This window comes from Apaloderma vittatum, unplaced genomic scaffold, assembly GCF_000703405.1.
Source record: "Apaloderma vittatum isolate BGI_N311 unplaced genomic scaffold, ASM70340v1 scaffold22415, whole genome shotgun sequence".
Lineage (NCBI taxonomy): Eukaryota > Metazoa > Chordata > Aves > Trogoniformes > Trogonidae > Apaloderma > Apaloderma vittatum.
In genome coordinates this window covers 24,450-86,852 of record NW_009716879.1, presented here as the reverse complement: position 1 = coordinate 86,852, position 62,403 = coordinate 24,450, and the positions used below count along the sequence as shown (strand labels likewise).

Below are 62,403 nucleotides of genomic sequence, written 5' to 3'. Positions count from 1 at the left end.
ACGGCTGCGGAACCATGGGTTAAGCTCTCAGTTGCCCAAGTTGGGCACAATGAAAGAAGAAAATTGTTCTCCCACCTACCACTGAGTTCCCAGGGAGATGTCACTGCCAGGCTAATGGGCACTGAAGACTGCCTTGTAACCAGGACTGTGAGACCTGACAGCTGTTCTGCCATCATGCTCACATCTATTCAGAGACTGAAATGGGAAAAGCTGCTCTGAGGTCCTCCATGAAGGCACAATTCTAAAGACTGCTAAATGCTGGGATTTCTGGCACTGAACTACTCTTCCAGGGCCCTGCTCAGTAAAGTATTTCTCACTGAATTAAGAGGAATTTAAGTATGTGCTTGTGCATTTGGATGAACAGAGAAAGCCTGTTGAATCAAAGGAACTACTGAGAGCAGAGTAAAAGCTCATGTGGGTCTTTTCCTAAAAGTATCTCTTATTTATTCCCAAGTCCTTATCTTGTTTATAACAAAGAATGAACAAAATTCCTTTCCCAAGGCTGGATAGTCTTGGAGCATATCCGCACCAAAGACAGACAAAAACAAGCTTGATTTTAAGCAGATTAAATAAGCAAATACTTCTTAAGTCTCTTGACTTCTTTCTCTCCCTTTTGTCTTTCTTACTCCTCTATACAGACTAAGCCTAAGGTTTTATGGCCTTATCCAAAGCAAGCTGAATTTGACGGAACTCTTTCTGTAGGGTTGAATGGGTTTTTCAGCAGACCTGTAGGCAGAGTATGGCAACATTCTTGTACAGGTTTCTCATCCACTGTCTGGAGAAAGGAATATTAATAATTAGAACACCAGTCCAGCACACAGCCCCCAAGAACTGTCAATATTCACTGTAATTTGTTACTTAAAATGACTCTGTTTTCCCTCTGAACTTTCTTTAGGAACAAAAAATCTGTGGAGGCTGAATCAGCTTCCAATTTCCAGTTAATTTTACGTTCAACCTTCAAACTGTAATTGCTTCGGAAGCACATCACACACCAAGCTAGGTATACGAACAATAGTTTCCAAACAACAAACCATCTTTAAAATGAGCGTGCCCCAAACGAGAAGCCCCACGTGGCTGCAATAAGGATGTTGCTGCTGGTGATTTTGTCGTGGGGGAAGGCACAGCCCGACAGCCGGGCTGCACAGTTGCACAAGTGACACGCAGTCAGGGTAGTGCCCTGGCGTTTTCCCCGATAAATCCAGCTGAAAAAGTACACGGCTTTGGTGAAAGAGAGAAATGCAAAATGCCCCTCCATCAAAGCTAATGAAGTTCACAGGAATGAGCTAGAATGTTTTTGCCACCAAGATCCCGATCCAGCTGTCACAGCCACCACGAGGGACCCCGCTGGAGGGTTTCACAGCAGGACAAGCTCCCAGTCTCTGTGCCCCTCAAGTCCCACCGACAGATGCATTTCACTATTTGACAGTATTTTTCCAGACCCTTCAGTACTACCTACAGAGAAAACACTTGGCCTCCAGCACGTCACACCCGTATTAAGGAAACTCAGCCAGCGAGAGGGCTCCCAAGCTCAGGTCCCCATCACCACACTAAAAGCAGAAGGGTACAGGCGGTTCCGATTCATGTATATATTGTTGTAGCACTCAATACACACTTTGAAATCTTAAAGCGGATTGTGACTCGTCGTCTAGAACTAAAAGATAGCGATACACAGACACACAATGTCCTTTTGCAAAAAATAACAGAAAAACTGTTCTTTTCATGTTACCTCAATGCAAACATGACTGCATTTTGCTTTTGAATAGCTACCGCTCTAAGAGACATATTATCATCAGGTAAATGAATTTGCTACCCATATTTAGTCATTGTAAGTAAAAGAAGCAGACCAACCTGCAAATGGTTTTTTTTTTTTTCCTTTTCTTTTTTGGAGTTTGCATGCTTAATACAGAGCTAGTAGGTTTAAAATCTCACTGAACATTCTATGTGAATTAACCAGATTCTAGAGTAATGTGGAAAGGAAAATAATGAAAAGTACAGCTTTTCATTTAAACATATGCAGCTCTTTTCATGCAGGGTTTTCTTTTAGTTATTTTTTTTCTTCTTTTTTTTTAAATTACACTTTGCATTAAAGAACATAGCCAGTGTAAACACAGTCTGTAACACTTATAAAACAGTGCAAATTTTGTAAATTTCTGGGAGGAGGTTGAAATACATATATTTATAATGAAGGTAAAATCACTTTCTTTCTCAGTAGAAAAATACATATATTAAACACCTATATGTTCAGAACTTAACTTCACAAAAGAGCAAGTTATAGTCCTATGCTGTGTAATAAATTAATATCTTTTCTAGATTTCCATTTTCGGTGTTAGTGTCAAATGCATAATAATGCTAGAAAAAAAACCAAGAGAAACATGTATTATTTAGACCCTAATAAAAATCTTACAGAGAATAACTGGTGTAAGAGGGCACTGAATAGAGAGCTGGGGAAAGAAGCAATGGAAAAATACCGACCTTTATGAATTATTGCACATTTGAGATCACTCTCATGGCCTTTGGGCCAATTCTGGATACTTTTAAGTCTTAGGTCAGTGTTTGTTTCCATTTGACTGTAGGGTACAATTTAGGAACCACTGCAAAATGTCAAGGATTTACTGAACTTGTTTGCTGATGAAACCACAGGCAGCTGAGTGCGGAGTGCTAACTTGATTCATGCAATCAAAGAGAGCAACGCTAAAAACATACTGAAATACAGGCCAGGTTGCCTGCCACAAAAATATTTTTGGGAACTTGCTCCAGCAGATCGTACTGAGACAAAACGCTCATGTCTGTTGTGTTTTCATTAAAGCTGTGCTCAAAACTGCAAAACTGGCTTCTGCCTTCGTTATTTCCAGCTTTTTCCTTGAATACTGTTGTCTCCATGGTCTAACTCTACCACCCTTAATCAACTGAGTATGGAAATCTCCATGAAACGTACTGGTCCAGAGAAAACTCAACTCGCTGAGCAGTAATCCCTGATGCTGAGCACCTGGATAACACTTCTCATCCACAACCAGCAAGAAGCCTTCCAGGAAAGGGGAATGACATGATCCTGTCTGACTGCTGGGATTGCTCACATAAGTGAGAAATGCAAGACCTTACCAGCTGCTTAAAAATATCACTTCTCACTAGTCGCAGAAAGAGCAGAAATATTCCTGCTTCAGCCACATTTGAAACGTACATAAACTGACAGGCAGATAATCAGAAAGAACTGTTTCAGGTGATTATCACTGCAATTGAAGTCAGACTACTAGTAAACCTGAATAATGTAGCACTTCATCTCTGAATATTGCTGTAATAATTAGTTTCTATTGCTGATGTTCTCACAAAAAGGTTAATTTCGGATTGTAACTACTGCTTTTGGAAAAAAAAATCTATGTAAAATTACATTGCCTTTACTACAAATCTTAAAAGAGATCTTAAGAAATTTCAAATTAATTAATTGACTGGCAGACAGAGAAATTTATACTTAAACTGCTTAAAAAAAGACATTACAAATCTGCAAAAAACTGTGACAGAATCTGTAATTGACAGAAAAAATATTTAAAATTCTCCTAAACATCTTCCAAGAGTCTAGTAACTTGTTTAATAAAACCACATCGCTAACCACAGGAATACAATATGCCTCAACGACAAAGCAAAGAGATGCTGATGTGAGCAGGTGATTTATTCTGCAGTGACTGTTACTATGCACTTTATTGATAAAGCTTCATCTGCATTGTTTCAGCCGGTCATCTTCTAAAATGTATTTGTGAGACAATGTTACCGGGAAGGATTCCTCCTCCTTCCTTTTGAGAATGATTCCCCTCTTATGGTCTAGGCAGAAGAGAGTAATTTTTGTAGCATGATTGGAATTTTAAACTGCACTGAGGTCTGTATGAAAAACCCAACCACTTCCACGTATTTCAAAGACTATTACTCAAATATGTATGGGCATTGGAGATCATATACAGTGACGCTTTATCCATCCCAGATTGTAAACCTACCGTAAAATGACAAGACGTGTTTTTTCTAACCCCCCTCCTTTTTAAAGAAGCAATAAAACTGTACATTAAAAGACAGGCAGGACATTACTGGGTTACAAAAGAATGCCCCCTTTGTCAATAATTTGTAAACGTAAACAAAAAAGTTCAAGTAGAAAAGCAAAGGAGTGTGCCGCTGCGTCGCGTGTGTTCTCTCACGCCATGGGCTTAGGGCAAAGTTCGTTAAAAATGTGTCTTCATGGCGGTTATGAAGCATCTCAAAAGAGTCCTGATCATCTTCACTACCAAATATCGCTGGTGAAGCTAAGCTCCTTTGCTGATAAAGGTAGCAACGGGTTGTTCCTGTGAAACTCCTGGGGATCCTTCACGGCATTGTTCAGAGGTAGCTGTCCGTTTAGTAGTGTCAAAGGTATGTTACAGTACGTGTGGTGGTTGCTTATGGAAGCTATTGGCAATGTGGCTGCCGACACATCATATTCGTATCCTCTGCAATAGTGTCTCATTTGCACAGAGTCTGCTTGATGGTAATCAGTTAAATCAGCCCGCGATTCTACCAACGTGGCAGAAGTGCCCGTGACGGCGAGAGAGGGGACAGTCTGGAGGTCTCCAAAAAGGCCCTGCTCTGCAGAATCCAGGACCTGATGCCGGGACACCACCTCCTTTTTCTTCCCTGGCATTTCAAAGACTAGGCGCTTCCAAAACTTAGAATTCAGTTTGCTGCTTTTTGGTCCTTTCCACTTGACCACTGAGAGAAGTTTGATGGTGTGCTTTAAAGATTCTACTTCGTGGTAATTCACTTTCCCTTTTAATTCAGTACACTCAATCAAAATAACTTTGATTTCTCCACTGACTAGCATGTTATGGAGTCTGTTTTCCATCTCAAAAATACTCCATCCTCTCCTGAGAACATAGTCTGGAGTTAACACGATAATGAGTCTTCTGCTTTGTTCAACACATCTTGTGAGATCTTCAATGTAGGCTACAAATTATAGAAAGAGAGAAAGAGTAAAGAATAAAGAAGTCTATTGTATCAAAACATCAGGCTTGCAATCAAGTACAACAAGATCCTACAGCTTACTGATCCACACCATTTAAAACAAGAGGCATTTCACAATATACTCCAACAAATACAGGATTGTGTATCACAACATATTTCTACTTAGGGAGTACATATAAAAAATTCCTCAGTGACACCCTCCATCCTTTACTGCATTTCTCTGTTCATCTCAAAAGAATGACATTCGCATAATATCCTCGCTGTGTAGATGCACTAGTGACTAAACATACACGGTTTGCTTACCAAAAAAAACCAGACCTCAAGATCAATGTAATGTTTGTGTAAATTTTAACATTAATGCTGGGTATGATCAACATCACATTGAGGGAAGCACACTTTGGGAAGCAGTTCTTGTGTTTCAGATGCAAGGACATGAGCGTGCTGCAGGGTGTATGAACCGTAAGTCGCAAGAGGTCGAAAAGAAAATCCTCATCACATGCAGAACTTGTGCTATTGCATAGAAGCACCATGGTAGCTCTTTCTTCATTAGGTATTGACCACAAAAACACAATAACATTCTTTGTGGCCCAACAGTATGTTTTAATACCACAAACCTGTGCTTCTATGTACCTCAAGGTATTAACAGAAACTTCACAAGTGACAGGAACAAATGGAAAATTTAAACATATTGGAGGTGTTTATTTGTTGAGACATCAGTGACAAAGAAAATAGTATTTTCTTTTATTCATGCATGCCAAGTAGTTGCAAGTGTTCAGTGTAAGCAGAAATGCCAGCCCCATCATTAGCTCCATGATGTCAGCTTACTGAATTACAAAATGTTCTTGAAGTTGGATCCCTGAGTTTCACTTGTCCCAGGAATGGCAGAGAAGCCAATTACACTGGTCTGACATGGAACAGGATGGGAAAGAGATCCATTTACAGACCTGATCCAAAATCCATTCAAGTGAACAGACTTCAACAAATTTCAACGGGTTTTGGGTCAAGACCAGAAAAATGGAATCACTTGAAGAAAACCCACTAAGGTCAGAAAAGTGTTCATTGTTTGCACAGCATTATGATTGCAAGCTTAGAGAGAGGATATATATATATATATTTTTTAAACTTGATGAACCTCTTGACCATGCTACTCAGAATGTGCCGCCTGACAACAAAGGAGAAGCATGTGTTATAAATGAAGACTTGGACACAAGAGCTGCACAGAACAGATCTTTACTCAGCACAGGGCAGGGCCTCACTTACACACACTGCCCTCTAGCAGGAACAACAATTACAAATAACATCATTAATCAACATCTGTTACTGCAAGACTCATTTTTATAGTCCCAGGCACCACACCACAGCATGCTTATTCACACCACTTCCAGTAAAGTAAATAGCTACAAAATAGGCCAACAGGAACATTCTAAAATAGCTTATTTTCATGAGACTGAAGGCATTAGTTAGCATCAAATCTGCCTTTACCAGTGTTGAATTTCACCACTTAGCAGCAAGAAGAATTTCTTTCACAAATGGAAAAAAGAGGCAATTGCAAACATCCCACAGACACACAAAAATTTAAGACATACACATACATTACAAATGTCTATGCAACAATCCTGACTTTTAGTTAATGTTTTATGACTCTTTAATCATGCAGCATTTACAGTTTGTTTGTTTTTTATTAAAATATTTTATGAGGAAAACCCCCACATTGCTCTGTGTAAAATAGTTACTCATTAATGAAAAAAATTCAACATTAAAATCCGTGGGAGAGGCAGCGGAGAGGGGAGAGAATCAGCAACAATGAGAAAATGATAAGCAGAACTGGTGAAACAGAACTTAAGGAAAGGTAGAAATGTTCAATACAATGGAAAGAGATTATCCCAATGTATCAACAGCTCAGACTCTTCATTTTCTTCCTTTCTTTCTGCTCCCAAAAAGAAAGAATTTAGGTGGGAAGCTTCATCATTAGAGGGTGAATCTGCAAGATACAGTAAAACAACAAACTATCATGCATCTTTCCTGAGATATATTCATCTCTCCTTCAAACAGCTCAGAACACTGCTACGTACAAGACAATCTCTGCAGGACCCAATACTGGGCAGTACCACGTATTCAGGTTTGTGCTAAGCACAGCCATGCATAACCTATATGCATCCAATTAAAATATAAACCAAACCAACAAAGCAAACAAACAAAAAAATCACTTCACTTTCATCTCTTCAAATATCCAGCGGCAATGATTTCAATAGCAACAACCCAGGAATAATCCATTATATCACCTCAATCAAAAACTCACCAGACTTTGCTTTAGTCAAACAGGGAATGACATAGGAAGAAGACATGAAAAATTCCCTATTTTCTCAGATGGATGCTTCTCCCCTCTGTGCCTCTCCCATCCTTTGGCAAGCCCACCTTACTCAATATTGCAACAAGTCTGAGCTCTTCCTAGTCTGAGCTCTTCCTACAGATGACTGAACAGACACCTTCACAAATGACCATTGCAGCTGGTTCACTGACACACATGGCCAATGTTCAGGGGGTCTGTTGGTGCACTGAGAATGAAATACACTGTATTAGAGGAAAATGGAAACCCAAATGAAAAGGCAAACACATTTTTCAGTGATCTAGTCCAGAAGTACTTAGTACTCCCAATAACTTCAGCTTGGGACTACTACTAAAGGTAGGAGCTAACTTCCCTGGAGCATGTGGTTCAATTGGGTGCACTCTACAAAATGTCCAATGCACACAACTTAAACGTTTTGGGAAGGAAAAGCATGGGGAAACAAATTCCTGTCTGTGGAAATTCAAGATTTATTTTTTCCAGTGGTACCAGACTGACTGCATAAATCTGTGAGTTGCTAAATCACCAGCTCCCCTTTCACTTCAGAACTTGAGACTCCTCAAAACAGCGTGAGATCAGTTGTCCATCTTGAGTTTTCAGCCCATTAGAAGGTATTAAATCCAAGAACCTATAGCGCAATGTAGGACGGAAAAAGGGTTGTTTCCACCTTTCCAGTGAGCTAAGAAGTAATTGTCAGGCAATGGCTCTGCTTCACTTTCACGAAAAAAACTGTGCAGGGATTTCAGGACTGACATCACAAACTAGGATCAACTGCAAGATTCCAGACCAACATATTTCCATCAGACAAATAACACCTTGCTGAAACGTCGCTTGTGCTGCAGGAGGTGTCAACTTGAAAGACATTTAATTGTGAGGGGAGAAAAAAACCGTTCTGACAAAATCAATACAGAATTATTAATTTTTAATTCCCAATGACTGTATTTTATCATAAACTAGAATGTAAAAATAAAGTGTCAGAATTAGCATTAACCCATTTCATTTTATTGAAAAATAACATTGACCCCTTCCCTCCCCCTTGAAACACCATTTTGCAATACGGCACAAAAACTGTTAGCATTTCCCATGGGTTAAAAAAACCAGAATTATGAGTAGCTCTGTCAGTAACTTACTTGCATCATGTCCAACGCAACGCCCAAGGAGGTACGGACAGCAAGAACTTCTAGACCCACAAACAAACATGGTTTTTGCATTGTTGCCCTTTAGTAATGAAGATAGATCACCTGACAGCAAATAAATGCTCCCCAAACACTGTCAACATGTAACAATGCCCAGCTGCAGTTTGAAGCACTGGAGAAGTCCAGGACATGTATCCCATTTGCAACTAAATCATGCAGAACTGCCTATTGAATCTTGAATGAGCTCCCCCAGCCACAGGCTGGAAAGAACCCCAGACAACCTAATATGTGAGCAGACTAGGAGCAAGGAAATTAATGAACACCATGGACAGGCAGTTGCTTACACAAAAAAAAATGACTGACTAACCAGATTCAGATGATTTGCAGAAGCAGTTGAAGGAGAAGGAAAAAGCGGTAGAAATCATGTAAAGTCCCATGGATATTTTTCGGAAGCCTGGTCTGCAGCACGGCAAGAACCAAAGAGTATCTGCCATCAGCCACATACTGGCTGGTTTCCTGGCATTCCGAAAATAAACAGCCTTTTGATGTTTGGCAATGTGACTATCACTTGAGAATGCTGTTTATAGAAGAATAATTCAGTCCTGGTTTCCTATGTGAATACTTCCCAAACCCTAATTCTGATCACTTTATCACAACAAAAATGATTGTATGATTTTTTTTCCCTATTTATTAAATATCTGTTGCTTCTGTTAGCTCAGACCAGAAGAGCCCTGCAGCCAGAGCTGATGAAATACAGAGAGCCCAGTCCCAGTGTAAGCGAAGGGACAGCGGATGAGTTCAACATAAAGAAACAAATAATGGAGATCAGCACGACGCACTGCCCTCTCGGCTTATCACCCTCCTAGCCATCGTCAAACCCTCTGTATTTGACGTGGCAAAGGACGGACAGGTTAAGGGGAAGGAAAAGATGGAGGCTCTGGGGATGTCTGCTTGCAGACTGAAGTGTCTGAAGTGGGTGGGGTTTGTGAGATTGTTTTGGCGATAGACGTTGCAAACAAGATTAGGGCTATTTAGAACCAAAGATCTGTAGACTCACAGAGGTTATAAGGGGGGTTCTGGAGGTCTCCAGAACAAGACCCTGCACAAAGCTAAGATTGCTCAGGGCCTTGCTCAGTATAGTTCTGAAGACCTCTAATGTTGGAGGTTTCTTCTTCATTTCCCTGGTTTCTGTTCCAGTGTCTCATTACCCTCCATATGTGTAAATGGAATTTTCAGGGTTGCAACTTATACCTGTAGCCTCTGGTTCAACAACTGTGCACCTCTGAGAAGAATCACAGAATCATAGACTGGCTTAGGCTGGAAGGGACCTTAGAGATCATTTTTAATCCAGCCTCTCTGCCTCCATGCTTGTGCTTTCTGCTGGAAAGACCCCAAAAATATTCTTCCTTGGCTTTGTCTTTGTTGTCCCTTTCTTCAGGAAATGCAGTTCTTTTGGCCTCTCCTCTTACATGGTGTGCTCCAGCTTCCTGATCACCTTGGTGACCTTCAGTGGGCTGTTACAGGGCAGGCAGCCTTTCTGGCTTTTGTTCACATTTCTTCAACTTTTAACTGTCATTCTTCTGTACCCCTGCTAGCCCTGCCCATGCCTACAATAAGGGTAAGATTCACACAGAGTAGACAAGCAGGGACCTCCGAAAGAAGCTTGTGGAGCCAAGTACTCTATTCTCTTTCCACATAAATCATGTCCCATATGTAATTAAGGCTCCCTGGGAACTCCAGGCACACAGTTCAACTGGGTTTCCTCATCCAGGAAGTCAAAATTCACCGGGCAAAAACTGCACAGATGGGAAGACAAAACTACAAAGAGCTAGAGCTGCAATATTGCCTGTTGGGTGCTTTCTATCACATGCCTTATGCACTCTCCTGTTGTGCTGACAACCTCTCATTTTTCAGGCAAAAGCAAGGATTTTTATTTCAACACCATTGTTTTTTTCAGTGCCTGTTCCATACCCTGGGCTGAGCTGGAGTGAATTGTTGGTGTTTTTTCAATCCTGTTGAGATCAAATGCACATATGCTCAGAGAGTAACTAGATGATGCTCTAATAGATTTGTATTGCTGGTATTATAAATAAAACTTGACAGTTTTGACCTCTTCACTTTGAGGGTTTAAAATAATTTGCAGAAGCCATGTGAGAAAACATCTTCCCCTCTGATGAAGTCTCAGTTTTGGAAAAGTCAAGTGCAAACAGATTTTTCTCTCTGTAGACACACCATCCTTAGCAAAAGAGAAAATGTCTCAGGTGAAAACGTAACTATTCCTGTCCCCTCCAACTACTCATATTAAATCTCCTCATGTCTCCTAACACTGAATTTAAATAGTCACAGGGCATGAGAGTGCTCGCTGTGAGAAAGGGTTTGTTAAAAAGGCATGGAAAACTGACAGGGTGGGAAACATTAGGACTGCTAAGAAACTTTAGTAACAACTGCAACCAAATCTTTGGGATCACAGTCTCGTTACACAGGCTAACATGCAATCAGTCACAGAACCACAGAATACCAGGTTGGAGGGGACCTCAAGGATCGTCTGGTCCAACCTTTTTCTTGGCAGAAGCACGGTCTAGACACGTTCAATCAGGCCTCAGTTACCTAGGCAGAAAGGTTTACGTGCTGTCAGCTTTGACAGAATGAAGGACAAACAGTCGCTGCAGCACTTCCTACAACATGCAACTCAAATCCTGGGGCACACACTGGGTCTTGCTGCTTACTCAGCACACCGCATGCCATGTCGCCACGCCGTGCCACAGCTGTCATCTTCCAGCTTAGATGGCCACGTGGGCTTCTGCGTGAGCAGAGAAGCTTGAACCTCTTTTCCACCTCGCCAGTTTGAGGAGCCAGGTCCATCCGTGCTGCTCTCAGGCAGCACCGAGTCATTGCAGAAGTCATTGCTGGCCCCCACGTGGTGGGCATCACCAGGGCCCTTCGCATCCTTCGCAGTGGTTCTCCTACTAGGCCAAAACACTCCATGAGCAGGCACAGAAACCAACACCTACTGCAAAACATGACACAGTCTCATCTGACCTGAACTCTAGATGCCAGGAATCTGCTCCCCAATGGTGAAGAGGTGGCTCTGGGCCCACAGGCATCACCTCTGTCTGCCTCCTGACAGCGACAGTTACTCCATGGGCATTCCTTAAACGGCCGGTCCTCAGCGCAGAGCCGCAACGCAGGGCTCGGATGCGCAGTGGGAAGGAGCTCACTGCTGGGGACATCTGTGCCAGCTAAGACACATCTTGCTGTAATCTCTTCCTTGGCTGCACAGGGACATGCAGAGCCTGTCACAGCCTTTCCCCAGAGGTTAGAGATGAACTAGCTGGACGAAAACATAATCAAACTTGTCCCTGAATTCTTCTGAAGTCAGCTTTTTAGGTTGTTCAGAGAAGTGTGCAAGAAAGTTAATGAAATACTATTTAACAATTCTATTTTTTGCTTGCTCTCAAATCCAAGTAGCAGCTGCACGCGTTGCTTCGTGCCAGGCAGGACGTTCCATAATGCACACCCTCCTGTGGCAGCACCTCAGAACTGCAGAGACTGTATGAAGCAACCAGCCTTACAAAACACGTTATTTGCTGTACTCGGACTGGCACACATTCAAGTACACAAGATATAGAAAGAAACACATCAGAATGGAGAGCATGAAAGCATTATATTACACTGAAGGTCATTTACACCAAAAGAGAAGGAAATGCGGGACGTGTGAGAAGAGATATTTCCTTAAAAAAAAAAGATAACTCTGATGAAACCCCCATTTTTCTATAGAAATCAACACTGAAGAGCTACATATTTTCTAATATCTGCCACTTCTTGAGACGGTCGCTCTAAAATACGTTGTGTTTATCACTGAAGTTTCTAGGAAGCGCACATCACGTCACAGTTCCTGCTCTCTTCGCCAAGCACTGCAAGTCTCCGTAAGACTGGAGAGCATTAGGCACAACACGGCCACATTCTACTGCTCCAGACACCGAGAGTCTGAATCTTCCTTCCCCACCACCTCTCCCTCCTTCTTGCCCCCTCCAATAAAGTGCCTTCCTCCATATCTTTTTCAAAGCTAAAGCACACAAATCACATTCACTTCAGTTCCACATTTTATTCTGCATTGTCATTACGTCTGATTAAGCGTTCTTGAGGCTCCATGTGTTAGAATCAGGCCCTTTCATAACACTGCAGAAGTGAATTTGAGAGGAAAAAAAAGAGGTATTAAATCTGTGAATGTTCATAAATGAGAACTGACATTTTCAGGTACCCTACATTTCCAGGAGAGGTTTAATGAATACCCAAAACGATGACAAGTATTTGCTGAGTGTCTGACTGACAAAAATAGACAAAAATAAAACACCATGTTGGCTGGTACAGCAACTGCAGAGAATAATTTCTTTTCAGATTAATCTGTGCTTGATTATAGTTATCATTGAAGGGCTAGCTTTAAACTCTTTAATTCACCTGTATAACTGCTACATGTAACTCTGCTCTATTGTTGGATACAAACCAAATGTTTACAGCAGTTCTGTGATTTTTAACACAAAAAGATGCATTTTCTCCTACTAATATCTAAAAATTCAGTACTACTGTTTTGCACTGTCAGAAATATGAAGGCCATGAGCCAAGTCCCCTTTCTGGAAAATGCCACTAAGGGAGTAAAACACACTTTGCAGGGGCAGGGCGAAAGTAATAAGGGAAGCAGCTCTGACCCGGGAGCTCCAAATAGACATGATAAATTCAAGCCACTACATGTGACTTTGCATGACCTCTGAATAGGGTCTGACTCTTCTTTCCCAATGGTATAGAATTCAGGGCTCCATTTCCAGCTCCCTTAAATGTCACAGAAGAAGTAGGCTCCAACTTCTGGAGCAGGCACTGGGGTTTGGTAACAGCAGGACAACAGTTTCAAGTCTTCTGGCAGGCAGGTTGCTAATGCAGCCATGTTCTAGCTGTTTCGTGTTTGAGGACATCTACTCCAGCACAGTCATTGCTTTACTTTCTTGTTCATATTTCCTATACAGTTGCACATACAGAGAGAAGTTTCTATTCTCCACTAATGTTTTTCACAGAAGTGATTTGCAACAACAACAACAAGCTTATTTTTCACAAGGGTAGCATTTCAAATAAATATATTTAGTATTAAAGCAAACATACTGTGCATTAAGAACTTATCAACATAACGTATATGATTCATGGTCTGTTTTGATTTGTCCAAAAATGAATCCAGAAGAAGAGATGCTGCAACAACAACTAGGAAGGCATTAACTGTTGGTACAGACATCCAAAGGTGCTGCTGCATCTTCAGACAGGGCAGCAAGACTGACTTGAAAAGGACAACTGTATTTCACCATCAGCATGGATAACAGCATCGGATCATTGGGCTCTGCATCATCCTCTGAAAAATCAGTATTACTTACACAATACCAATTACTTACACAATATCAACACTGCTCAGAAATGCAACCCTTGGTCAACAAATGCAACACTTGGTCAACACTCTTGTGACCAACACTTGGTCAAAACTCTAATGAAAAACCAGCACCTATACCATTAACTGGGAAACTATCACAGCTGCTTATGAAACTTCAACGTAATGAAAAAGAATCCCAGAAGACAATGGAAGAGATGACTTTTACTTGTAAAGCTGCTGTAAGCAAATGAATTATTACTGGATAAAAATAACAATCCCATTTTCAATGGCAAAATAGAGACTGCAAAAACTTTTTTTGAAGTTTCCTGCTTTAGCTACCTGCATCTGATGTAGATTTGGGACTACAGTATTGCTTGCAGCATTGCAGCCTTCCCTGTAGGAAAGTCCATCTCCTGCCTCCACCGAAATCAATGGCAGTTCCCTCTGATCTCAGAGGTGCAGGAACAACCTCTGATCTCGAGCTCAAATTTGCAGTACTGAGGAAACTTTTCCAGTCCTCATAACCACTTGACAGAGAGAAGTTGCCTGTATCTTGTACTGATCCCATAGTCTGGGCCTTTGTGATGTATCAGGGAGAACTGAAATGGAAATGTCAGAAATACTTACTTCCACTAGGGATCAGGTCCCTATCTGGAATGAAGAGCTTATATCCATAGTGCTTTTCTAGAACATCTGGCAGAATTTCAAGTGCAAACTGCTCCTCTTCATTATTATCACAATCTAACGCATCGGGATCCACTTTGGTGTATGAAAGATACGCATCGTACTCCTTGTTGTCTGAAAGAAAACAAACTCATGTTCAGCCTGCTGTTTTTGCAAGAGCACTACAAAGAGTACAGGAAAGTACTAGGGAATGATCAGGCATTTCCCAACAATATTGTGACTTTTCACGGGAACATATAATCTGGCTTTCACAGAGAAGACCCAGATGAAGGATATCCTTTCAGTTTTCTTCTGCACGTTAAGCTAGTTGGTAACTCAGCTTCATGTGGTCAACGCACACATTTATGGGCAAGATTTGATACAAATACTGAAGCTTGATCTTTTTATTTTAGTCTTTTGCATATTGCTAATAGAAATCTTTCAAATCCTATGCCTCAAGAGTGCTATGATTATGTAAAAGCTTTGAGCTTGGAAAAGTTTTGAGCTTGGAAAAGTTTTGAGCCTGAAAAGTTTGGAGTGAGGAAAACCTCCTTGCACAGGTAATTGTGAGAAAATATATGGCTTAACTCAAATGAATACCGATTGTGCAGAAAACAATGACAAGTACAAACAGTCCAAAGCATTTTTTCAGAAAATCTTGTAGTTTTTAAAACCAATCTCATAATTTTTTAGAGGTCACTTGACATTCTAAATACTTAGGGCTCACAGTATATGACGGAGAGATACGTCCCAGAGCAAATGGGGTGCAGCAGGAGACTCCATTCTGCCTGCAGCTCCGGGGTGGGGGCAAAGCCCATCAGAAGGTGGAGGCAGGCAGTGGGTGACAGAGGGGACCCAAGCAACACCCTGAGGACACCAGGGCTGCAACACAGTGGTTTGGCTAGAAAAAACAACACATCTCCTCCTCCTCCTGCACAGCACTGGGGCTTGTTTCCAGCTTTCTGCATCTTAGACACGGAGCTAAGGGCTGGCAACTGTGCCAGGAACAGAAGCAGCACCACTATCGAGCTTGGGATCCATGCTGGGATCAGACTGCCTTAGTGACATTTCTCTTTGATATTCCTCTGCACTAATGGAAAATAGTATACTGAAAAAATCAACCTTCAGCAGTTCAGTCTCCAGGGAAGAGCACAGCTGCCATTATTCATAGAAAATGAAAAATCAAATAGTTAATGTCGTGAGGACAAAACTGCATGAATGGAGGATTGCTGAGTACCAATTATCTGTAAAGAATAGCGCACATGAAAGATAATTAAAGCAGTAAAAATCATTGATGTATTTTGATAAAAAGAAAAAATAGCTAATCATAACACAATACATTCCTTGATGACCTTGAAATGATGGGTACTTTCTTATAATTCTTGACACAAAGCCAGACCCATGAGGGTCAAAGCTACAGACAAAGCATGTGAATAATTATATGTTTGTAAAAGGCAATTTGCCTAGTGTCACCATAGCTGCATGGGACGATGTCCACCTGGCCTGCCCGTATTTCTCTGAAATCAACAGCTTACAAAAATGGTAGTTACTCATGGAAAGATGACAGAAGAACAAAGAGCAAACAAATAAAGGCCAGTCAGCTTTGGAGGCTGGTCCAAAACCTGCTACTCTGTCCGCAATGAAGCCTGCCAAAACCTTTTAAGAGGAGCCAGCCACCAAGTGACCCGGGAGGCAAACATCCCTGCAAACATTTGAGAGCTCTGCAAAGGCAGCAAAGCAAATCCCCGAGCACCGACACGCCTGGTTACAAAGCAGCACGAACGCCGCAAACGGATTCTGCGCCAGCGGTCCCCGAGCTGCTGCCCCTTCCAGCTGTGTGGGCACAGCTGCCCGCTCCAGCCACCTCTGCTCACCACATGAGCGAGCCAGACGTGGACAGAACCAGTTCCCCCGGGCTCCTGTGAGTCCGTACACTTGTGTCACATCTCTATGGTCTTGACTCCCTCTTCACAAGCTTCACACAGACAGGACACAGCAGAAGCACCTGTCCATGCCTGCTCAGCGCTTGCTCTGTGCGCTTTGGGTACAACGCTGTTTGGAGCCATTTTCTACACAGTTTCCCTTAATCCTCGCTGTCATTTTCCCTCAAATGAACAATACAGGAAGCAAAGACATCCCACATTGTTTACACAGGGTATTTTTAGAAATAGGAATAAAGCAAATCCAATGAGTCCCAAATCTTCTGTTTTAAAGACATACATGTAGAAATGGAAAATGACCCTGCAATCGCATCTGTAGAGCTGACTGCTCATGGGAGCTCTTTATGTTCCCACTATAGCCTACATAAGTAGAAAGAAACACCCACACGTATACTTTGACCTCAGGATACAAATATGCTGCTTCCATCTTTCATTCTGCAGGATTGGATTGAGACACAAAGCTGCAGTAGTTCTAAAATCATATTAGAAAAATAAAAGGCCGTTTTCAGAATTAACATGCACACAAAATCCCCTATATACTCGTGGGGTTTCCTCTGAATAACTAGAAAATAATATTCTTTCATAAATTAAAAAGTGATTGAACCAAAGAAGTTGCACGAACAAAAATGCAGCAGCGTTACACTTAACACACAAGATACATAAATCAAAGTAGTCTGAAGGAAGTTACCACTTCGGGTCACTTCTTGTTGGTGTGAACCAGAGATGTTATGTTGGTATAATAACAAGATGTTAGAGGCAAATTACTTCCAAAACCCACATAATCTCACCCTTTATTTTCTCCTAGGTATCAGTAAAAGCATTGTGCAGTATTGCATAGCATGAAAAAACCATCATTTTAGGTTTTCCCACTCACACATGAAGATCGAGAAAGAAGTTTCCTGACCTCTATTCCTGCTATTTATCATCCCACATTTTAAAATCTCCTGGATGTCATACCACCCATTCTCCAAAACTGCTACGGATTTCACTGTAGTGAATCATTTTCACACCATATATACCCTGTGTTAAACAGAAACATTTCTTGTTTTGATAATACCAGTACTAACTGCAGAAAGGAACATGTCTGTGCAACTGCACATGGGTTTTGGCACAACAGAGAAAATGTGCTCCCTGCTCTTTTTTTCAAATACATTATTGTTTCTAGATATATCATTCCCGACTGTCTGCATGACACGTTAAGTGTTGCAGTGAGCTAGGAAAAGTACTTGAATACTGCACTTCAGATCTTTAGTAGACACTAGCTATATGCATATTAATAACTAATTAATTATGCTATAACAGAAGTGTTAAAAATACAGTAATAGGATTTAAAGTGCTCGGATTTAGTTTAGCAGGGCTTACTCCAGCTTCATAGGAGAAGGAATGTTCTATATTCAGGAGAATTAAAGCTTCAATTTAAAAATACATTTTTAGCTTTAGGCACCCAACAGAATATAGGCTAGTGAGAGGGAAGGTGGGGGAATAACACTGAAAAACAGCCTAGTTTATTCCTAAACATACTCTCCAGGCAAGCTGTACTTTTCCATTAAGTTTACAGTCTTCCAATTAGTGGAAGTAACTAGTTAGCTTCAATAAGAGTTGTCTCTCACTAGTTACCGGAGTTGGTTGGTCAACCTGAAGACAACGCAATGGAAACACTCAACAAAAAACACCTGGTGGAGGGGCTGCCCACGCACAGGATGGATCTCAGGAGAAGTGATACTGGGCATATGTGGCATCAGGACACATGAATTCCTCTCCTCCCGAGACAGGAGGAGGAACCAGTTCACAAATTACATTCAAGCCTTTATAGGGAACTCATGAACAATTCTGGCTCCCATTTGCTTATGGCATAGCCCAGCGATGTTTCAGTGAAAAGATTCATTGATTTCAGGGGGCTTTGGGAGAAAGTCTTAAGGCTTTACACTGCTGGGTGCTTAGTAGTTAGGAACACTTGCCTGAACTAGCAGCAAGTATCTCTTGAGATTCATTTCAAACTACAAGTTTCATCACTTTGGGTCTCTGAAATATTTCCATTGCATATATTGAATTTTCTGAGGAACTGCTTACCATCAGCTGCTTCGTCTCCTCCAAAGTTCTGTCTGTAGAATAGCATTAACTCTATGTTGTAGCACTTATAGATGGTCACGAGCAAAATAAGCAGAAGAAGGATGGCTCCCAGCCCTCCAGCAAGCTCTATTTTGTAGATCAGATCTAAAATTAGCAAGCAAAAACAAAAAGGTTATGATCTGTCCAAGCCTTAGTTACTCCAATCCACTGTACAATTCCACATAAAATTGTGCCGCTTCCAATCCTAACCACTGTAGTATCAAGAATGCCTATTTTTTTATTCATTATCTATTATTTTTTAACCCATTTACTCCATCTACTGCCCATCTGAAATTAACATCCAGAATGCATTTGAGCCTCTAATCACAATTCTTCTACAAGGGAATTGTGTAGTGGTTTTACACAGAGGGTTCATCAACTTCTAATGAGCTTGCTGGATTTTGGAACTTCGGTATGGGCAGAGAGCATCAAACACTGTACGCAACATGTGAGAACAGCTACACTAGACATATTGTACCCTGCTTTGGAGGTTCTAGTACCCCCAAAATAATTAAAATTTGTGAAGCAAGCGAATGAGCTGATGTGAGCTGCCAAGTCAGGACTTCAGCTGAATCACTGGAGAACAAATTGAGCATCCAGAATGCCCATGATAACATGAGAAGCCAGAAGCACACATTAGGCTGCTAAGAGACACTTTGTTTAAGTTGTGACGACTACTAACGGAGCTCTCACGTTTGTTTAGAAAACATTATACTTTAATGGGAACTAGTGCTAGTTAAAATTTCCTACTGGGAGGCTTTTTTTAGGAAACATCACCACCAGTCTGCCTCAAAGAGCATCATAAATTCATTCAAACGCAATTATTCATCTTTTACAGCCGGGGAAACAGAGTCACAAAAAATTGAAGCAACATGTTCAAGGTCATTCAGCAAAATAATGCCAAAATGGGATAAAAAGCATTGAGTACCAGTCCAGTGCTCTACCTGATGTAAGACACTAATTTTCAAATGTAAAAATGTTCTCTTAGCCTGAAACGTCCTTTGAACGCAATATTGCTCAGGCTACCACTCGGCATAAAGATGACAATTTGGCAGTAGGTACCTCTAACAGCCTATATTAGTTTAGATAAGACGTCATGAAGGTATTTGCTGCTGTGATAAATAGAACACGAAGATGTAAAAACTGCAAAACAAGCAACACAAAGTTTTTGTGATTTTTATGCTTCTAAAACTTAGGTCAGAAAAAATTATTGGTATGTCATTTGTGTCATTTTTGAAATAAAAAGCAAATGAGTTATGTATCTTTTGGGGTTATTCTTGCTTTGCCATGCCTTGGATTTCAATAATTAACATCAGATGTCAAGCTATTCCCAGTTTACGGTATCTGTGATGTCTGTCTAGTAAGAAGTCACGGGCTAATAGATGGAAAAACTCTATTATAATAGCTATTTAATCTCTCTGAGAACACAGGGAATTCATGCGATTTTTATTACACTGCATGATAGAGTTAGCATATGCTCTGGGGATAAATCTGGTCAAATGGACAACAGATTTGGTTAAAATCGCTTTTCAGGGAAAAAAAAGACTATCTTCTTTGTTGTACTGAATCTTTTCTGCTAGAAAAGTGAGATGGTGGCAAAGCTGCCAGCTTATAAGGAGCAAAAAAGCTGAGCCTTGATCACCAGTAGCCCATACAGGAGTCCAGACTTGCGCTCACTTGCTGAAGGAATGGCAGAGTATTGAGCAAAACCACAAAATTCAGCTCAAAAGGCAGAATCGATCTGCTTTTGCGTGTCCTGTATTTGTCCTACTGCCCCATAAGCTAGAGTTCAGACATAAGGAGGCAGAAAGGCAAGGCTTGGGGGATCCTTATATTCATTCCAAGGTGGAAGTAATGGAGAAAACTCTAGAATGTTCAGATTTCTTTCCTTCTCTACCTCTTAGTCTCTGCCTCTGATGTGCCTTACTCCTGAGGTCAACAGGGAAGGCAGCACACCCAACATAATGAGAGGAGTTAAATCTGAGTGTTGTGCTAGAATAGTGACTGAAAATTCATAACTAATAACATTCTGATCATTCCTAATGTAATGTAAAAGGACTCAACCACAGGGGATTATGGTCCTTGAAGTACTAGAAGTCTCATGAATATCCAATAAATGACAGATATATTTTAGAAGGTTCTTCATCATTTAGTAGTACTATACCAGTATCAAGCAAAACTCCAAATTAGCTCTCTGCACGTCTTGAATGAAGGCAGCCTCCTCAAAATAAATGGTGAGTAAACATTACTCTAATATTTACTTTTATTTAAATTCACTGCTTCTTTCCACTAAAAGAACAGCTTGATTTCATTCTGCAGTCCCTGACAAGGTACCCGTGCTCCAGGACAGCGATGTTATGCACTATGTAGGCTTCAGTCGCTAAAATACTGTTTTCAAATTAATTTGAATGGAATCCTGAACTATTTCTACAACTAAGGGACAAGTGGTTATATATTGTGTTTCCATGTAATTTGAGCACCAAACACGCTAGGACAGCATGGAGACAAAAGGAAAAGCAAAACAAGGATTGTCCAGAACCTATTTTTGAACTACCTGAAAGCAAATAACAATGTGGTCTTGAATTAAGTCAGCTAAGAAGAATGAGATAGCAGACAGTGGTATTCAGGTCTCAGGAGCTTTCCTCGTTTTATCTTGGCATCAGTAGTTTTTGGGGGTTTGAAACTGGATTTAGTTCTTTTTCAATAAAAGAAATAAAGAGAGTCCTAAATGATGATGCATGCTCTGGGGCTATCAGTACACTGGTGCTGTACAGACAGCCCTCCTGTATTTGCCAGAAGCATTTGCGAGGACTGTGCCACTAATACAGCAAAAGGCTTCAACATATTTTACCTTAAATATCTGAATGGTTCCTTTTTCTTCCTTAAACATGTCCTTAAAAATAACTACCTGATGTCAAAACAACCAATAACTTTAGAAACCCTTATACTACAGATATAACTTGGATTTGGGGTTTATTCCTGTTTTTTGTATCTATCCAACCCTTCCTAGTTTAGCAGGACTCGTAACTTATGCTATCTCGAGCACACCTCATGTGTTGCAATCACAACTTTGAACAGTGGACAGACATAACCTACAGCGCTGTGACAACCTGCAGACAGAGCTACAAGCACCTCTTGTCGAAGAGGGATAATGCGCCCTTAGCAAGTAAGACTTAGGAGGGAGGGGGATTTCCCCAAGAGATCTGTGGCTCCTTTTCACCTTTTTCAAGTGCCTCAGCATCTGGAATGCTGCAGCACATTATGACAGGAATCCAGGGTCCCTTCTCTGACATGCACAAAGGATGCTGGTCAACAGGTTTCCACCTATATCTTGTCACAGTAGTATTTCATGAATACAGTCAAATCCAGGCTGGAGAAAGCTAAGATAAGAAGTAATTTTATCAAGTTGCAGAAAGGAAAAGTTTGGTCAAGTATTTGTAAGAACTTAATAAATAACAAAAAGGACAATATGTAGTCAAAGGACAGAGTGAAAATACTGTGGTTATTTTAAATGACACTTTAATAGCTTGAAAATCAACTATTGAGAATATCTGAGGGGAATATAAGCTTTCTACAGCCATAACGCAGATAGAAATGAAATAGTAGCTGAGAAGTGATCCTTTCCTCCTCCAAATTCTGTACTTAGCTGTGCTTCTTCTGCAATTTCAGGAGAGCTCTGAAATACCTGCATTTTCTTGCTACAAATAAATCTAGCTTAATATATGCAACACAGCTGTACATTTAACAGTGTCAACACAGATATACTTACTATCAGCCGTATATTTATGAGGTTCAGTGGATGGAAAGGTAGACGGCTTTTTGCACTAGAGGCTAATCCTTCATCACAACAACCAGATTCCTTAATTGAAGTTGTGGCATCCCGTCAGTTTAGATGGTGAATACACATCCGGGTGTGTTCCACACCCACAACTGCAGGACCTTGTTTCTTAGAGTGGTTTGCACCCTCTATATTAGGTTTTAGCCTTATCACTTATGTTGCGTGAGGATATAAAACTCTCACATATGGAGGAAACTGTTTAAGTAGGACTCAATTCAACCATGACAGGGAGGTTGGACTAGGTGATCTCTAAGGTTCCTTCCAGCCTAGGCCATTCTGTGATTCTATGATGTTCACAGAACTGCATACTGTACTTTCACATATATAACCAGTGGCTGACGTGAAAGAACAGCAAAAAAAGAGGACATTGATCCCAAATTTTCCTCTCCCTAGTTGCCCCCTTTTTTCTCAACAGCATCCCTCCCTCACCTTTCATGTTAGACACATTACAGCCACAAAACAGAGCACTTCACATCCAGCATGCCTTTAGGCGAACTGACGGCTGCGGATGTTTCCCAGAACTGCAGTGCCCCATCTAGAGAGGCTTGGCTGGTCTTCCTGCTCTTCCACCTGGTCCTCAGTTCATTGTCCCATGGTGATGTTTACCCTAGGCTTTGAGGTCAATCTGCAGCATGCTCAGGTACTAAGAGCGTATTTAAACCTTTCCCGAACAGAGAGGCTTTTGTGGGATTTTGCTGCACCTGTGATGAAGGAGCACCCTGGCTTTTCAAACTGACACTAACGCTGCAAGCCACAGCCTGCTGGGAAGCACGTCCTGTGCCTTAGTGGTCTGAAAGCACGTGAAGGACTGGAGCAGCACTTGCAGGTGTGTCTCGTGAAAACATTTCTACTTCTTCTCTTTTGGTAAATTCATTTACAGCCCAGAAAAAATGGCAGAGATATGGACAATATATTAACTCTTTCATCAATGCCCTGTGCTGATGGCTCCGTGGTTTCACATTATGCCTTCATCCCAAGTGCGTAACCTCTCTTTGCTTTCCCAACACCTACTGTCATATGTCATTTGTCCTATCTAAATACACTGTATCTTAGATTACCACCGAATTTAAGTATCACCCTATTTATGAATAGGATTGAACAAACAACGTAAGAACTGTAATGAGATACTGTTACACTCCTTATGATAACGATTTTTCAAAACAGTAGAGCATAGTAGCACCTTTTAATTTGGAATACTCAAACTCAAGCGTTTTCCTTTCTGCTACCAATAACATGTCAGTAGTGGTATTCTCGATTCCAGGTACAGTACCAAGGTAAAGCAACCACGATAGGGTAATTCTCCATTGATCTGTAGCTCCCATTGCAATGTTTTTATTCCCAATGCAGTCAGAAATCAAAATGCATGGCAACTTTTTAAAGCTTTCAATTTAACAGCAAAGCCAGAAATACAAGAAGATCTGACCTCACTGCTGAGGCACGTGCATCCTAAGAAATGCATATTTTAACTCCATCCTACAATTACCTCTGGTCTAGTCAGTCAACTTAGGGTCACATTCATAGGTTGTTTAGACCAAAATATTTCCACTGTTTATACAGGTGCTTTACAGGTGACTGCATTCCAGGCAAATGCATCACCTGCAAGGCTAATTCACTAAAGCCTAAAGAACAATTCATTTAGTTTTTTCCCAAACAGTAAACTGAAGCTGTAATACAAACATACTTCAGCTCCAAGCAGGCACACAGAAGTGCAGCGCGGCTCGGAGAGGTCAGCAGAACCTTTGCTGCTGGCTGACTTGTTGTTGAGGCAGGCAAGAGGACAGATAATTAAATAAAGGGAATTACCTTTTTTGCGCAGAAGAACACTGGCATGTTTCCGTCCATTTCTGTTTTCCACGTGACACGTATAGTTGGCCAGGTCTGCCTCCTCTACAGCATCAAAGATCAATGTCAATTCAACTTCTTTTTCTCCAAGGTGCTCTCGGAGGAGTCTACAAGGAAGGACACAGTCTTTGCTTAACTGAATTAATACGGGAGGAAGATTCCCCAAAGCACGATGATTTCTCAGCACAACATACAAAGTATTCCCGGCCTCCTGGAGGACTTCGAATGAGACTCCAGTTGCCAGAAAGAGGCTTCACAGAGGCTTTTTTCACAACAACCAAAGGCCTTTTTCTCCTGCCATGTCTGTGACAAGGAGCTTGGTCAAGCACAGGAGGAGCAGCTGCCAGTGCAACAGCTGTATGTGGCTTGTTTACCTTGGCTCCACCAGAATTAAATGCTAAAAACAATGTTTCTTTTAAAAGAAGCAATAAATAATCACTTTCCAGAGAAGTAAATAAGCACCCACTACTAAGCAGTCGCTGAGCAAATTATAAGGCAATATTTTAAAGGCTGGGTATTGTGATACATTTTAGTGCAGTCTGGAAAACCAATGAAAGGAGCTGGGCTACTCTGTGGAATTTTCCTCTGTTTTTGGGGGCTAGATACTGACTTTAAAAGGGAATAGTGTCAAAAAGAAGAGCTCTCTCTGCTCCTTTGAGAGGAGATGAGGCAAGCAAAATCCCCGCAACTGGGACGGAAAATTCAAGCAGACTTTCAGGCCAGAGCTATGGGCCTTTCACTTCACTGTTCTAATGTGAACATTAAAAAGAATGCAAAGTAAATGTAAGTGTTTTCTGATGCTGACATTAAGTCTAAAATAACAATATCCTATTCTCTCCGAAGGCTTCTTATCAGCTGCTCAGGAAAAAGTCACTGGTCCTTTGAACAAGGAAATGTAAAGTCAAATAAAATCTATGAGGCTCTTTTGATCCTGCTGGCGTATCGTTGTGTAATGTGCAAGGGGGGAAACATAAAATGTGTGATGTCCTCGCAGTTGCCTGTGAACTCACCGTTGCACATAGTGAGTGAAAAAAAACCCGAACAGTGATTTTTTTCCCTGAAAAGACAGTGTACTCAGAGGTAAAGGTATAAATAAGGTCCAGGTTCACCAAAAATGAAATATTTTCTCCAGGGGCCAAAGGGAGGCAATTGGGCACAGAGTAATTAACCAGAGCACTTGATGGGAACTGCTTGATTTTTTTCAATAACATCAAAAAAACCCCCCAAACTTCTCTACCATAAACAGAAGTTGTTTTGGGGTTTCCAATGTGCGTGCACATTTTCTTATGTAGATCATTTTCTATAAAACACATATAATTCCAAATCTGAAAACAAATCAGAAGTGAAGTATGAGGGCATTGCATTAGACAACCAAAAATGCAAGCCCAACTGCAATAAACCACGTATTTACAGCAAGATTTCATACAGCACGTGGCCTTTAGAGGCTTGTGAGATCTGACAGAACTCAGATGTACCAGAGCATCCACAACAGAATCACAGAATTGCCTAGATTGAAAAAGACCTTTAAGATCAAGTCCAACCATTACATTACGACAGTTCGGCCCCTTTCATGACGGCTGTAACACACAAAAAAACAAGTGGAAAAACATCAGTTTAAGAACATGCATGTTTGTTGCCTTTGGAAGCTTGGATTGCATCTTTTTTTTTGCCAATTCACTCTCTTTTATTGTGTGTTCTTACTTTTTTTCTTTTTTTTAATTCTGGTCCTGAGTCCAAGTGCTGAAAATAATGCAAGAAAGGTGCTTGAACTTGCATAATTTCTGGCCAGAAAGAATAACTCCCAAGAGAGCCTGATCTGTTTGCAGATCCGATCAGTCTAAATCATTGGTGGTCAGGTAAATCAATTCTCATTTACCTATCAATATTCCATATGTATATATAGTGAAATATTTTAAACTCAAGAAGGTCTTTCTTCTCTCTTGGTAAATAATATGTTCAACAATTTTTGGCCTACAAATCATGCTGCACGGAACAAACAAAATCATTAACAAAGAAGATATCTGGGACACTAATCTGGAGCACTCTGTGAATGTTCAGTTTGCCTTGTGTTTACTATCATCACCATATTTTATGCAGAAAAATATGAAGACAGATTACAATTAAGATAAAATAAACTATTATTCTGAATCTATTTAAAAGAAAATAATCAACCCTTAACCTAAATTTAAATAATACATGTTCAGCTAAAAAGGAGCTTTCATAAAAAAGAATATGCACTTGGACAGAGATTTTTTTCACTTATTTTCATGCTAATTTCAATCTTTTGGAATAGAACTCTTTAGAATGGGATCATATCATGAAAATGCTGACAGACACTTAAACATTATGCCGGAAGAAAAGCGTATAAAGCTCTTAGTGTTGTTAAACCTCTCAGTCTTGCTTTTTTTCTTTCTCTTTTTTTCTTTTTTTTCCCTTTTAACCAGTAGTCTACAGCTAATGATTCATTATTGCCACAGAAATAGGCAGTTGGTCACCTATATTTTTTCTGTAAAACGTGTGCAGCCTTCAGTTGATTGTGTTTCGTAGTTAGTTCAGAGAACACTGAGCACAGTATTTTTGGGTTTCAGTATCAACAAGGAAGACCTTAAAGCTGCAACAGTATTTGCTGCAGGCCCAGCAGATGAAGCTCTGTCCCTATCCGAGTTGGGGGAAACTTTGCCAACACCACCGCCAACGCACGCCAGCTCCCACGAGTTGAGAAAACAATGGCTCTTTTTTTCTGGTTTGATGAACAAATGGCAAGACTAATTACGTCATTTAAAACATAGGTAAATTGATGGTGCTTGAGAACTCACAACAAACAGGATTGAGGGAGGGAGAGAAGAGGTGAGTGAAGCAAAAAAATACCCAGTGCTTTCTTTTTGTTCAAGCTGAAGCATTTTATTTAATCTGAAACAAAATACTGTCTACTGATCATTTTTTCAGTTAAGAAAATACGTCTGAAAAACAAGAATACAAATGTTTTCTTTGAAAAATATCGTGTTTCAGATTTTTCAAATCTTCTGTCTTATTTTTCCAATGCATTTATGCACTAAGTTGAATCTGAAGTTAAAATACTTTTCCTCTGAAACAATATTTTCCTAAAATTTTCAGGCTATGTATGATTAATGATGTTATGATTCTATGTTTACAGATGTAAAGGCCATAAGAAAGCTTCAGCTGGGTCTCTTTTCAAGACCAAGGCATTAATTAAAACCAGCATGCAAGATGGGACTTAGCAAAAAGGAAAGTTTTACTCTTTATATGGTGGAGGATCTGGACTGTGAACAGGGATGCAAACTCTGGTCCTTTCTTTCTAGTCCTTAGCAAGAACCTGTAGGTGAAAGGAGGTGTGTGTACTTAAACATCTCTCCAAAGAAAAGTAGTTTAACCAACAACACGGCACGGCGATCTTCCCTCTCGCTTTCCTGACCCATGTTTTTCATTCTCTGTCCAGAAATTGTCTACTTGAATAGCATAAGCTTTTCAGGAGAGAGCTGCCAATTCCATACTACTCAGCAAAACACCCAGGGGCACGTTAGCCAGGTGGTGGTGGCAATTCTGCCTCTCTCTCTCAACATCCCCTCCTAACAGAATACAACATCCTCATCCTGTCCGGGCATTTTGCCGCCATCAGTTGACTTCTGTGGGTGAAAAGGTAGAATGTTAAACTAACCAGCAGGAAGAAATACGGCTGCAGTTCAAAATATCTCTGTTCACTTCTTTTCATGCCTCTAGAATATGTTAAACTATTCCTGTTTAAAAATGGAGAAGAGAGGATAAAGAGGGACCAACGTGTTCTACAAGCTGAGCATTATGAGGCACCTGAAAACTGTTCTGCAGTGTTGCCTGAAGAAGAAAAAGAAGCAACTCATAGGTGGCTGGAAGAGTAAGATTTATACCTGAAAATACTTCTTTGCCATGGCAGAGAGATGGTGTTGAAATCTGCTGTGGGCTCCTTTGATAATGAGGTACAACTGACAACTCTGCAGGCAGGCTTAAAGACTCTGATTCCTTCTTTAATAGCCCTGGTTCAATTTACATGACATTTTTATTACCGCTGTGAAAAACCCACTTGGGAAGCAAAGTCTCTGTCTCCTTTTCCCCTAAGCTTGTCTAACAATTGGGGATCTTAATTGAAGGCAAAGCAAGGAGGCAGGATAGAGAGTGGGTCATTACCTCTGAGCCCTGCAACGCTGATTAGTTACTTTTTATTAAGAGACTCTGAAACAAGTTCTAATAAATAATGAGAAGCCCAGAGCCATACATCTATTACTCACGGTGAAGTCTGCTTATCAAAACCATAGTTTTATGGGTTTGATTTTAACAGAAATGCTCAAGTCACACACATCCTTATTTCAGTGCTTTCACAACAGCACACTAATTGACCCATAACTTTGCATGGTAGAGGATGCAGACTTGGGAAGGATGTTTCGTACTGCCACACCACGTCGATCTGCAAACCTGAACTCTCAGCACATACAGCAAATCCAGTGACACAACGGGTGGGGACAGTCCAGGGTAAGGACAGCACCAAAAATTCAGAGTGCTACTAAATTTGTGAACGAATTTAAGAAAGGGGATGCAGAGTTAAAATGTTAGATATTTGCCAAAGGAACAATCCATTGAGTACCTTTGCCTGGCTATAACAATTCTCAACTACTTATAGTCTCTCAACATTAACAGAAACATGCTGATAATACCATACAGAAGTAAACTCATGGGAAAAACATCTAACCACTGAGTTCACTGTGGCTCATCAAATTTGAAACCTTCAAGACATGTTTTGAAATACATCAATAAATACGATGGGTGGAAGACGTGGGCTGGCTCAGGGCACTGACAGAACAGGTAATGCTGCTTAGTTTCCCTGAAGCAGCATACTTGTAATGGGACACATAAAGAGCTCTTACTGTGAAAAAATCATTTGAAAAAAATTATTACTGCAGTTGCCATAGCTACTTCTAAAGGAAAAAAGGGATGGACTGTGGCATTGCTGGTTATGATGCAGCAGGTTTTGGTAAATGCCATGTTTTTAATGGTGGCTGTGATGCACAGGAGATTAGGTACATGATAGGCAGCTTTGTTGAAAAGAAGATTGACTGAATTGTGATGGGTCTGTAATCTGAGTCAAAGCATTTTAACAGAGTGAGAAAAGGGAGTTGTCACAAAATTAATTTGAAACGTGAATGTGTAATGAGATGGCACAATGAAGGACAAGTATAGCTTTTTCAAGTTCAATTCACTAACAAATGCACATAAAGGAAACATTTTGAAAGGTGCCAGAGCTGGACAGCTCTTCAAACGTAAATCTCAAATTGTCCTTCTGATGCAGTGGAGGAACATGACCAAAATCACTCTGTTCATATATATACACCAGAGGGGACACAATATTGTTAAATGCTGATAACACGCAATGGCAGAATTTTCCAATAATTGTCTTTTGTGGTCAGAAGCCCAGAAGAGGACTGTACACTTAAAGCCATTCTGGCAATAAAGTGATAAATTTTATCTGGATGCAATTAAGGTGCAGTGTTAGGTCAGTTATTTTAGTATATCTTAATAACTAGTGGATAAATGGCTGAACTTCAAATTATTGATCAAGTAATAAAGCAATCTCTCCCTCTGACTGCTCTCCAAAATCACTTTTACAAGAAATAAACAACTCAGAAACGAGACCAAAAAAATGTGCAATTGAAGGTGCAAAGACCTTGCATTTCTTTATAATCTATATTCATAGCGTCTACAGGACCACCTTGCCCACGGCATAGCCATAGCTTGGTCTTTGCTCAGAGAACTATTAATCAGGCAATTATTAAACAAGGAAGACAAGATGATGATGTTAGGTGCAAACTCCATAAAAGTTCATGGGGATACAAGTGCTTTTTGTGTTTGCAACTGGTACATCAAATGAGAAACAGCATCTGGAACAAGCCAAGCACAGGTTGGATATTGGACTTCCTTCTCTCCCTTAATTTATTCTCCAAGCATGAAGGAACAAACGTTGCTCTTTGAAAGCCCTGCTTAAGGCACCCTGAGAGCTATATCACAGGCAGACAACACGTTCAGTGGAAGAGAAAGAGTACGGTGATTTTAACACTGATGTTGAAAGAACGTCATCTTGCCAAGGACTGCCACAAGGGGCAGCTGCAGTGGGCAGCATTTTCACATAGGGCTAAAACTAACCCTCAGAACACTCAAGAGATGCTTCAGCTACCATCAGGGAAATTTGGTAACAGATTTTCAGGCTAGATAGCTACTATGTCTTTAGAGCTTATTTGCTAGAAAGGAGAGGGAACAACTCACACTACCGTGGTTCCAAGTCGATCACCGCTCCTTAGACAGAAAACTATCTCCTCTTTCAATTAAAAACTTGTTTAAAAAAACCTCAAAACAACAGGCTTTTGGGACACACCATGTTTTTAACAATAAATACTCCAAGAAGTACCTGACTTCGCCTTCTCTGATGTGACCTTCTAATTCTTCTATGAATTTTTCTCCTTTCATCCAGTAGATCATGGGGCCTGATTCTCCACTGAATCCAAAGAAAGCTTTGCAGGCCACGGTCAGCGGGTTTCCTGAGGACAAAAAGAAAAGAGAGGATTAGACACTTCCATCATGGCTACAAGTGAGAGAATGATTATCAGAAATCTCAACATCTCAAATAAACTTCCCCATTTAAAAATGGAGGCAGGAAAAAAAGGGAAGGAACGAGTATAAGCCATAGGAAAAAAAGGGTGATGCTGCTTTGCATCTACAGGAAATAGCTGTGAAATGAAACTCTGAGGTTATCCTTCATTTTGTTTATTCACAGAAAGATACTACATAAACACAGAGAAGGTAACATGAGGTGATGTCAGTTTGGTTGTTAAAAAGAAAGAGATGATTTCTTTGTCAGACTCCTGGGATCTCTACCAGGACTGTGAGTTTGCAGGTAAATCACTGCTGCCTCTCTGCCCAGACGAAAGACACAGTAATAATTTCTTCCTCACTTAGATTGATATCACATGTTAATGAAGTCTTGATAAGCTGTTCAGAGAGCTTTTAAAGATCTGCGAGCAATACGTGATGCCAGCGAGCACCAACAACACTCATGTTACTGTCAATAGGTTTTTTGGCAAAGGAGCAAACTTTAAAGCAGTATTCAAGCAATAAAGAACTCTCCCTTTCAGTTCTGCAAAAATACCTCCAAAAGAAAGAAAATAAAACTTGGAAACGAATCAGATTTCTCTCCTAGAATTCAGCATTTAGAAGGGTTTTTGTTTGGCTACAGATTTAGCTGTACTAGCTAGTCCAGGACTGTGCTTACAGTGCCAGGACAGATGGTTGTCTGCCTGCAGAAGACAGAAAAAACCAAAAAAAACCCCCTCATACAGGCCAGGAAATTCAGGAGAACCGTGCTCCTTCCCTTAGTATGCAAATACAGCTGCTGCACCCACTTGCCTTTGCCTGTTTTACCCAGCATAGGTGGTGGTTCGGGTTATAAAACAGCTGTAGAGTCACGAACTTACATGGGAGGACAGACTTCATTTAATGTCAGTATTTTGCTGAATCTTCCAGAACTTGGATCAAGCGTGGAAAGTCCAAATACCGCATTTTACTGTATTTGGAAGAAATGTTTCATTGCGAGCCATTCTCGGTGCCAGCAGGAGACTCTTTTGACACTGAAATAGAACAGGCCTACACTTATCAAAAAGGGCTACTCATTTGGAGCAGACTACTTGGTTTGAGCATGGGCTAATGGTTTCACGTGATTGACTTACTGTGCTTTAATCAGTTACCTCCTGTCTGCCCAGCAGTGATAACTCGCTGTGGGCATACTCAGAGCATATCAGAGCTGTGTATTAAGGAATCCTTGCTTAAACCCCCACAGAGCTGTCCTTAGTCAACTTACTCCCACTTGCCTATCCATGATTTCAGTGCCCAATTTAAGACATGTCAAAAGAGTCTGATTAGTCAGGAAATGCAGCACTCCCAGCCACTGAAAATCAGCCGCCTTTAAGTTGTTTCAAGTCAAGATCCAAAATTACAAGTCCTTTTGAAACATTAGAATACAGCAAGAAAAGGTTTAAAGGCTGCACTTCAGTCTCTGTTTCTCAAATAGCAAAAGACAAAAATGGAAAATGTTTATCCTGAAAATGATTTACAGAATCTTTCATTATCTCCATATTCACTACAAACTCTGGTACCACAGCTGGCCACTGAACACGTGCTGAGGCTGACAGATTCTATACGACCAGCTCAAACGTCCAAAGCGTAAGAAGGAGTAGATATTCAGTTACCTGTACATCCCACAACACTGACCACCATTGTGAGCAAGTTCCAAACTTCATTAACTAACGAAGAGTTAGAAACACTTCTAGGCAGACATTCATTTCCACTGCAAGACAATACTGGAGCAAGTCTGCTTCCTTCTGCTCCTAACCCCTTCACCCAGCCCAGCGAGGGGGAGAACTGGAGCCTCTGGCTATACCCATCTCACATTTTCCTAACATGCTGAGCGCCTGTGTGGTGTGAGGTCTTTTGTGTCTCTTGCCTCAGAGTCATGATACGCAGCTATTTAAATACCACTTAGTGATTCCTAGCATGTGGCTGCTCAGTCCTTGTTTGACTTTAACGGAAAAAGACAATTGCAGCAATGTGAAAAAGAAAAGGGCTAGACGTGGCCTATCAGCGTTGACAGTATGTGCCCTTTTCTTGGCACACCATGCTGGGCATTAAGTGTTACAGGCAAAAAATGTTACAGAGTGTGCTTTTCCTCAAACCAGCAGATTTTTACTTAAAAAATAAAGCCTGAAGAAATGATAAAATATTTCAGGGTGGGTCTAAGATTTCTATGTACACAGAGTAAATACCCTGAGGTAATTCATCTAGTCTGAAGAAATAAAACTCTTCTATACAAATAGGAAAACCCAAACCCCCTCACTGTTGGTACACAGTTTCTGTAATAAACAAACTCAATATAAAGGATCAGTAACTTTTCCTGTGAAAGCCTGCATGCTCTGAACATGCCCAGGCAGATCTATTTCCCAGCTTTGTCACCAGGGAAATCCAGCAGAAAAAAACCTAATATCGCCAACGGCAAACATTAGAGTGAATTAGTATTTTCAGCTCAAAGTCTAGAACTGGCCACACCTGAAAAAAACCCATAGGCCATCTCATCTGCAAACCCAAAGCCGATTAGAGGCATGTATAAGCAACTGTTTCTCATTGAACAATTAGTTTTTATCTCAGCAGCAGAATGGTGCGTGTGTGGGTTTCGCTGACTGTCCTGGGGTGGAAAGAGTTTGGGTCTTGACAACACCTCAAGGTCCCATCTGTACCCAATCACTCACACACTGGTCTTCTACCTTTCAAGCCGGTAAGGACATATTGCTCTTCTGTAGCTCTCTGAAGCAGCTTCTGGTTTATAATTCTCATCACTCATTTGTGACTGGGAGAAGGACAAATCAGAAAAGGTAACATTGGCTCTTCCTTGCAGAAACACTTTACCTCCTCAAATAAGACTCCATAAGGAAAGTAAGGGATGTTTCCCTTCTCCTGCTGTGTTAAAACACAGCTGGCCACAGCAGCAATCTGCTACTACTGTTTTACAGGGAAGTGCAACCAATTCCCATCCAGAAAAGAACATTCGGCATCTCACTGCATTTCCCCCTGATTACTGAGATCCTAAAACTGCAGCTGAATTCCCTGGTTCCTAAATGTATCCTTAATATGGGGAGAAACAGGCACTGGGCACGGAAAGCGCCCTTTGCAGGTCCTGATTTTGGGGCTGGCTTTGAGCCATGTGGTATTAACACTGAGTCAGTTCCAGGCAGAAGGAATTAACAGGCAGTTTTGTAAATCCAACTCATCTTGTGTAAGGCCCAAACTTTTCTATATCAGTACTGTTATTCTGCATGACGCTAAGTAGTTCCACTATCGACTGTTCATATTAAGAAAAATTCCCCTTGCATCGTTTAATTAACAACATCAAAGTTCCTAAAATAAATGGTATCCTAAACATTTATAAATGGTTTCTGTTTAAATCAGATAGACATTTCATTTGCAATTTTGATTAATAAAATAGTTTTCTGAGAAACAGAGAAAATTATTAGTGAAATTTCTAATGAATCAAAATGTAAGAGAATGTTTTAAGAAATAAGGCAAAAAAATGGAAAAGCCTCCTTGTAGACATCACTAAGTTTACTACTTTGCTGGGGTCACCTTGTTACAGTAAAGCCTCAGGTTCTCAGCTTTAGCTTTTTTTCCCTACTCTGTCAATCAGGCAGGCTTGTCCCAACCCCCCAGCCGATAAGACACAACCGCTGGCAACAGGAATGACTTTTATTGCTAAATCATATTGTACATTTTTCACTTGCCCATTTTCACAATAAATCTGTGTGAACACTACCATACATTTTAGCTTTTTTTTTTCTTTCTGAAAATGAGAATTCCACAGAAATTCAATTATTCAAGCAAAATAGCTTCCTGCTGGTGGTACGGGTACTGGCTAAGGATAGGAAAAGGGTCTGCAAAAGAATTTATCCAGGCATGATTCTGAACGTGCTTACTGCAGCTCCGACATGCTTTGAAAGAGAATGACAAATCCTGCAGCACAGTCTCTCTTGACTGAAGCATGCTCCAAGCATCAAGTAAATGAAGCTTAAAATACCTAAAAGTTGTTCAGTCTTTTAAAAGCTTAAATGCCAAGGCTAGATGACTGACCAGAATGGAAGACAAAAGCTGTTCACAGATCTAAGCTCTGGCTTATGCCAAGGTATTTTTGCAGAGATTTTTTTGAGAATGGGGACTGATTATTTCTTTTTTTACTCGTTATGTGGTGGCCTATTTGCGAGCATCCATTCAAGGGTGCAAGGGTCCATGATCATATTGCTAGCTGGATTTACATTTTCAGCCCCACCTGGGTGTTAATACCATTGACCATAATATCACTTCTTTTATTTGTTTCAGGGCTGGATGCTGTACACACACAAAAGGGAAGACAAGTGCACTTCTGCCAAAAAAAAAATCATTCCATCGCTCCAAATCTCCTCTTATCAATGCACACGCATCATGCAGCTCCTCTCTGATAACGATGCCTGTGTCTCTGTCCCTGTAAGACCGACAGAGAGAAGGGTTTGCAAAGGAGCAGCTTCCCACTCTTGGCACGCACAGATGTTACACGGGCACTTCACGGGCTTTGTTTCTTCAGTTTGTTCAGACAGAGGACAAGAAAGGCAGGTTACTTATCACATCTCAATAAGTCCATTCTACAGGCTGTCTGCAGAATTGAATCTGACATTTCAGGCTGTGAGGTTTGCAAGGCAAATCACCATGTCACTGACAAGAACATTATTGTTCTAATGTGCTTTACAAGTACTAGAAACTGGCCAAAGAGCAGCAGAGTGATTTAAATTCCCCTGGCAAGGCAGACTGGATTGTATACGACCGTGAAGTAAAGAACACATTTCCTTTTTCTTCAGAAGGACATTCTGGGTAAGAAGATACAGGAGACCGAACTTATGCCTGCAATTTATCCACAAAACAAATGCCAGGGGCAACGCAGACCTTGACTCATGAAAAACAATCTCCGTGTGTGGTTGTTTCTATCTAGTTTGCAAAGAATGTAAATTTTCTCTAAGTCCCAGGGCAAGGACATACTCTAAGCTGTGCTCCTATGCTCAGCAGCAACGGGCAGAACGCAGGAGCACGCTGAGGTGGTGCAGCCCCGGCCAAACCACGGGTTTGGTTCAGGTGGCTGATGCGGAACCTTGGGCTGAGCTGCTGCCAGGGATGTGAGGATGACAACGGCATCAGATGGTGCCCACTCAAAGCCACTCTTAGAATCTGAGAGCCAAACCTCTCTGGGCTGAGCTGGTGAGCCCTAGACCTCTGCCTAGAGCTTATCTGCGATGGTGTGACCTCCTAAAAGAGTCAGGAGGCATTCGGTAGAGGCAGCTGAAAAAATGCTAGAGTTCTGCTCATGTCACCCAGCATAGCTGATCACCCATGTTTCCTGGTTCCCTCTCAGCACCGATCAAGGGACCGCAGAACCAACTGATAACATTAGGGGCTTCAGCATCTCTTCCTGTAACCTGCTAAGGTGGCAGTGCAGTTCTTCAAAGATTTATCCACTGGCCATTTCCCAGCATTAATTGATCAAATGTTCCACATTTTGTTTAGTACAACAGGATTTATAAACTCAGTGCTCATTACTCTACTTGGGCTTCTTCTCCCTCCTCTTTTACTTGGCTATTCCACAGAATATAAGTCTAGCTGTGTGCTAAATCATATTACCCTTACTTAGGTAAAAGTCTCATGGAGTTCAGCAACTAGCTTGAGCATTATTGGAGTCAGTACAAATAAGACAGAACAAATTACTTTCTCTGACCAATCCCCCTCCCCTCAAATTTGGAGAAAATCCTACAATATTTCAAAACTCTACTCCAGCAGCCAGTATATTCATGATCGGATATATTCCTTCCAAACATTTGCATAATTAAAGATCAGCCAAGAATTAATGAACTGAAAGCATTTAAAATAAAATTAAGAAACCTGCTTTGGGTGGTAATAATAATTGCTTTAATAAGATAAATTTATATTGAAATCAAACCTAACTAGCCTCCAGACATTTCAAATCAGTTTAAGAGCTTTTAAAAACTCACAGATACATCTTTATTTTTTTTTTACTTGATTGTTTTATTCTCCAAGTTTCTACAAAGAAACAGACTAAAGGAGGTGCTCTTCCCCTGAGTAAAGCTGCATATTATGAACAGCATATGCTAGGCACTAAAATAATACCCCGGTAGCTGCATTAATATGTTGAAAAAAATAAACGACAGCGGTATCTGATGCAAGTTGGCTCTTCATTCATGTAAGAACTTTTTGACTAAAGCAAGTCTTGGCAGTAAGAAAGAGCCCAGTAAAATCTTTGACAAGAAAAATGCTAAAGATCTCAAGGTCTAATTTTGTCCTCTGTAGTTTATGATCTTAATTCTAACTCTCCTTCTTGCTCTGCTCTTATTTCTTACGCTCCAAGACATCAAAAAATACACGGCCATGAGATATTTGTGCTTTTCAGTCTCACTCAAGTGAGCAAATGGCATATATAAAAAGTAGCATAAAAATAACAGCGACTAACAGCAAGCAGCAGAACCCCAAACATGAAACAAAGCAACTAAGCCTCCAGACAGCTTGTTGCCAAGAACACAAGTTAGTGCATTTGCTGTCATTCTGTGCAGTTTCAACCATTTCTAATTTAAACAACACAATCACAACCCACTGCAAGTGATGCTGGTAGGCTTGGCTATTGACTGTGGCTCTCACAAAAGGAGAAAAACACAACAAAAACACAAGCAAGGCTGAAACGTTGCTGATAAAAAACTATCAGATATTCCAAAAATGAATCAAACAAGGCAAAATCTCCCAGAGTAACTTTCTTCCAAAAACATACATGGAAAAAAATACCAATCCCCTTCCCCCTCACCAAAGTAAACCTCATCTAAACCCTCTAAAAACCTTTACCCCATTTTCAGAACTGCCTTGGGCTCAGAATTTGAAGTCTTTGTCATTGAGAGCTCAGGTGTAACTGAAAGTCAAGGATTTCAGCTTTTCAGTTGTTCACCTACAATGAAGATAGATGCTTAGGGGGATTTTCAGAAGCAGCTTGACAGCTGCCTTGTACAGGCTTTAACCAGTAATCAATGCTTAGATCCTTCTGAAAATCTCATTTCTGTGCATTCTGAGGCACATAAATATTATTTAAGAGAAATGCCCTGTAGGCACTTAAAAAGCATCCCCCTGGTGGTAGGGTTCCGAGGGCTGGAACAGTGTCAGCAAGCAGTGACATGTGGCCTTTCAGTATCTCAATGGGACCTACAAGAAAGCTGGTGAGGGACTTTTTAGGATGTTGGGCAGTGACAGGACTAGAGGGAATGGATTGAAGCTAGAGATGGATTGGTTCAGATGGGATGTTAGGAAGAAGTTTTTCACCATGCGGGTGCTGAGACCCTGGCACAGGTTGCCCAGAGAGGGGGTGGAAGCCCCATCCCTGGAAGTTTTTAAGGCCAGGCTGGATGGGGCTCTGGGCAGCCTGATCTAGTGGGGGATGTCCCTGCCCATGGCAGCAGGGTTGGAACTAGATGAACTTTAAGGTCCTTTCCAACCCTGACAGTTCTATAATTCTATAATTTAGACCAAGATGAATTAAGCAGGGAGTGAGATGGAACAAATCGTCTCACTATGACCAAGTGCATAGGTATGGCCTCACGCTGTCACAGCAGTCATAGAATCATAGTGTGGCCTAGGCTGGAAGGGACCTTAGAGATCATCTAGTCCAACCTCCCTGTTGGGACGCCGCCTCTCGACTAGATCAGGCAACACATGGGGACCGTCTCTCTCCATTTTGGTATCACTTTTTAGCATGGCCAAAGTAGGTGACATACACAGGTGTGTTGCTCTGAGAGAAGAGCGGGACAGGAAAAATTCTTTAGAGGGCTTCCTTAGATCACTGTCCCATGAGGAGAAGACGAAACAGCCAACTGTTTGAGCTATAAAGAGATGCTTCTGTCTCCTTCCAGGATTCCTGGCCTAAGGTGAAGGCAGGGTCCTAACCCACACACAGAATCGTAGAACCATAGAATGTTTGGGGTTGGACGGGACCTCTAGAGATCATGAAGTCCAACCCCCCTGACAGAGCAGGATCTCCTACGGCAGCCACACAGGAACACGTCGAGGTGGGGTTTGAAAGTCTCCAGAGAAGGAGGACCTAAGTCTCCAGAGAAGGAGACTCTACACTCTCTCGGGGCAGCCTGTGCCAGGGCTCTGTCACCCTCACAGGAAAGAAGTTTCTCCTCATGTGGAGGCAGAACTTTCTATGTTCTAGCTTACACTCATTATTCCTTGTCCTGTTACTGGGCACCACTGTGAAGAGACCGGCACCCTCCTCTTGACACTCACTCCTTGGGTATTTATATACATTAATAAGATCTCCTCTCAGGCTTCTCTTTTCAAGACTAAAGAGCCTCAGTTCTCTCAGTCTGTCTTCACAGGAGAGATTTTCAAGTCTTGTAGCTCGTAGCTCTTTCCAGTAGGACTCTTTCCAGTAGGTCCCTGTCTCTCTTGAACTGGGGAGCCCAAAACTGGACACAGTGTTCCAAGTGTGGTCTCACCAGGGCAGAGTAGACGGGGAGAAGAACTTCCCTATATCTGCTGGACACATTTTTCTTAACGCACCCCAGATACCGTTGCTGCTTCTTGCCTTGCTTCTCCTGCAGGAGAAAGAGGATGAAATCCAGCATCTCCTACAGAGTAATCTGGCTTCATGTGAAGAAAGTGCACAGAGGGATCCACCTAACCAAGATCTGCTATCACCAATACGGTCAAATTCTGAACCTTACTCACAGGAGTATGCAATGAGTACCCAGTTGTCTTTGTGAGTTCCCGTTTAGTATGCAGAGGGTACATTCAAGGTTGCTAAGGAAACCAGCTACGGGCTGCGACAGACTGAAGAAATTAAACTGAACCTCTTCCAACTCCTGTGTCAATTTTTAAACAAACGATAGAACTTAAGACAATGACTACAGAACGGATAAGCCTTCTTCACTTAGAAAGGACAAAGCAAATGTGAACTTATGCTTCGTGCTATGGATGTCAGGTCCTACAAACAAGGTGAGAATTACCTGTATGCTTGAACCTAGGAGTCAAGTGGGGTATTTTCATACTCTGTGACTATCACTCAACTCCTGCTTATATTTTGGCTAACCCAGATCATGCTAAGGCTTGATGTGTGCTGGGAGCAGCATCATTAGGTCAAAGCAAGAGCACCAGGTAGGCAGGAGAGGTGGCCAGACAGAGTTGAAGGGCCATTATGCACCACTATCACCTGCAAACTGTCTCCAGCAGCCAGTATCTTTCATCTGCACTTGCCTCAGAAACCAGCAACTTATGGAAATGGCAGAGATCAAATCTCCAAGTTGGAGGGTCCAGAACACCAGTTTAGCCCAAAAGCTTTTGAAGCAAATCCAAGAGCAGCTGGACTGCTGAGGCTTTCATGCTTCCAGGTGTGATACAGAGGACACTTGCAACTTGAGGAGAGATGAGCACTCTCACTGTGAGCTAGGTAACTAATCCTTTTCTTTTGCTCACAGATGCATGATATTAAGAGCTATGGGTTAGAAGTTCTGAAACCTTATGGTCCCCATGTGTTGCCTGGTCTAGTCGAGAGGTGGCGTCCCTGCCCATAACAGGGAGGTTGGACTAGATGATCTCTAAGGTCCCTTCCAGCCTAGGCCATTCATTGATTCTATGACTTGAATGGCGAATAAGTGAATTCATGTGATAGAATAGTTTGGGCAAAAGGGGATTGAGTTCTTTTTTGCCATGTTTATTTATTATATTTCTTAATTACCTCATGAAATAAAGTTGAAATCACAGAGTACATTGTCCTGTAAATTTGAAAGATCCAAATGGACCATGACATCAGTTTTGGACAACGGTGTTCATCAAAAACCTAATTATTCCTGAACAGCTTGCTAATGTCTCCATAGTGCCCTGCAGCAGGCATGTAGGGCCAGAAATGTCAGCACGGTTAACAAGGTTCAGAATAGCCAACATCAAAATACGTGCATCAAGTTGCTAAGTCCCTCCATCCACTGTCATGCTCCTAACGTAGTGCAGGAGAGCAGGATGGAAGAGCAAAAGGAAGGGGCCAGATACAAGAGGCAGTAACTACCACAACCTTCTTATTTCTCCAACTTGCCCAGCATTCCTAAAAGAAATCAAATGCAGCTCTGGGTGCTGGTAAGGTGGGTGAGGAGATAGATGTCAATCACTTCTCACAAGGACCATAACCACCACTGTCACCTCACTTGGCCTCAGTTATGCAGGTGGCCTCTCATCCACAGGGCACAGGACTCACCATGGCTCATGCTAAGATGACGCAAGTTCCCCACTTCTCCTGCACAAAGGGACCAACAGGGACACAGCTACCAAGATCAGCTTGTACTCAAATGGGAACTGACAACTGACTGATGTGCTTAAAACTCAGCAAATGCTCAAACATTTTGCTGAATAGGGAGAGGGTTCCCTGTTGATTAAATCTAAGCATGTACTTAAGTGCTATGCTGAGTAAGGGCAACAGTGAGTTTTATGTAAAGACTGTACCTATGGAAAATATTCAAAAGAAAAACACAGAGCAGTAAAAGCCACAGAGCAGTATTTTCTCCAGGCTAACTCCAATAAATATTTCCCATTAATTATTCACTTAAATTTAGAGATAACATTCAGGGTGAGTAGGAAAGTAAAACATAGTTCAGTAAATACAACCTGTATTTTCTTATTGAGTGAATCAATATTGTTCATCAGCTGTCCAACAAAGAATTTACAGGGAAATTTAATCTCTTCTAATTTGTCAAAATGAAATGACATATTTTTATTTGCCCTTCTTATTGTTAAAAAAAGGTCATGACATAAAAAAGCAAGTAACATTAAGGTAGATGGTATTTTACAAAAGTCAATCCCACAGAAAACTCTCACTATTCCACATTTTTTTTTCTGTTTTTTTTTAGGGAGTTTTTTGTTGTGTTTTTCCCGCCTCAAAACATTGGGTTAAGAATCTTTCAACCAAGATATAAGATGTAAAACAGGGACTTCTATCTTGGGTGCAAGAATTTAGAAAACTTTTAAAAATCATGAGAAATTTTATAAATGCAGACAACTTTCCAGAGTTAAAACTACTCCTTCCTGAAGAGATACAGTGGCATCCCCTTGTGCTCAGTATTCTGAGACATAATCTATCAGTTCAGGTAATCGCCACGTTGAAAATGACCTTGTTTTTTTTCTCTGACAAATGTGATTTACAGAAATCAAAAGACTAATTGCCCTAAACATCTTAGAGCAGTGAGGACTCAGATTTACCCTCAGCCTCCTGCCTTGCGCTCGGTTGATAGCATTCACATTAACAACACATTAAATGTCGTTTCAGTTGGACAGCAGTCTAACAATCTACATTTTCCCCAGGTGAGTGCCAAACCATGAAGCCTGTAACTCACAACTCCTAAAGACTGCTCCATCACTTTTTTGCCCCCTGGATCTTCCTACACAGTGAAGGCACAGTCTGTGGTTTCACCTTCCCCAAATTGACTTAATTCACCCATATTGTGTTGCCTGATCTAGTTGAGAGGCGGCGTCCCTGGTGGCAGGGAGGCTGGATTAAAACGATCTCTAAGGTCCCTTCCAGCCTAGGCCATTCTATGATTCTATGATATTCTCAACACTGCTCATTGATGGTCACTAAAACCACTCCAACAATCCAAAAAAAGCTTCGCTGGCCCAAGCAGAAATTCCTGCAATGGGGAACTACCCTGTTCAAACTGGCAGTGATGAGATATCACACGCTTGCAGAAGAGAGTGGGAATTTCAAGACTTAGTAGGGAAAATATCGCAAAACTCTGCTGGCTAAACAGAGAAGGAAAGGCGTCTCTGCAAGGACTAACATTGGCCTTCTCCAAATCACAGCAGAGCAGCCTTGAAGGAGGGTAATACTGCTTTTTGGCTCACAGCGCCAGAGGAGCAGGGGCCAGATTTTGGGGATGCCCGTTCCAGGTTTGAAAGGGGGCAACTGCCATCAGAGTAAGCTATAGGTACACACCTCTCTGAATGGTACCCCCTCTACCCTGCTTGCCATCAGCATGGGATGCAGCAAAGCCCAGATCTTGTGTGGGGTGACACTGGGAAAGAGGGGAGCACGCATTCACCCGAAGGTCTTCCCTGGGGATTTCCCAGGTGGCCACATTGCCTGGCTGTGCACTTCCCTGACCACAGCAAACAGCACAAACAGGTCATACTGTAGGAGGAAAGTGGGCTCAGAGCAAGAGATATTCAGATCTCTACGTGATGTGGAAAGCAAATGCAAGGATAAGAAACCAGAACTTCCACCTTAAAATGAAAGGAAAGAACAAAAATTTTTGCTAGACACATGTTAGTAATCAGTATTTCACTTCCTTGGCAAGGAACTGAGCCTTGAAGTTCATGAGCGGGTTAAAACATCGTACCCAAAAAATCTGGGCACAGACTGCATACAGCTAGAGAAGCTTTTTTGAAAGAATAAAAAAATCCAAACTGTAAGACCTTCACCTCCACCCTGCCTCTTGGGGGAGAGATGTCTTCTCAAGACTTAAAAGTAGCTGTTAATGAAGTTGAATCTGAAATATATTGGGAAGAGGGAGGATATATTGCCCTGCTATGTAGAACTCGGTGTGAACTCCTTACATTTGGGAGAGCTGTGTTATGAGTTAATTCAGAAAAAGCTCCTGAGAAATTTGTGTGAACCTGCGTGGTTGATCTTAATAAAAAATAATATTTGCTATTCTAAAATAAAGAGGAACAGGAAATAGGAGCTCTTCCTCTACCATGCATCAGTCCTGTTAGACACAGCACGAGCGAGATACGTTGGCCCAGGTAAGAGCTCAAGCCCGCTCTTCGCTCCAGCCCGCTGTGAGCAGCCGTGCAAGAGCACTCAGCACACAAAGCTTCTCCCACAGAAAGCAACTTTGATTTCATACAGTCCTGGAGTCTCAGAATACCCCTCCCTTGTGTTTTGCCCGTAGTGGTGTTCGGATATAAGCCAGTATCTCAGGAGCTCAGAGAAGGATTTAAAAAAAACTCTCCTGAGAGAAAAGCTTTGCTCTTCCTTATTGCTTATCTCTTTCCTTAGCTGTGCTAGTGCTGAGAAAGAAATTAAGCTGTTCCCTGCAAGATCTAATGTGACTTCAGTGTCAAGATTGTTATTTGAGCTTTTTTTCTGGTGCCAGAAACCTTTAGACGGCCTTCACCTCTGAATTAACCAGAGAAGGTTACAGGCTTGTTCTTCCCTCCCTTGGGAAAGCTCCTGCCACTATCCAAAATGAAGCAAGGACCCAGGTAATTGTGATCATCTGGAAGTGCAATGGTCTAATCACACACAGATGTGCAGGATCAAGACCAGAGGACTGGCCTTTAGAGATGTGCATCTGCTACCTCTCAGAGCACTAAATAAAGCTGTGCCTGCAGCTCACGACACGCTGAGGCAAATGCCTGCCCCCAAAGTCTCCTGAGTGTTTCTTTTAAGGATTTGTAAAGGACGCTGCACATATTATCAAAGTCTCATGTAGCAATACAAAAGAGAGCCAACAGAAATAAAATACCATGGTCCAGAACGGGTTTTCAAATTCAGAAAACCCACTATTGCTTCATGCATGGGGTGACGTGCACTCAAAAGCGCTTTGCTGTTATTTCCCACTCCAACACGCAGAAGAATGCCAGCAGAGGGTACCCAGCACTGGGTGATACCTGTGAAGAGTTGCTAGCTGCCCTGAGGTGGCTGTTGCACTCTCAAATCAAAGAGGCTTTTCTCTACATCTTTTTTTTCACCTGACTCCCCTGAGTATCAAAGACAGAAAAGGCCAGGTAAGATTTTCTCTTTGAATAATTATCTCCTGTGCTACCTTGTTGAGAACCAATGTGTCTGAATGAATTTCTTTCATTTCTTTACCAAAACCATAATTTTTTCCTTAGCTGATTCATTCTTCCTTGGGCTAGGGCTCAGAAAAAGCCAGGTCAGTTAGGAATTGTCTTGACTGAACCTTCCTCCGCTCAACCCTCAGCTCCAGAGTCAGCCTTTCCAAAGCCTGAATCTCCACCACTATATCTATGCTGACTTGGCGACAGATAGAAAGATTCTTTTCTTGGGTATAGTTTATGTACTCTGGGATTTTGCTGGAAGCCTCTTAATATTTGCCTTATATACTATTGCTGCTGCATTTCAGCCTAGTATTTTGCAGCAACATTTCCCTCTGCTGAGTTGTGCAGATAATGGGCAAGATGCATATCTTAGCTCTGCCAGATGGACTTGTCTCTGATGGAAAACCTGCCTGGAGGGAGGCAGGGCTGGATGTAGCACCTGAAAAATCCTTCCCACACTGCAAAACTCAGACTGTGGGCAGGGCTGCCTAAAGAGCAGAGTTCTTGGGGCAGTGAGGAAAGAGGCTGAATCTTCACAGGCAAAGGAAGGATGCTGTCAGCTCTGGTCATGGGGAACAGGACTGACTCAAGGCTTGTTGAGAACCTGAAAGCAGCACTCCCTTGGGAAGGCTCTGTGCTACCTATACCTGTGTCATTTCTTATTTCCCACTAAGGATTAACTCACAGACCGGCTCAGAGAACGAGCAGAACACTGTGGCTTTCAGTGTGCTGAAAAACAGGATTGCTTGGGTAATTATCAGCCAAATAGACCAAATAATACTCACTATTCCCAAATGCCAAACATATTAGCTACACAGACACTCCCACTCGCCTTCAGTCCCCTTAACGAAACCCACTTTAAAAGTCAGCTCCACACAGAAATGTAGCTCTATCTGCTAACAAGTGGGGTTTGTTGTTTTTTTTTCTTTTCCAGTGAGCTGTTAAATGTTTCTCATTTTCCCAACAGACAGAAAAGACATTAAATGACTCTTGCAGCACTAGTTTTTCAGCCCTTTTAGATTTATTGACCCCTACAAATTTTCTGTTGGAGCTGCTGACCTTCCCAGAGAGCCCTTGCCCCCATCAACATAAAGGTACAGCCTAACCCCCTTTCAGAGCCCCGAGGAGCAATCTGCCACCCTCCAGAGTCACCAGCCGCTGCCTCGGGAAGTTGCCCGACAGCAGCACACGCAGTGCTGTCTTCGCTGAGATTACAGAGAGTATGTAGCGGTTTACTGGGGATAGCTGTGGAAGGCAAAGAGCAATCTCCCTTTCAGAAGACTGCTTCAGAGAGATGACTTCAAATGGGAGAGCAGTAACAGGGCATTTCAATGAAGAGAGAAATTAAACCTCAGCTTAGGCAAAGTTTCCCTTAGGTCTGCCACAGATACATGAGAGGACAGGGAATGAGCCTTTGGGGCGATGAAAGACTCAACTGGGAGAATACAAGTGACAGGCTGTGGCCTCCCTAACGATGTGACATGAGGTTTCCTGGCTCCAGCTACGCCTGCCGGGCCTGAACACAGCGCTGCCGCTGCCCAGGCACCGGGTGGCCACAGTGGAGGTCCCTCCCTGCACTTCACCAAGCTAGTCTCAGGTTCAGTTCCAGCAGTGAGGGGGGTAGTGTTAACAGAGGCCGAGGTCCCCCAGAGTGTCTGGTATGGGAGGGCTTCTCTTGAGCTGCTGGAGAAAGGTGACACCAAGGAGCAGTTTCAGGAGATAGAGAGAAGTAAAATGTGCCCCACTTGCCAGTGGAAACACGAACACGTGGCTGGCAAAGCACTCGCCTTGTGCTGGGTCTGCAAGGGAAGCTACAGCCAGGGGAACCCAGATGTCACCGCCTGGCAGGTTCAGCCATGGCAGACAGCATGCTTGTCCCCAAGGGCTGGCACCCTGGTCTCTGCTGCCCACAAGCTTGGTGCAGCCTGGGGTGGTGGATGATCCTCAGCCCAGCAACCGCATCTCCTGCTTCCCATCTTCACAGCTAGCACTGCCCGACTCATGGACCCTGGGCCACCTGTGCTGCTGCCACGCTTGGCGGGCACTCGAGGTAACAAGGACAAAGAAACCTCAGCCCCTTTGTGTACAACCACTGCCTGACCCACGGGGTCCCAACCAGCCTCGCTCGCTGGCACAGCCTGGCCCATTTTTTCGGTCGGCTTTATATGCAAAGAAGAGGACAATGTGACAAGCACTACTGAGTGCTGGCACCCTGCACTTTGCTTTTGTCATGTCGAGTCATCTGCAAGCTGCTCAGAGCCTGTACGATGGTGCTTTTTGCTTGCTCAAATGGAAATGAAGTAGAAGCGAGGGTGACACGCACTACTGTGCAGAGAAACGAGTGCGGAGCCACAGAGTAGCACTTCCACCTAATTTGAGGCCATGAGCCTCAGCAGTGCCTGGGGAAAGTCTATTTCACAGAAAGGAATTTCACTTTGGGCTAAATGAAGACAAGGTTTATGTAACCTCAAACCCAAAAGCAATCAAAGGAGTATGAATGACCCCACGAAAGGTTGCTGCCCTGATTCTGTTTGTGTTCTTACTTCTTCAGTTCCTGGTCACCCTGAAGCACTTTAGGGGATTTTTTTACCACAAAGAGTTCACCAATCGTGATGGTCAGCTGCCTTTCGTGCAAGCCAGCCCTGATTCAGAGTCTCTGATCATGTGCAGCCAAACTTGAGCATCTGGCAGGGTGTACGCAGGGCTCCCCCGCTGGGCTGGCAGCTTTGCCAACGCCTGGTGGGCTGCAATGAAGCTCCTCCAGGTGCAGTGGGTGTCACAGACACACGGTGGTGTGTACATGCCCAGCCTTTCTCCCTGTGTCCCCCTCTTTGTCTACCCCTGTGGTAAAGGGAAGGTGATGTTTTTTTCAGAGTCGTTCTAATACATCCCTCAAGCTATGAAATATGGGCTGGGGTAACTGAGAGAAACGCCAGAAACACAAGGATACTACAAGTCACTCCAGAGCATGCTGAGATCCATTTTAGCTCAAACAAAAATATCTTAACTCCCTCACAGCCCCATCAACTTTTCATTCTTAATATGCTAAATTTCTGGAAAAGTGTTGTTTTTTTTTTCAGTAATCTCCAAGTATTTTCTTAATAAAATGAAAAAATATGTTTCCTCCCAAACAGCAGAATATATCGATTGCACTTTGGGACCACAGCTGAACAGAAAGGAAGAGAAGCCTTATGAGAACAGTTGAGGCAACAAAGCTTTCGGTTGCAAACAGACTTTGAATTGTAAGATCTCAAAGGCATGATCGCGCTTTCAGTGGATTTGACTCCACATAAAAACCTGAGTCGTGAGACCTGCTGTGATCACAGGTGACAGATGGAGCCGCTGTGAATCATGCTAGTAGTTCACTTCCCATACGCAGACACACAGATGCAGTCAGCAGTTGATATTGGGTCCCTCCCAAATGAAAATATGTTCAGATGTCTCCATCTTGAAAAAGATAATAATAATAATCTCCCAAATACACTCATTTAAAACAAAAAGGATTCAATTTTCTTTTGTCTTACACCAGATGTGCTTCAGACATGCCGACTTGGTCTCTAAAGACTTTCCTGTCTACTGTGGTCTCCTCTTCTAAATATTCATCAAAGCACATTGGGTAAAGATTTCTTCCTCCACATCACTAGTCACCAATGCGACCTTGTAATTTCAATTTCTCACACTTCTTCTTTTTGGCTGCCCTATATCTCTGCAAAGTCTCATCTTTACAGCTTATTGCCATTGGCTACTGATGTTGAACAAAGTGCTCCCAATTTCAGAACGTAATGAAAAGAAAAATCAGTAAGACAAAAGAGAAAATTAACCATGGAAACCACTCTCTCAGGGCTGGCCACGTTCTTTAAGTTCAACATCTGAATATGCTTTACAGAAGCACACAGACCCCCCCTCCCCCAGTGCCCCTCCACTGCTGCTCCTCTCCTCTGGAGTTTGTTCCACCAAACAACATGCTCCCAACAAAAGAGTAAGAGCGCTGGGGCAGGTGCACCCTCCTGAACAGCACAAGAGCACTGTCTTGCCTCCGAGATCTTCCTCAGGTATACACACAGGCACACCTCCATACTCCTCAAGAAGCCCAAGACGTATTTTACAAGGAATGATTAGGACACGTAAATCATTCCCTCATTTTTTTTCTGTTATACGCACACAAGATGCACCTCTTTCCCCTGTTCCTGCTGGAACTCCAGCAAGCTGTTCTCATACCAGATTTTCACTTTAAAAAGCAATTTGTCAGTACAAGTGATGCTTAAATTTTAAAAGGTTGTGACTAGCGCTGGGACTTGGAATCTCAGTCCTGGCCCAGTGGCAGACCAAATCAGACCACTGCCTTCTTGAATTGAGTGCTGCTAGCCAAAATTCTATTTTGTGTCGATTGCTAATATTTAAAAATCTAAAGTGTTAGAAATGGCATCTCAGGATGTGGGTCTAAAGACACAACCTGTTCTTAAGGGCACTTACGAAAAGCACCAAAGCACACAACATCCGATTCATCCTTACAGCCATTTGGCTAGGGGACAGAGGAGGAAGACAAAAGCAAGCAGGCTTTCTTGGGGGGCACTGCCACTACTTTATCCAATGTTTCTACACCTCCTTATTTTTCACCAGACATCTGCTTTCTTACTGTTGATGAAGTTTTGGAAGGGCTCCCTACAATGTCTCAGCAGGCATGCATGGGTCCACTTACTAGCCACAGCCTGTGGAAATAATAATTGGAAAGGAGTTTCAGTGAGGCATCCATCCCAAAGCTGTGAAAGAACCAGTCTCCTAGGACAAAACATATCCAGGCTCGGAAGCACATATTAAATGTTCTTAACCATAAACCAAGGGGGGACAAAGAGACTTAGGATCAATGATTCTTGTTGAACATTGTATCAAGCAACATGAAAGGAGACCAAGGTACCACAGAAAACAGCAATTTCAAGAGCTGTTTCCACTGGAAACCAGAGAATATCAAGCAAACTACTGAAGTACGCATGTATTATCACCACTACTGGTTCATCTTGATGACCAAGAAATGATCTGGCATGGACTTGCATGACCAACTGTATCAACAGTCCCATCAGGCTGCTCCCTATCCTTCATCCATGCAGGAGAGCAAAGAAGTGGAAAGCTCTGGGCTCTGCTTCAAAGAGAGAAGCAATTACCTAGCCCTGTTGGTCCATGGACTGCTTCTAATGCCTTAAAAGGCAACAAGGAAAAGCAAGTTCTGGCAGAATTGTGGGAGGTTTTGCAACTATTGACTTTCCAAAGGAGCATCCACCCAGTCTGTGAAATGTACTCTCTCCTTAGAGCAAGAGGTCCAGCCTCAAAGGACCTGGCCTCATATTTCTGCCCTAATCTTGCAGAGCAATGCACCATTCCTTACTTCTGGTCTCAAGTAAGCTCAAGCTTTTAGCCCAGAAGAGTATACAGTTAATAGATTTAGCTAGTAAATCCCTCAATTCTTTAAATGATACCTTGCAGAAAATTATATTTTTATTTTAAAAAAAGATAAAATTGCATGAGACAAGTATCACTGCAGCTGATACTCATAAAGTAGATGCTACACGCTTCAGAAGATTTGAAGATTACCTTCAAAGACACAGATTTGCCAGATGCTACATGACTTTGAAAAAGCACTTACTGATTTATTTATTCAACTTGTATTTTGCAAGAAAACACAAATTTGAGCTTTATTTGTGTGAATACTGGCCTGTTCAGCACATTCCCAGTGTCAGCAGTGCTAGGACACTCACTGATGTTAGATGTTGCCTTGCTTATTTCCTTAAATAACTGCAGATAGAGCAACCCTATTACTGCTGCACTTTGTAAGACACTGACCTGAATTTTCCACACATTGTGGTGTAAAACGGGAATAACGGAGACACTCTGTGAAATTACACAATGGATAGAGAACAAGAACTGAGCATAGTGATGCTTAGGTTGAATCAAAAAAAGAGAAATCTGCAGGAGTCTAGCACATAGTATGCCGCCTCTCTAAGCCAATATGATTCAAGCTGAAAATCAAACCTCTCTCCTGCTATTCAATCTGTGTTATTTTACTAACGACCAGGAGTTCACTTGTCTAATGCTGGTTTGCTCCTCTGGGAGCTGCACTGGGCTTTCTGCAGGCATCATAGATTGCTGAGGCTAGAATGGGCCACCAAGACCATCTCTCCCTATTCCCCCTCATAATGGTGTTCTTACTGGTCCTCACACTGTGCACTGTGCCCATTAACCAGTGCTTTGGTGAGAGCGCATTTGGAAGGAGGCTGAGTATCTGCGAGTCTGGGAAGGGGAAATCACAGAATCATCAAATCACCCTGTCATGGGCAGGGACGCCTCTCAACTAGATCAGGCTACTCAAGGCTCTGCCCAACTTGGCCTTGAACACCTCCAGGGCAGGAGCAGCCATAACTTCTCTGGGCAATTTATTCCAAAGTCTTGCCACCCTCGTACTCAAGAATTTCTTCCTAAAATCTAATCTAAATCTATTCTCCTTCAACTTAAACCCATTTCCCCTTGTCCTATCACTGGACACTCTTGTAAAAAGTCCCTCCCCAGCCCTCCTGTAGGTTCCCTTCAGGTATTGGAAGGCAGCTATTAGGTCCCCTCCGGAGTCTTCTCTTTTCCAGACTGAACAATCCAAGCTCCTGCAGCCTGCCTCATAGCAGAGGTGCTCCAGCCCCTGGATCATCTTTGTGGCCCTCCTCTGAACTTGCTCCAACAGATCCACGTCCCTCTTATGGTGGGGACACCAAAACTGGACGCAGTATTCGAGGTGGGGTCTCACAAGAGCAGAGTAAAGGAGGAGAATCACCTCTCTTGACCTGCTGGCTATGCTTCTCTTGCTCTGTAACCTCTGATCCTCTGCTCAGAAAAGTTGTGGTGTGAAACCGAAGACACAAAGACAGCAGAGTGTGCCCTCAGCATCTACACCTCCTCCTCTATAGACTGGTTTGATAACCTCGTGCACGCCTTGGCACATGTTTCCATCCCTATTACTCCTCATTTTAGGAAGCCTGCGAATAATGCATCTGTAACTACCCTCTCCAGGGCTTGCAGATTTTCTAAGTGCTGGCTATGTACATGCTGAATTTTTTAAAAGAGGAAAAACAATGCCAGGTTAATAAGGTAATCAAATGCAAACCTCCTAGCTTATTTTATCTCTTTCTAGAGAAAATATTTCTGTGACAAAGTTACATTTTTGAGGTCGTGATTAGGAAGGTATAAGCGATGTGCAGTCCCTGTATTTGATAGTAAATACACTTTGGAAGAGAGGTACAGCTGCACACTCAGACATCTAATATCACAGAGATCCTTGTCCAGTCCCCAGCAGAGATTTGTAAATCTGGCAAATCTCAGCACAGCTGGCAGGCTCAGCTCAAGAGAGAACACAGCGGTGACGGGAAGGCTTCTGTCAAGATCAATTTACTTTGTCAAAATGTGTTTAAGAAGCCTTGCAGAAAATATTGTCCCGATATAGATAGCTCTGGCTATGCCAGAAATTCTCCTGCATCTACTTCCCCCAAGGCAAGAAGGGTTTATGGCTTCTTTGTCGTCAGTAAGATAAAAATTGTATCCAACATCCTTCTCTTCTCTTCTTTAGCACCCTCTCCTTCTGTATGCTACCCCTAGCCCACCTTAAAAAAACCCCAACTTTGGCAGAGTCATCTATCACTTTGAATGTAAGAGTGGATATTTCATGAAACGTCATAAAAGTAATACCCATATTCTTCATCCCAAACATAAAACATGATAGATATAGATTGGTGGCCATTTTTTATGAATCTGCTTAGAGCACTAGTGGATATAAATTACGGTAAAGGGCAAACTGCAAGCTCTACACGACTTGGCTTGTAGTAATGAGAAAGCAATCCTGCACACAGAGTGTCACCAGATGACTCACTATTTTTGTAGTTATTGTTAGCATCCATTAACTTCTTGTTGCGGGAATTTTCCATATATTTAGCTGTTCCTGTCTGTCAGAGCCCTCAAGTAGTTATGGTTGTTCAGTCCAAATTGAAGGCTAGTAACTAGTCATAATGATCCTTGTTTTCTGAAACCTAATTTGCTTTTAAGGAAGGAAGACTAGGGGAAAAGAAGAGGATTTTCCTGCTTTTGTGGTATGTCTAATTGTCTAATTTCTGTCATTCTAGCACTTCCCAGAGGTAGGTCTTTAAGGCCAAGTTAGCTTTCTCTTTCGTGATGCATTCATGCCTTCTGTTATGTACGGCAGCAATACTTCTGTCATAATGAGAAGTCAGAACGTCAGACTGACTCTGGAACTGGATGCTGGTGGTGGACATGCAGAAACCTAATAAAGCCTCATCTAGGACTTTAAAAAGCAAGCAAAAAATATATTTTAATTTAGAGAGAACATGACTTATGGGCAAATCACCACTGCTCTAAGAGTTCCTCCTCTTTGCATGAGATTGACGAAAATAAGCTATTTCAATGTATTTTGACCCACTTGAGCCTTACCTCCCATCATGAGCACATGGCTGTTACTTAAACACTTCAGGAAGCTAGCAGAAAGTCAACGTATTACCACCAGGTTCTTAACAGCTGATGCAAAATTTTCACATAAACTCTTCTCAGTGGGGACCTTCCAGCTGGGGGCATTTCAACCTCCATATTACGGGATCCTTTTTTGGACCCAAATCTTCACAGTGCTGACCCCAAGAGGACAAGTGCAAGTGGTATACTGTGGTAAGCAAGACAAGATTAAACCTGCGTAGGCTTCAGCAAGGTTATTCAAATGACACAGGGGATTAAATGAATAGCAGCAGTCAATCAGGCACAGGTAGTGAAGCACAGGCTGCTGCTGAGGCTACTTTGTGACCTCAGGGAGCAGGCTGCTCAGCACACAACTGCCTATCCCTTATCTTAATGATATCAGGGAAAAAACCCACACTGGCTTTTGATATTTACTGCAAGAAAGACACAAGGCTAAAGGACTTCAAAGGGGACTGAAAAAAAACACCCTAAGTGGAGACCAAGAGCCAAGATTCTGTTCTCAGCGCACCCAAAGCTTCCCCTCAAACCTGAAGAACTTTGTGCTTCAAGAGGAGTGTGTCTGATTGAGTTTATTCTACAGTTTGTCATGAATAAGAGCACAGAGGGCAGGCTGGAGTAATTTTTCCATTTGCAAATCTAATTTAACTTATCCCATTAGCTGAAAAACAAACTGTTGTGTCCAAAGCAGAGAACAAGGAGAAGAGCCAGGCTGTGACAGTCCCGTGCCCAGATCCTCCCTTAGCACTCCTGGCTTCCCCAGACACACACCCTCTCCTTTACCCACCCTACCAACCCAGCAAGAGCTGGGGACAAGGTTGAGCTGAAGGGCAGAAACAACTTTACTTTAAATTATACTCTCTGCTGAGTAGCTGATGACATTAAAGCTTCAGAAGATGGAAAAGTGCCAACACTCACTCTTCAAATTGTACTGGGGGACCCTGCTGTATAAGGTTTTGCATAGACCGGTGCTCTAATGCTTCGCCTCCTTGCAGCATGGATCTAGAGGAAAATGTTAGGTTTTATCCTGATGATTATACAGAAAACTGAAGCTCAGTGATTTAATTCAGGGATGACAAAGTGTGCAACAATGCCTGAAGACCATTCTGGCAGTTACTTTATTTGTTTATTTTAAAACTATCTCATGTATTTTTGGAGCTTGACTTCTGTATTAACTCTTTGAGGTGCCAATAGCAGATAAGAGTAATATGTGTTTCAACTCCCTTCATGGACGTATAATTGGCAGAGAACTAGATCAGGTGCTCTCAGGTTGGGGTCAGGGAATGCATCTAAGGAAGGAATCATGACTGATGCCTCTCTCTTCACTGCCAGACTGGGTGGCTGAGGATGGGCAAGTCCTAGGGGGATTCATGAAAAGACAGTGTTGGCTGGGAAAATTACCACAAACAACCCACATTGAAGTGTAATGCAATTTACTAGCTAATCCAATCTGGAATGTATGGAGTTTTTAACACACTTCATTAGAATTCCCACCAAGCTGTTTTCCTGAAAGGCTCTAGTTCTTAAATACAGGCACTGCATTTCTTACATGCCCAGGGAAAAGCAACAACTCTGCAGGGAGCAGATGGATACATGTGAGAGTCAGAGAAGAAGAAGAGGGCCCCCCTTTCAGAAAAGCTCCTGCAGTGCACATAGCTTTCATGAGATATACAGCTTCTTCCAAGAGGTATCACTAAAGCACTATTTGGGAATGTATTGATTGGTAGACATTTACAGTGTTGTCAGTCCCAGACAAGATGACCTAAGATCAATTATTATATTGGGTACTGCTTACAAATGTCAGAGGCATTACTCAGGAAATTGATCTTGACTTTATTCAACCTAAAGATCAATAGAAACCAGCAAACAATTAGCAGGCTATTAGTAAGGGTGCACTGATACTCTTATTGACAGTTCCCTTGGAATTAATGCACTCACAGATATACATGCTGTGTTTACATACCTGTCATCTACGAGCTATCTGTACCCTCAACAGATGCACAAAGCTCCTGCTGACTGGCACAGCTGTTCCAGAGTCTCATCCTCTCTGTGATTTGGACCCATCATTACCATCATTATCTCAGTACCATCATCAGCTTGTACATGTTCTCCTTGGGAGACACAGGGATGTGCCAACTGCCCTCAGCAGCTGCCTTTCTTAACAAGTGCTTCAGGAGCCAATTTAGTAAGAAAATTGGTAAAGTCAATCAGTAGGGGTCAAAAGAAAAAGAGAAATCTGAATTGCTGCTTTTCCAAAACACACACAAAAATATCAAATATGTTCGTATTGGTGTCCTGAACTAATCCTCCTCAAGTATAAAGAAGTCTAGGAAAGCACAGCGCTTGTCATTCAATTGTGTTTGCGTCTTCAGAAATGACCTTTGTGATCAGAACCCTACCACCACCCACAGGAAGGAAAACGAGTTGTGTGGGTTTCTTTTTTTTTGTCACACACCTTAGAAGTGTCATTTTAACCTCTGTTGTCTTCCTGGCAGGAAGATTTGAGTAAGCACAAAGCTTCCCATGAGATTACTTGTATTTTCTTCCAATCTGGCTACCTGTTAGATTGTAACTGCTTTCCTATTTCTAAACTGCTAGTACTTTGAAAATTCTACATTTCATCCAGGTCTTATTCTAAGAATAGAATCCCTGAAAGGATTAAAAATGAAGGAAAAGATTTTCTTTTCCTCTCTTAAGAAAAGAAACTCATTAGCCAGCTTAGGGGCCAGGGTTTTGGAAGCAGATACTGACCATCCAATTGCAGGTGAACAGAAACCTGATATGCAAACAGCTCAACTATGTTAGAACCCTGTGCTTCCATTTTGGTTGTTAAAAGTCCACAAGGCCTAAGAGTGAGGAACAAGCTGAAAGGTCTTCTATGATTATTTATAGCTGCGGAAGCCACACCTGCTCAGTCACCTCATTCCCTTTCCATCTTCTTTCAGGTAAGAGCTCCAGTTTTAGTCTGAATAGCCTGGAAGAGGTTTGCAGAATAGTGAATGCCCGTGGATACCGAAGATCGTAAAAATTCTGCCGAGGGTTTAATTGCAAGTGCTCTTCATTGTTAGCTTGAGAGTGGCTTGAAGTGACAGAGATAAGAAGGGATTTAGAAAATCTTCTTTATTGTCTTTCAGATCCAAAGCAGAATCACAAACAAGATACTCCTCCATTAGGCTTATTTTCACTTTCAGGGTGATGCTCTAGGGCTATCAAAGAAAGCAAACAGAAACACAGGTGAGAAACTCTACTGGAGTTGAAAGAGGCTAAGGGGAAGAGCAGGGGTCGTTTTTTGGACAATTTCTGAAAAAGAAATATCAAATCAAGTGACTGAAATAGAAATACCACTGCTGCCTTGCAGGCTATAGACCCCTCCTATTTCCTTGCTGATTTGTCAGAAAACCATTAATATTGAAGGACAGATGATCTTCTAATGTACTTAACCCAAATACATAAAGTCATTTTGGAGGTTTCCAGATGGAGAAAAACTCCATAATTCTTGGGGTAGAACAGAGAGATGAAGATTCAAAACTCCATGAGGACTTTGACTTTCTTACCTCCAACTTATTTTTGCAAAGCTACAGCCACTTATTCTCTTTCCTTGTCATTGACATTGCAACTGTCAAATGAATAAATAGCCATGTTTCAAAGGAACATCACACATTGGAAAGAGGGCATCAAGGAAAATTAGAACGCCGAGCAGAAGCCCGACTGTCACAGGAGGCATGTCAAGAAATGACTTTGTAACTCTGCCTGTGAATGCAGCTGTGCGGTCAGTAAATACTGGCACAATCTTTCGTTTTACTCCCAGCAGCAGAACTGCCAAAGGAAAAGCTGCTAATTTAACAGATTCCTGCCAAGTACAGTAAGGAGAACAGCCTCGTTTGTGGCGTCTGAGGATTTTGTTAGATGGCACCATGTTTTAAAGCCCCCAAAGATCTGTCTAATAATGAAGTCTACACGCTCAGATGTTGGTATTGGCAAGTTCTTTGATTTAAGCGTACTTGCCCCTTTGTTGAGCTACAGTAAACAAGCTGTGCTTTTGCATTTTTGATGTGTGTGTAAAAGCAACGTGACATAACATCAAAGCAGCTCCCATAGCACTGCCCACAAGCTCTCTTGCAAGAGGAGCAGAAGGCATTATCACCATCTGGGAATAAATAAGGAAGAATCCTGCTGATGTGATCTACCCTGTGCCGAAAAAGTTAACTTTCCTAGAGATTAAGCACTTAATGATGTGACTCAGTGATTACATTTCAGCAAGTTGTGTGCAATTTCTTTGTATGCCAAATGTGGACTGGCTGACTGCAGCAAATTTAACTGAACTACTTGGCAGCATCCAGTGCTGAACGACGCTTCTCTTTAAGCCTGTGCAAAGGCACAGTCCAACTCCCATCGTATCCCATACGAATTCACAGTCAGTGCTGTTTTACCTACTTAGCCAAATCCTCAATTTACCATCTTTGGTCATGGTTCTGTGAAAATTTCCTTTAATTATGCAGCTAGCTCTGTTAAGAGCCAGAGTCTTGAGATGTTGATCTTGTCACCAGCTGACAAAAGGATGCAGGCAGACCTGCTGGCAGGGCCTCTGAGGAAGAATTCAAGTACCAGAATACTGAGTTTGTCAATAAGATGATCAAAAAGTGCCTACATTATGGTATACAAGGATTTCACTGGGAAGAAATGCAAGACAATGGAAGATATAGTATTGCAGAAAAGGCATTTAAGAAATTGAAAGGGGAAGCCAGGGCAGTTTTAATTGCAAATAAAACAGCAATTTGAAAAAGTTAATCCAAACAGCAATTGGAAGAGGTGGCTCTGTGAAACAGTGAATTCTCCAGCTCTCAACACTTTGAGATCAAGGCAAGCTGTCTTCCTGAACTACACGATTTTTTTAGAATATGCTGTGTTGGGCTCACCACAGAGGGTGACTGAAAATTTAATTGCCCATAACGCAAACAAGATGAAACCAGGTCAACTAGCAGTCCTGTCTCACAAAGCTCTGTTAGTCTATGGACTAACGTTGATGGCATTACTTTCATGAAAAACACCCAAACAAATCAGAATTTGCATGACTGGGTCAATTTCTAGTGAAAACTGCTACCAATAGATATAATTCACATGATACACCCATATCAATGATGGCCTACATCTTAATTTAGAGGGAAATATCTTAATTTAGTTTTTTTGTTAAACCCAGGGGATCTATGAAGACTTCCAACAAAAAGTTTGTAGGTTTTTTTCTCCCCCCCAAATAATTTCTTGGGTTTTTTTCTGCTGTCTTGACTACTGAAGTGCTATTGTCCTTCTAATCTCGGCATATTTTTCATCTTTAAAATTTCACACATCTAATGAAATCTTTCCTGTGGCTCTGCACATTTTTTTTTTTTTTCTGTTTTATGGATAGGAAGGAACTCTATTACCCCCTAAATGCAGAGGTCACTAATAGGATTTAAGGAAAGGTCATTTTAGCACTTTATCTATAGAAGTTCAGTTATTCAAAATACAAAACATGAAATTCCTTAAATTAGTTTTAGGTTAAGAAGAGAAACAAACAAATGCAAAAGCAGTCCCCAGGCTCAAGTAAAAGCCTGCTTATCTGTAAATTGGCCCTTTTTCAGAGTTCTCTTGTCAGTTTTTGCCTGGGGGAAGGTCTAGAATGATATGGCTGCTTTCTTAGTAGAGCAATGAGATTAATGGGACGGATCTCATTCGCTGTACATAGAAAATTCTCTGAGATTTACACTATGTGAGGGTCTAGCCCATTATAAATTCACAAATTTGGATTTCACACTGACGAACCAGTTCTTAAAGGGAAGAGCTACATTTTAAAAGGCCGTGAAAATATTAAAGCATCATTTTGTCTGGTAATGCTAAAATCGGACGTTTCCCCATCATCCTCCTAGCAGCAGAAAGAAGTGGACATTTTGCGATTTGTTTCTAACTCTTCAGTTCATCTGAGTGTGCTGTACTGCTCTGAGAACGTCAGCCCAACTTGCACTGGCAATTATTCTGAACCAAGGGGACATCTTTAATGAGCCAGGACTCTATCGCTGACCTGTTTCCAACTCATTAATGCTTTTAAAGTCTTTGCCATCTTTCACGTCTACATCAGCTTCTTCACAGATGCACTTACTAGTACACATGGCACTTTGCTAACAAATGATACACTGCACAGCTCTCAGCCTGGAGAGATCTTACTCCAAAATTAAAGCCACACTTTAAAAAGTGCGTTTGGAGTGGCAGTGAACTCCATCAGGTCTTGAATGCTTATTAAATCAGCAGCACCTCAGTCAAAAATCTGTGCAGCTGTCCCAGTCTATTACCATTTTTCACTGATGTCACACTATTCTAAAGACTTTCTTCTTTGCTCTTGAATAATTAACAACATCCGCGCAACACAAAAACAGCCACGCTATTATCAGGCTAGAAGTTCATCTATCCTCCTATCTTTTCTCTGACAGTGACTGGGATGAATGCCAAAGGAAAACAATGATCCTTCCCCTGAAAGACACTTCATGCCTTCAGCAATCAGCATTATAAGGACTTCCTGCGCGGCAGGTTGCATTGCTTTTCACGGCTGTTGATGGTCACGCCCTACCAGCCTCCGCCCCAACCTGTTTTGACATGCTGAGCCTCTTCCTAATAGTGTTTAGGAGCAGAATAATTTTATCGCCTAAGATTGTGACCTCTCGATGGTACATATATGCCAATAACAGCATATACTATCACACATCTGAAACTGGGTTTGATCATGATTATTTTCCCTTCTTATATAACAGATGCATAATAATTACCAAGTATTTCTGATCCTGTCACACAAAAACTCAGCTTGTGATAAGACAGAACTAAACTTTTCCTGGTGATTTAAAATTCATTTACATACTCTGTCCCCATGTGTTGCGTGATCTAGTCGAGAGGTGGCGCCCCTGGTGACAGGGAGGCTGGATTAAAATGATCTCTAAGGTCCCTTCCAGCCTAGGCCATTCTATGATTATCTATGATAATCTCCCTTGTTATCATCTATTTAAATGTGCTAAAATTTATTAGATGGTAATTATTTGTACAGGGACTTAGACTCATGCTTTCTCCAGAGCTTAAATCCAGGCATCTTTGGTATGTGTTTTTTTTCCTGAAAGAATACTAAATTTTCCTTCATATTTTCCCTGTATTTTGTAAAGTGGGTATCTGAAGCCTTCTGCAAGACAGGCACTCCTGGAGCTGTGGGTTATTACACAGCTAATCGCTCCTGGACTGAGTAAATGGTGATGCACCAGCAGCACCATTACACTGCTGGGGCTGCCGAATTCCCACAGAGCTGAGCTGGAGCTGCCCAAACTCTGGCTCAGTGTGAACGCAAGGGCTAGGTCAAAACTGCTTAGACCTTATCCTCTGTAAACGTAGCTTTAAAGCTAAGGGTTGTGTCCTGCCTGAACAGACAGTAACACTCTAGAAAAACAGATTTGTCTTGAGGAATAGCTAGGATGGACTCAGCGTCCCTTGCTGGGAGCTCTGTCACACAAATTACCTCCTTGGAAACTGAACTTGCGTTGGGGAAGACTGGAGCGTCCCAGGCAGCCTCGAAAGGGAAGGAGCCAGTGGAGGGTAAAAATCCTGGGACAAAGTGGGGTGTCCTGCGTGGGTCCTGTGGTTCCTCTAAGTCCTGCCATGAATCTAGGGTGCCTTCCCTGACACACCGAGCACAAAGGAAGTGAGCGGCGCTTCCCCTCCTCCTGCTGCCTGCTTGGAGGAGAGCGAGAGACAGGAGGGGCACGTGTGAGTGATGAGGGAATAAGAGAAGCAGTTCTTCCCTACGGCCTGAACGGATTATATGTAACCAGGGTGCTAAAGCTGTCACAAAGCCAATGTGCTGCACTGGTTAAGATGTAAATTGTCTGCGGAGAGTTACTTACAAATACAATAACAATAACTCACCAAGTAGGCGGGTGCAGTTGAAAGCGCTAGCACTAAGGCTTGCCTGCCTCTCAGAGCTTTTACTGCCTACATTGTGATGGTATTCCTATGCTGACATGGCTGGTGCTCTATAACAGACGTGCTTTGTGAGAAGATTAATGGCATATTTATCCAAGAACTGTCCTAGTAGCCATCAGTGGTGAGTCTCTTGTTCATCATGCTGTCCCCTGTCGTAAGGGCAAGTTCATCTATCCCACAACGTATTCCAGTAACCCAGTAGTACTTCAAGCGTGCACTCTCCCTGTTAGAAATCATCAGCAAAAGACAGGTTTGTTTCCTCTTACCTCCATCAGCAGAGAGCTGCCATCTCATGCATCCGAGTTAATCTGCATTTCATTTGCAATACTTGGAGCCTAAGCGACCGAGGACAGAGTGGTTCCTGTGGAGAAACACTCTCCTGCTGCTCTCTCTCCAGGCTGACAGTTGCGATGTGTTTAGCTCTGCGTTCTTGACACAGGACGCACTGCTGTGCTGAAGTGGCATCTGTGAAGAGCCCATTCAGTCCCAGGTGCTGTTCCTCATTTTCTTCCTTGAAATGCAGGCCATTTATTATGTCTACATTAAGACCTAAAATTCTTAAATGATGTAGTGTCCCAAAATGAAGCCTTCTCACCATCAGATAGCAAGGACAGCATCCAGTTTGCACAAGGTCAGAATGCTGTTCAGTCTAAAAGTCCAAACACTCTGCTGAACACCTCCCCAGGGACAAACACAATAAAAAACCCACAAATGCCTTGCAAATTGTAAATGCTTTTGCTGATACCTTCTGTTCAGGGTTTCATGTGATTTCTGTTCCATACAAGACCAGCTTCCCCTGAAGTCCCTATTCATCAAAGTGCTTAAAAGTGTGCAAATTTAAGTGCTGGTATGACTGGAGTACTCGCACGCTTAAAAGTCCTGCTAAACAGAGACCTTGGGCTACGTCTCACCGCAAAAACAGGTGTCTCTCTGCATCAGGACTCCAGTGTCAGGGCAGTTGCTTCAACATAAATGCTGCTGGTGATGTGGTACAAGAATTCACAGGCTACTGTAATGAACTGAGCTCACCTTATTTCTGGTCACGAGCCACATCTCAACTAACTGGACTGAGGTAAAAGAAAACATCAGCTCTGGTGGGATTTCACACGGACACTACTACAATAGGATGGTTCCCGGTTGCAGCAGGGTTGCAGTGTCTCGTGATT

At 42.0% G+C, this 62,403-nt stretch overlaps 1 protein-coding gene across 1 annotated transcript; it reads right to left on the bottom strand.

The window, feature by feature from the left end:
• Positions 1-4,261: 4,261 nt before the first annotated feature.
• IL1RAPL2 (interleukin 1 receptor accessory protein-like 2) lies at positions 4,262-30,834 on the bottom strand (the record flags this gene model as incomplete). Its single annotated transcript, XM_009869708.1, has 5 exons — positions 4,262-4,959; positions 14,492-14,662; positions 18,538-18,681; positions 24,218-24,363; positions 30,705-30,834. Coding segments are annotated over 5 exons (1,289 nt in total), but the record flags the coding sequence as incomplete, so codon positions are not given.
• Between the last annotated feature and the right edge of the window lie 31,569 nt (positions 30,835-62,403).